Source organism: Abrus precatorius, unplaced genomic scaffold, assembly GCF_003935025.1.
Source record: "Abrus precatorius isolate BTA unplaced genomic scaffold, Abrus_2018 Scaffold5, whole genome shotgun sequence".
Taxonomy (NCBI): Eukaryota; Viridiplantae; Streptophyta; class Magnoliopsida; order Fabales; family Fabaceae; genus Abrus; species Abrus precatorius.
In genome coordinates, this window is record NW_020874395.1 from 9,437,398 (window position 1) to 9,509,486 (window position 72,089).

The following is a 72,089-nucleotide window of genomic DNA, read 5'->3' on the forward strand; positions in this document are numbered from 1 at the left end:
GAACAGTTTTAAGATTGTGATGTGTATGTTTTTTATTTATTTATTAACATATTTTTATATAATATATATTATGTGCAAAGGAAATGTTCATACATCATGTGAGATTCTGCTGAAATTAATTTTAGAAATTTGTGTAATATAAAATAAAAGATGTTCATATGCTATTTTATGTTTGTATTAGGTTTGATTAATGTATGTTAAGTAAAGATAAGAAAGGTGTTGCTTAGCATCCTGCTCGTGGAAGCACTCTTCCATCAACTACTCCATCTTCCACATCCACACCAGTTGTAGTATTGGGGGGCAGGAGTAGTTCATCATGGTGCCCAATCCTGGGTATGTGCCTCCTCCCTTCCAATACAACAAATTTCATAATTTGCACCACTAACCACATCTGCCTCACTGTCACTCTCCACACAGTACATAAGCGAGGGATCTACTATTGTTGCATCTTCCTATGGGCAATAATCACAAACCCAGATACCATCAAGACCCCTTCTAAGTTTGAGATGGGATGGATAGACTTGGTAAGTTTTTTATAAAATATGTCACAAAACTTTATTTGATGTAAACATTTTCATGATTGTGTTATTTTATTGCCTGTTCAGTTGGTATTCACCATAGAAAGGTATCTACTAGGTAATGGATACCAATAAAAAGATGTATGATACACCTTATACCAGTTTTGCTAAGGTGCTTAAGGATATAAAGGTAGAGTGATTCAAAGATTGGAAGGAAATAAAAGTCAATTAATTTATTTTAAGTCTAATTACATCTCTATTTCTTGTACCTGTATTAATTAATTCCTATTTATATAGAACAACTTCTCCATTATCCCTAAGATAAGAAGATAATTTTCAAGGCCAAAAAGAGTCGCACTTCAAAGCGACTAAGACAGATATATATTGAAGCTCGTCAGGACCCATCATCTACAGATTGGATAGAACCTCACTTCCTTCATGTCTTGCAAGAGTATTGGCGTACATATGAGTTTAAAAATTTCCCGTAAAAACAAGACAAATAGAACATCCAATAAAAGAGGATCATTGCATACTAGTAGCTCTATGACTTTGACTGACATTAAGGCCAACTTGGTTAGTGATTTTCAATTTTGTTTTAAATTTTATTGTATTTAATTTATCAATTGAATTTGACATGTTAATAAATCAAAATTGCAAGAGAATTCGCTAAACAAACCACCTACGCATGAAGGCACGCAAGGGAGAAAAAATTGAGTGGGTTGATGCATGGTCGTAGGCTACATATGTAAGTATAGTTACTGATATTTTATTATTTATAAAATATTTAAAAATATTTCTTAAGGCTAATATATAATTATTTACACTAAATTATAGAATGACTATGTTCAATAGCTGGAGATTGCATCTACTAAGAACCCAGAGTCCATTAATGAGGATGTAATGTGGTTGGAGATGGTGGACAATCTTTATAAAGACTACATTTATGGCATGGAGAGTCGCTTTGTAGACTTAATGTCGCCTGCATTTGTCATCGAGGATGCCCCATCTCTTGTGCTTGAGGAGGTGGAGGACATGGTTCGCACTCAAGTTTATGCCCTTAATGAAGAGCTTTAGAAGCAAAATGAGATGTGAAAAACTGAGGAGATTACATAGAAAAAGAAGTGGGCCAATAAAATGGAGAAGAAGATAGAGAAAAAGGTGGCATCAAGGATGCAGAAAGAGGTGCAGATACACAAATACATGCATACTTCGAGCTTATGAGAGTAAGCAGTTCTACACCTCTTCCTCTTCCTCCACCTGCTCCAGCACTACCAATATTTAGGATGATGCGACATTCATCCTACTTTACTAATGATGATGACACTGCTCTCATCACTTCGAGTACTCGTAATAGACATTGTTATTTTATTTTTTACATTATTACTTTGGATGTTTACTTCTTTAATTATAATAACATTTTAATTTAATATTTTTTAAATAATTTTTTAAATTTTGAATTTTAATTTTATAATATTCTATATACTTACAAATTATTATGATAATTAGGAATAACGAGGAACAATTATACAAGTAAATAAAAGAAAAAAATAAAAATAAATATTATAGACAGAAAAATCTGTCAATAATGTTAAAGACAAATATTTTTCATTTGTGTTGATTTACCGACAAAGAAATTATAGACGGATCAATTTCATATGTAAATTTGTCTATAATTACAAAATCTATCTATAAAGTTTGAAAAATGTCTTTTATGTGTTTTGGTTGTGAATCTTCTTGCCTCCATGTTACGCTAATTATCATAGATAGTAACAAATAAAAATGGAGCATTAAGAAACCTTAGATTTGTTAAACTCAATTAACTAATTAAAAGTTTAGGTAATAGATTAATTCTCGTAATCCCAAAATTTAAATTACCTCTTAGTTATGTTAAATTATTAATGGAACAGTCACCTATTAATTGATTAATTAAGATTAATCTTTTAACATTCAATTCAAGAATAACATTAACAATAAATAGACAATTTTAAAACCAACAATTAACATCAATATTATAAATTCAAATTAAAATTAAAAAGAGTTGCATTATAAGAATTCACCTCAATCATGACAAGGGGTGTTTAGTTATATATAATTATAGTAATGAAAGTAAAAGAAACTAAATAAAGAATAGTCATAATCCTAAAAAAAAGAAAAAGAAAAATTCTCGTGATTGATCTGTTCTAGAAGGAAACTAACTATGTGATGGAGAACACCACATCTTAGAGATCTCCTGGAAGCAATATTCAAAATGAGAAAAAGAGCTAATGTGGATGTGAATGGTGAAAAAGTTGTGGATGGAAAACTTAAGGTTTGAGTGTGATAAAGACAAAGAAAGATGGAGAGTAAAAAAAATCAAGTATAAAATTAAAAAATAATTAACCCACTCCAACTACCCTTAAAAAATGTCCATTTTATTTGACAATGTTAGAGTCAAGCATGGGTCATGCTCCTCCTAAGCATGCCCTAAGTAGAAAGGTCTTCAAAATACAACATAAGACATACTTCTCTTAACCACACACTTGATTGAGAGTTTGTTTTTCAGTATAGAGTATGCTTGATGTTTAGCATGATCTTGGTTACTTGAAATGCAGTACATGTCATGTTGCTATTGAGCACACTTTTCCCAACCAACATATGGTGTGTTGAAGTTAGCAAGAGCGTGTTTATTTGATTCTTTTACTAATTGCACTTATTATTTACTTTTTTCTGCCGCTTTTCTTTATGATTTAGTTCAATTTTATCAAATTGCTCTATCACTACTAAGTGTTTGATTTCTTCATGATTTAACTAGTCAAGGGCTAAAACATCAATTTTAATAATAAGACAGACTAAATTCTTATAGATAAAATGACAAACTGATAATATATCACTTATACAGCCCTACATAAAAAGATTTATTTGAGTAGTAGCACTAGAATATAACCACCAATATTTCTAGATACTAAATCTAAATTAACTTTAATATAAACCATAGTAGGTGGAGTACCTTTTTTATACCCTAAGTGTGTTACAAAGACACCCTTTCATTAAATATTTAGAGTCTTTACAAAAGAAACATTTATCCTTGTTAATGGTAAGCTTGTTTTTATTTGAATCCTAAACTTCAAACATTTTTTTTCTTTATGCCCTTACCTTTATTGGTGTTTGCCAATTTAGAATTTTTAGTTCAACCATGCTTTAATCTTTCTTCTCTTGCACTAGATAGGAGCTATGCTCATTAAAATTTTATTTTTTTTCCTTTTAGCAAACTGATTGTGTTACATAGGAAGAGAGATTAAAACCATATGCACTAGAAGATCTTCAAATAGCTCAAAGTTTGAGGTTCTTAAGTTTTTGCTACTATATAAAACATTTCTAAAATATATTCTCTATTATTTTATTTGTCATTATACTTTATGGAAATGAAGCATTGTTGAAGTGTACTTGTTTTTGACTTATCAATTTCTACAAAGCATTTCTCTAAATCAGCAAGAAAATATTTAACACAGATAATCTCTTAAGAAATCACATCCCTAAAGGTATTTAGAATGTTGCACTTGATGATCATTAAACTTGTGTAATTTGAATTATCCTACTTTTCAAAAATTTTCCGACCATCAAATGAACTTGCAGCTATATAAGAGAAGTAGATTGTTCAGTTTTTAATGCAAGGTCAAAATCCATGCAATCAAAACTATTAAAATATTTTCTTTTTATTTCTCAAAATTAGCCTTATTCATTACGAGGTAGAAACTTATATTGACAAATATAGAAGATACCATTAACACTGTTAATATCAAGTGTGTGGATAGTAATATTAATTGTAAATAAAAAACTTGTTATGATTAAACATCGACAATAATTCATGTCAAATAATAAAACTATCTTTAAATCATATTATTATTCACATGTTAAAATCATATCATTGTCACATTTTTATTATTTAGGTGCATGCATTATTCGGCCTAAAAACTTGCATGATACTTCATATACACAAAACATCTATTATTTTTCATGAAAAAAAATCACAAAAAATATCACTTTAGTGATATATTGTGTCAATTAATCCACTCAAAAATATAAAAAAGCTTACTATAAAAAATTTACTAAAATAATTATTTGAATTTAATTACAATAAATGATATTACATTAGTATACAAGCATGAATTTGGTACGGTGGTTGTTCATTATATCTCTTGTAATGCTAGGTCACAAGTTATATTCTTGAATGCATGGTTAATTTATTTTGAATCATAAAACAACAATTTTGTAGAAAAATACATTAGGAGAGAATTAAACATTGTTGTGGGTGAAGGTAGCAGACAAGCACATTAACCACCAATCCAAATACATGGTATTAACATGTATCAAATAATAAATTTACATTAAAAAATAATTTCCTAGAATTTATCCAAAAAACAACAGTTCTAGAAATTTAAATTGTTAATTTCAATTACAAATAAACCTAGACAATTTGAATTTCATAAATTATGATAAAATGTTCAAATATTGAATGAATTCAACTTGCATATCAACAAAAAGTATACAATATATATCAATTTCTTAAGCATCAAAACACCTTTAAAAGGTAACAAAAAAATTAAAGATTAAAAACAAAAATCATTGTTATCATGAATCCATATAAATTAAAAGCACCAATTTCAATTTTCATAAATTGTAATCGCAAACTAGAAACTATGAAATCAACCCAAATGGAGAAGGAAGACATTGAATTCCAACAAATTCATGGATTTCTTTTAACAAATTCTACCAAGAATTCTCAAGTAATTTGAATTGTCAATTATTTAACATAAAACTAGCTCTTATACTACTTGTTGAAAATATATAGAAGAGAAAAATTAAGAGCTTGATTGTTTCTGCTTTAGTTTTTTATTTCTAAAAATTATATTTTAAATAATTTAAAATAAATATTTTTAATAAAAAATAAAAATAAAATTTGTTTATTAGTTTAATTTTCAAATTTTTTTATAGATGATAAAACAAAAAAACTTAAACAGACTATTTTTGTTTTTTGGTTTTAAAAACAGAAAATAAAAAATTATTTTTAAAAATTTAGATTGACAAACAAATTTTTATTATATTTTATTTTTAAAAAGAGAAAATTGTATTTAAATAGAGAAATAAACATGTTCTAAGATTTTTATATCAAGTCATCAAGAGATGTATATTAAGACCGAAAAATGGAAGATATTTAAAAAAGAAATTTGTGATTTTTATTTTATTTTAAAGTTTTTTTACACACTTATCTTTATTTTCTCTAATGATGGAATGTTAGAAAACAAAATTATTCATTTGACTGAAAATCTATAACCCTTTATTTATAATAATCAAATACTTATCATGAATAATCATATCTTTTGAACCTTACGCTTTTATGAATAACCATATTTTTTTTAAGTTTATATCTTTTCATAAAGGGTTGCAACTATTAATTTTTTTTCTTATTTTTAATTTGGCTCATCATCAAAATAGAAATAAGAATTATGGTATTTACACGTTAGAAAATTTATATCAAGTAAGATGTCATAACTTCCAATAACTTTATTTCTATAAAATCACTTTAACACGGATAAAACTTTATAGATAATATAAAATACATATACATCCATATATTAAAAAATATCTGACATTTCTACACGAGGTTTTTGAACACTGGGGTAATCATGACAATGTGCTGATGACATTTTGAATTTACTAAGATCATTGACATGAAATAGAATATTACTAGTTTGCTACACATTTTTATTATTAGTTAATTTTTAGAAAAATAAAAATTATCAGTGATCGAAACTCATTAAATTAAGAGAGAAATCTATAAATTTTACGATTCTTAATAAATTTCACCTGATAATAAAAAAGATGTGTTAGAAAGGAAGTTAATAGCAAATTTTGGTTAGTGAGTGTTAAATACTTTTATATGAAAGACATCTTCTAAACTTTTTAAAGGGTGATCTCAAATGACTAGTGAATAAAAGTTAATTCATCCCCATGGTAACTAGTTTTATATGAATTTACAGATCCATCTAAACCTACTTGTTTCCATTCTACAAACATAGCTGTGTGATGATGAGTCCAGGGAAAACTTTCTTTTGGTCTCCATACAAGAAGAGAAGAATCCTAATGCCAATTATGAACATCGGCAAAGGAATTCTTAGTTGTCTTTAGCCTTGCTTTTCGATTAAAGGCTTAATGGGAGGGTAAACCTTGTTTGAACACAACCAATGTAATGTTTTTATTCGTTGTAGTCTCCAAATTTCATACCAACAGAAGGTACAAATGTTTTATTTTAAATCTTCAAAAAATCAATAAGCTATATTCTATGTTGCTTTATTAGATACGACAAATGTGAGGTATGGGTATGCTAATTTAATCTTTTTAAAATGTAAATAAAGAAAAAAAAATGTAGAATATTGTAACAGCATCTATAATATTAGAGGTTAAACTCATCAAATATTTCATAAGTAAAGATAAATAGATTTAATTAAATAGAAAAACAAATATGAAAAAAATTATAAATTTATCAAAAAATTGTCAATATATATATATATATTAAATAGTCTAGTTAATGCTTAAGTATCCCTAATATATCTAACGTACTGGGCATAAACACATTTGACAAAATGTACTCATGTTTCAGAGTCTATATTATTCATATATATAATTACTGAAAGAAGTAGAAGCAAGAGAAAGTTGAAAATTGTGAACCATCATTGAATATAAATTCAATTTAATCAAATTCTATTTTTTTTTAATAACAACCCATAATTTTGCACAAGCTCACCCCACAAATTCTTATGCAGAATAATACTACACTTGGACACACTTCACCCTTCAATCTGAATCGTGGAAAAAACCCTCAAAAAGTTCCAAGATGCCATTTCTTTTGCATTTGTTTTACATTTAAGTCTTAGATATCCTAAAATTTAGCATATGACACAACCATTAGGGTCCTCTTGGGAGCTTGTGACATATTGATATTGGTTATATTGCAATGGTTTCATTTGGTGATAATAAAGGGGATAGGCTTCATAAAGTTTGACAGGTTCTGGTGGTTTTGTTGAGTCCTTCTCATTTACCTTCTTAGGTTCTTCTTTCTTTTTTTCTTCCTTGGCAGGTCCAACAGACACTATTTCAGTATGACACCATTTCCTTAACTTTCCCACTACATGAACTGGATCAATGTCTCCCACTAAGGTCAATTTCTTGTCTTTCATGTCCACAGACACTGATTCAACCCCTGCAAAATGTTAACATAATTTTGCTTAAAACTAAAAGTGAAGATAATGTAAAGCCATTCAACTAACATAAATCAAAGGAAAAAGAAATGTTTTACATTTATGGCACTTTGCTACCCATAAATGAATACAAGGTATTTCCTTTTTGCTATGTTTTCTTTCTCTTTCTACCATCTAAAAACGAAGAGGCAAAACAGAAGAGGAAGCTTAAAAAATCGAAATTCAATACCTGATATGCCAGAGACTGTTTTCATAGCCTTTTGCTTGATCTTGTCATCATACAAGTCTACCTTCAACACCACTTTCTGCAGCATTGAACAAACCAAAGAGCATTAAGGACCCAACAATTACTTCCAAGTCCAAATACGAATGGAAATCATCACACACAAACCCGGGAAAAAAGAAAGAAAATTCATCAATCATGCGTGGAAACAGAACAAAATTACAATTCTTTTTGAAAATTGAACAAAGGAGCCATGTAATTATTAGTAGGAAATTTAGAATCGCTTGAATTTTAAAAATATAACCATTTATTTTTTAAAATCTTTCTCAGACAAAACCCATAAAAATAAGCGATTATTTCCTTGAAATAAGCTAAACCAAACACATTTTAGTTGATGAAATAGAGGAGATAAAGGAGATCGATGGGCTTAAGGGTCTATTTTCTAACCTTCATCGTCGTTGTGAATTAAATAAAATTCAAAGAGCTAAGCAATGAGCGTTGGGGATAACGGGAAAGGAAGGCAAAGAGGAGCTTAGGGACTCAGAAAAGGAAAGAGTTGAAGAGGAAGTGTGAAAGTGATAGCTATGTTTGCAGTTGAAATGAAGATGTGAAGAAAAGGTGAGGTTGAGGTAGAATATATAGTAGAAGGTAAAGATAAACAGTGGAGAGTCAACATGGTCAAGCCAAAACGTGCAGTGTTCTTCCTTCGTGGATGGATCCGTAGTAATAATTACCGGGGTTGGGAATCTTCCATGAGCCTTGGTTGCTTTTTGTTTCGCTGGCACATCATTGTTATTGTAATTATTTTATTAGTTTTTCTTTTTGTTTAACCTTTATATTCTGATGAAACTATTTCTTTAATGATAAAATATTTAATTTTAATAAACTCTCCATTTAATATTATATGTTTTTTAATTATTATATTAGCTTTTGATTTTTAATAACATTTTTATCTTTAAATTAATGAAAAATAATGAGAGTTCAAAATTACCAAAAAGAAAAACAAAAGATAATTATCTAAAAATATTTTTTTTAAAAAGTCAAAAAAATATGTTTTATCTAAAAAATCATATACACATATCTTTCTGTATAATTTTATATTTATTAATAAATTCAACTACTAATTTTATCAAATTGTTTAAATTATATAAGTTAGCTAACAACTTTAAATATTTAGGTAATAGCTTTTTCTAAAAGAATAATTTATGAATTTTCAATTAATTAGCTAATTTTATTGAACGCTGCCCAAATGTATTTTTTTAATGACTGTCATTCTTAATTTGGAAGATACAAAAACATTATTATCCTTTTTTTTTCTTTCTATTTTCAACTTTATGAATAATCAATTCATTCTGAAGCTACCACACAAAAAAATGTTTATACTTTATTCTTTCGTAAGACACATTTTTTTAAGTTCTATGCTTTGTTTGGATATAGAGTTAAGCTGAAGTATAATTTAGACGTAAAGAATCATCACTGTTTATACCCGGAATAATAAGTACAGTAAAACAATAGCCAAAGGTAATATAATTATGCATAAGCAAGTACCTTTATGTAAAACAATTACAATTAATTTTGATAAAAGCTTAATAAAAAAAAACTATCATTCAATATACCATTTAATTTATTACATTATACTGTAACTTTTCAAAATATTTTGACCGACCTTAAAATTAATTTAATAAAATTTATACATTTAACAAATAGCACTATGTTTAAGACTACCATTTGTATAAAAACTTGAGAGTTCATTAAGCTATTAAGGATCAAACAGTTTACATATAAGATTTAGGTTCAATTGCAATGTTTATAAATACAGCTATATGGATTTTAAAAAATAATTATTTTATCATCTAATAAGATAAAACAAGTCACTTTTGTAAATAATAATAGTAATAATAATAATACCAAACAATCCCTAATACATTTTATATTTTTGTTATATCACTTATCATTTCAACAATCAACTTATCTCGTAATGATATTAATACTATTTAGCATTGATATAATATTAGCTAATCAAATTTCATTTTTTTAACTAATTGAGAAAGAATTTACAAATTAGTAAAATTTGGTGTACAAATTTTTCATCTATAAAGAAAAATTATTTTGATCACCTATTAGAAAAATTCTTAATTTTCTTTTGGAAGTCTCAACTCTTACATAAAGGTTTTGTTTTGACGATTCAAAAGTTAAAGACACCTTTTTACTAATAAATTGATATTTAAAATAATTCTATTTTAGCTCTGTTCCTTTATCTAAACAACAAATTCTAAATTTATATATATATATATATATATATATATATATATATATATATAGTCTGTTGGGAATTTTTTCTAAAACCTTTTGAATAACTTTTATAAATTCTATTATTTCACTACTTTGAACTAAATAACAAGCTGACAAATCTTTTTTTTCTATTGAATTCCTAATTAAATTCCGTATAACACTCATAATTATTAACTTTATATAAATCTCATTATATTCTAAAAGTCCAAAGCATTAGTTATGATAAACTTCAATTTATTACTTTTTCGCTCTCAATAATGCCTACTCCCTCAACCATTTAAAAATATAGGATTTTGCATAAGTATTTAATATCCAACCATGAGGTAGATTAGTTGGTACCTCTCTGATACAAAAATATATATATATATATATATATATATATATATCAATTTCGTAACATCCCGAATTTTGTAATATTGTTTAATTATTAATATAAATGTTTATGTGGATTTTTATGTGTTTGTGTGTTTGATATGTGTGTGTGATAAATATATATATATATATATATATATATATATATATATATATGGTAATAAGAATATATGTATATGTAATATTGTAGACTTATATGAATGTGTGAATGCGAGTATGAGCATATATATTGGTTTGTGGTGGAATTGGAATTATTGTATATGATTGGAATTGAACTGAAAATTTGGCTAAGTGTATGGTGCAAGGTGTTTTTGCTATAGCGAGATATGTCTCGCTATAGTGAGAGGGCCGTGGGAAGAAAGTGTGAAACTATCGCCTTCTTACTATAGCGAGAGGTTCCTCGCTGCAGCGAGAGAGCGGCAGTGAGGGTTACATTTCTGGATGCAGTCTCGTTGTAGCGAGAGGGTCTCACTATAGCTAGATTCTACATAAATTATAGTACAGTTTTCTCTAAAATTTTCGCTGTAGCGAGAGAGGGCATCGTTGCAGCAAGGGGACCTCGCTGCAATGAGAATATCTCACTGTAGCGAGAGTGTCGCGACCAGAAGAGATTTAAGGAGTTTAGAGTTTGGAAAATTCATTTTTCCCTTTCCTCTCCTAGAGATCTCTTTAATCCTCTCGATCCTCAACCCTATTTTACAGATTAAATCGCCTTCAAAGTCGTTTGGGTGCAAGATTGAAGGTTAGAAACACGTTTGGAGCTTTTGGAGGGGTAAAATCCAAGTGGGGGCCATTTTCTATCATCATATTGTGTTGGGTCTTCGATTTGAAATAAGGAGGACTTTACCCTATCTCATTGTGTTTGATTACTGTTTATTTTTTTAAATATTGTAATGTGACGGAGATAGAGGGTAGGAAATGTGTGTTTGATGGAAATTATTGTGTAATGTGATGTGTAATGAGATGGTTGAACCCATTGTGGGTGATTGTATATTGTGACATGCCATTGAGTGATGAATTAATAATGAAGATTTAATATTTAAGTGTGATGTGGGTGAATATGGGCATTTGTGTCGTGTGCTGTAAATGAATGTGGGCCTAAGTGCCGTGTATGAATCTAAATACTATATGTAGCTGAAATGTGTATGAATGGGGCATGTTAAATGTGGTTGTGAATATGTTATGAATAGTTCAACGATGCACTAGAGGTGTAGAAGATGTGGATGGTAGAAATATCTTGGAAGAGAGAGAGTAGTGGTGACACCAACAGTGAGCGTGGATGCACCACAGGTCACACACTCCCCTTCTGACTAGACCCCTGACCAACACCTTTGCCGAGCGACTCATGACCGCACACGTGGTATCCGTGAGGCAGGGGTAACCGGCCGACCATCCATAGTATGAAACTGTGATCACAGTGAGCATGGCTAGCGTGCATTAAGCGCACGTGATTGTTGTTTATTAATTGTATGAAGGTGCAATGAGTGCATCGATGTGTAAAAAGAAATGAAATGTTAATTGTAGTTGTGAATGCTTGATTTAAATTGTGTTAGAAAACATGTGAAATATGTAAGGTGAGTCTCTATATTATGCGTGTGTTGGATAGTGTAGAGTATTCACCCTTACATTTATTTTTCAGGTGACTAAGACAATTAGCATCGGACTCAGTAAAAAGATAAATGAAACTACTATAGAGCTTAAATTTTATTTTGAAATTTCGATATAATTGAATTAGTCATGTAGTAGTCATTGATATAAACTTGCAATCCTTTATCATTTTGAAATGTTTAATGAAAAATTATATTTAAATGAAAATTTTATTATTCACATTTTTATGAAATTTATTATTTTGAAATTAAATTAAAGTATTACAATTCTCATACCTATTGCAACTTAAAATAAATTATATATTAGTTCTCTTTATCTAAAAATATAGAAAAAAGAAGTTTGTGCAACAATATTTATCATAAAAGATTTCCATAATAGATGAGAAGTTATACGACTCAACTCTAACATAATTACTCAAATATAGATAGCTCTTTTAGATATTTAAATATTTTTCAACTGCTCTAGTGTATTTATAGTTATTACTTCTATGAACATAGTAGCTAAATTATATCAACGTGTTACATAAGGTTGATATTGTATAATTGTACGATCTTTTACAATTTTTTTCATCACTTTATGTAAATAACCCAATATAGATTCACAATCAATAACATTCTCACCGTCTAGTGTAACAATAAGTTAAAGAACATCATGTATTGATCAATGGTGAGGTCCCATATTTACTATCATGAGGTCCTTTCTTGTAGTTGAGATATTCATAGATTTTTTTTCTTCAATTCATTCTTCTATGAATCATTTAGAAAAAATCATCAAAATTTAAGATCTCATAATTTGAATAATTAAAAATGACTCTTCAAATTAACAAACTTGTGATTCTGACTGTCAAATTGATTTATTATTTTCTGTAACATATTCTACTTTTTTATTGTACAAATAAGACAATAATCATTGTCATTTTTCTAGAATTGTACGTAAACTCCTTTAAGATAAATAGGCTTTCAAATGTAATTCAAAATGGGAAGTCTTTGTATCTTATTGGTCAAATTAAATATTTGAAATTCAACTTATCTTTAATTTTCTTCTTTTTATTCTTGTGAAATAACTGGTATAAATAAATTTTTTATCATACAAAAATAAAGTGGAAGCTTTCCTCTTCCCCTCACTTTTGATAGATTTTTTTTATTGATTAGTAATAATAATGAAACTCATTTTTTATTTTTTTATATAAATATAAATTTTTTAAAAATTCTTAATTGAATTTATTCTTTCTAATTAATTAATCCAATAAAAATAGATATAAAAAAAATATTATATCGATGGATTCACCAAATATCAAATTGTATGCTTGAAATAAAAAAAAGACAATTTTGTTGATTCTTTTTTCAATCTAATGGATACATCATTTGATTAGTATCAATCTGACAATGTGTGTCCTCATTTATGTTATGTATATATCAATTTGTCTTCATGTACCTTATGCATATTATGGTAAATAGAAGACAAATTTCGACTAACAATTTTCAATCATAAGTGTACATGTATCCTTATTGTTAAGACAGCTTCCATTATGGGTATCAAACCAATAGCAATTTATACAGGTTAATTCTTTTAATCTATAATTTGGCCAAAGAAAAAATTTTGAAATTCAATAGTTTTTTTTCATCAACCTTAAGATCTTTTCATTTTTTATTCATACTAAAATGTTGTGTTTTTGATGCATACTATTTATATTCTTAGGATTTAAATAAATTATAATTCTCAACTCTCTGAGATATTGCAGATAAAATATTTTTAGAAACAAGCAAATTATAAAAATAATTACCTTTTGGTTTATTATCAAGAATTTTAGGTTGGATAAACGAGTAGTTTAAAATTTTGAGATTTGTTTCAAATAGTCAGTAATTAAGCTTTTAGTTTAATGTTTCTACTTAATGGACATGGTTATTGATAAGAACTTATTAAATGCATTGTTTGGTCTCATAATAAATTAAAAGTTGCTCCTGTTACTCAGCCTAAAGCTTTGAGCATTGTACAAGAGCGTGCTACAGGAATAACTCATTACCTTCTAGGAGGAATTGCCACAACATGGATATTCTTCTTAGCAAGAATTATTGAAATAGGATAATAGCTAAAAGAATTTGAAAATCATGCATTATGGCATTAAGATTTCTAAGATTTAGTCGAGGCTTAACTCAGAACCCTACTATTCAGGGAATGTCTTTGTTAGAACATTTTTGCTTTTCGTTTCTGACAATTAGCAACAATTTTTATGTGAACTTCTGAAATTTTTATTTCATGTAGCTTGGCAAGAGAATTTTGAGGCATGGGTACAAGATCCTTTACATGTAATACCTATTGCTCATGCAATTTGGAATGGTGGTAAACAATTGGTTTACGTATTATTGAGTTACAAAAGAAACTTTCATATACCTCTATTTCTATCTTAAATGCAACCAGAGTACACATAATTTTGCCAAAAATGATTAATAGGAATTCTTTTATAGAAACTAATGCGTTAAGCAATATTTAAGTAACCAAAAACTTACATTTATCTCATTTCATCTGCTAGCATCATGTAAGACTTACCATGAAGTGCACTTAACATTTGCTTGACCTATTACACCCTTAGGAATAATCCAAAAGAAAAATATAAGCACCCAATGAACCTAACAAGCAATTACGCATATAATTGGTGAAGGAATCGTGAGCAAGTAGATTAACGATTATAGACATCAAATAATACACATTGAAGATGAATGCCACAAGAAAATATACTTTACTACACGAACAAAAAGACAACGGACAAAGTTGTAGATATACATAAACAACATTATATAATTCCTACACAACAAAACATGGCGCAATTGATTTTCTCAATCTAACCTAAGAGGTCGAAAGAAACGCTGCAGACAAATTTTAAATGATCACTAGAACAAACAATGTATATTCGATTTCATAGGTGATAGGTGAGATTACTAATATCACATAATTAACATTAAGTGATATTTGGATTCTTCTAACAGGACCGGTAATCGTCATTTAAAAAGGTGATACGCTTATCATTCACATAGTAATTGCTGCTAGAAAAAGTGATTAATTATTTGCAATGATATATATCTATGAATGTCAAAGAATAGTCTCCGTAATATCTAAATCCCAGAAAACTTGAACATTACAGTGTTATACTAAAAAATACACATGCATGCATCCCTTTGCCATGAATCCCCTGTTTGATTCATCATGGCAAAGGGGAAGGGAATGACAAAATTCCCCAAGCAAAGCTCCTTGTTGAATTGGTGCATCTTTGATCCCTTTCTTTGTCCCTATTGATAACTCTTCGCAGCGTTCTTGATCATAGTAAACGCAACAATAACAAGGATGGTCCAAGCTGCAGCCACTCAAGTCAAGGTTGAAAGCCCTCCTAGAACTACCTTGGCTTGTACAATTTTCCTTTTCACAGGAGGTGTGCTGCTTTGGTCTCTTCTGGGGATAATTTGATTGCGGAATCCCTTCAACTAGATGCTTCTTTCCCATTTTGCTGCATTGAGTACCATACTCTTGATTCTTGCGTGGCTTTTGACAATGTAGTATGCATCCATTTTCCATTAAGCCTTGGCTTTCAAGTAAAACTGATCTCCTTCTCAATCTTTGCTTTGGTGTCTGGTTGCTCTTTCTTAAGCCCCTTATGCTTGACCTCTCACTGCTTGATTCATCTTGATCAATATCACTGTCATTATAACCGAGTAATTGCCTTTGATCTTGGCAGGAACTACCTTTTGATACAAGAAGCTGAGATTCCTCAATGTCATCAACATAATCTACCATTGCTTCAGAATATGGAAGCAAACTAACTGTTTCCGAGGAGGGTACCAAAGCCATTATTTCTTCTTTGTTTTGCAAATCAGGAAAGTATTCTTTTTCAATTTCCTTTTGCATGGAATATGCCAGGCAAGGGGAAGGGGGATACTGTTGGGTAGAACACATTAAAGCAGAAGTTTCAGTTAAGGTAGATTCTGGCAGAGAAAAAGAGTCACTTGGCTTTGAGATGGATGAACCAACACATGTGATACCTCTTTCTATCTCTTGAACTACTGGAGGGAGTATTTTAGATTCTGCATTTGTGTACTTTATTTGGGCATTACTTTCCCCTAATTGATTCCCTTCATGTTCTTTCACCTGTACAACATTATTGAACATAAAAATTTGGTATTAGTAAATAAGATAGAGCACAATATATTATCACATTGACCCTTAAAAAAATTAGTATTTAATAGCTTATATATATAAACCTTTGGTTGGAGGCTGTTTTCCCAAGCTATGTTATCAACCACTCTATACTTCTGATCATCCGTAAGAGACATTACTGAGATATTCTCTATTAACTGTGATTTTGAAACTTCATGAATATGTATACATACATTAACAAAACTGGAATTGCTTGTAGTTGTTTTGCACAATAAAGTAAAAAACCTTTCTGCTAACAAGATTCCCAGGAAGTAGCTCCACAGCTGCAGTTGCATAGTCCTCACCATAACGCTGTCCAAAGAGCTTCCTAATGATGTAGAGCTCAGGGAAATCCCCACATTTTGCAGAAGCGAATATGATACTAGATACTGCTTCGTTAATATCAGGTGGGCAGTCCCTGGATTTGGCAAGTTGAAGCATAAAAAAATTTATTAGGGGTGTGACAATGACATTTATTTTGATTTGTGAAGGTATCTAGGAAACCATACTTGTGCCTTCGGATATATGAAAGTTTCTTAAGGATAATTTCAAAGAAGTGATCTAACAAATCATACGCAGCAACTAGGCCTTCATCTTGAATGAGATGCTCAACCTGAAATTATAATGGAATTAACTGAATATAAGACTTGAAACTGGAAATTACTTATGCTCAATAGTAACATTGATGGACACAACAACAAACGCCTTATCCTAGTGGATGAGATAACAAATTTAGTGACTAATAATTCAGAATACTGTGACTTTAGATTACTAGCTAATATCAGTAATTAGTAGATATTGTAGATGAAAACAAGGTTTTATGAACATGATGAAAGGCATGTGCAATATTATTAGTTACAGTGCAGTATATACTACAACCAAGAACCAAAGTCCTCTCTACAAGATTTAGAAGCACATGAATGTGTACATAACGAATGGATATGCATGTTATTCATAAGCAGCTGAAGCATACTTACATACCCTCATAATAGCAGTTTCATCATGGCCATTCTGCATTAGCTCAGCCAAGTCTTTGCGCAGTTGCGTTGCTATTACCTGCCTCTTATTCTTCAATAATACAAGCCTGCAACGTGCTCTTTTGATCACCCTCTTGCTGCAACAATAATTAAGAATAAAAAGATTGAAGTTAAACGTAGTTTTATAGCTAGACGAGAAAGAATCTCAAACATGAAAAGCATAGTTACCATTTTGAAGCTTTTGACCACCCAAAGAAGATGCCAAACATGTCTACAATAAGGAGAAGAAAGAGGAAGAGTGAGTAGAATTTGAAGGAAGATATAACTGAATAGGTTGAGGAGAGTGTTGAGTTGAAAGTTGAAACAGACAACCTACGAGAAAAGAGTGATTACTGGCGTCCTTCAATAACTGCTCTACTCCACTCCACTTCTTAAAGGTTTTTTAAGGATATTTATGTTACAGATTAAATCTGGTAATTTCTACTCTTAAATTTAAGAGTTTAATTCAGTGAAACAATTATTGGGTTTAATGATTTATTTAAAAATAATAATTTTTAAGAAATTAAAAGAATCACACTTGTCAATCTAAAAATTGTATACTAGGTGTTCTCAAGTTCACACGTGCCATTAAATCTAATATATGAAAATAATGATAATTTAATATAAATAATTAAAAGTGATAAGTTATATTTAAAAAATTACAAATAATAATTTTTATTTTAAAATAATTATCATTATTAAAAATAATAATCATCATATTTGATTCAAATAAATTACTACAAGCATAAAACTCTCTCTTCAAGGTTTAACACAGTTGAAATTGTTTATTTTTAAAAAAAATATAACAAATATTATATTTTAATAACATTTATCATTTATAAGTACTTCAATTTAATATAATTGTTAAAGTTAACGAAACTTTTATTTTTTTAGTGTTACGAAAGTATTAGCCAGTTTCTAACATTTTTTAACGAAAAACTGTAATATACACTTTTTTATAATTTTTAATAGATATTTTTGGTCTTAATGAATGTGTCAACGAGACCTCTAATAGGAACAACAACAATTTGAATCTAATATGCAACAACAAGTACGCATGGGGAGGTATTTTAAATTATAAAAACATAATTAACATGATCCCGAAAGGGTATATATTATAAATATAAATTGAATTAGTTTATTTTAAATTCTAAAAAAAAATATGAAGTACACAAATCGGCATAGACCAAAACTGTATGAATGATCCCAAGATTGTCACGCAAAATTGGGATGACAAAATAAAAGAAAAGTATCTTAAGCAAAGAACCCAAAGAGTAAACCAAAGAACTGTATGAATGAATGTGTTGTTTATGCTCTAGTACAAAATTAAAGTTGTGAAAATTTTCAGAAAATGAATCCAAACCACATTAAAGAATTATTTTTTATATTTATTATTTTTATCTTATTTAACTCTTACTTTTTAACCAATTTTAGTCTTTTCTCAGGAAAAAAAAAAAAAAAACTAACATTTGATGAAACTGGTTTTGTCATGTTGTTTTCTCTGTCGAGGTATGGAGATTATGAAGAATTATGATTAAGGTGTTTGCTTACGATTGAGCTAAAAAATTTTCACAAATAAAAGTAACACATTTTTGGTTTATTAGAATTCAAAATATATTATTTGTCTTTAAAGGAAATAATTTTTCATATTCAATTTTCTTTATGCTTTGATTTATAGCTAATTAATGTTTGAGAATTTACGTAAAATAATTTGTTGAGTTCCTCTTCTTGAATTTTGTATGCTTCATGAAATTTTATTCATCGTTGAAAAGCATCAAGTAACAAAATTACTAAGTTTATTCCCATAAAAATGTAATATTTATTGTCTTTTGAATTCTTCCTTTGATTTATTTTTAGTTAGCAATAAACCCACCTAGCTTTAATATTATTTGTTGTCCTTTAGTGTTGGTATATTCCATAACTTAACAAGAACAATATTCTCTTGCTTGGTATTACGGATGTTATTCATTGAATAATAATTAAATTGAAATTTAATGAATGGATTTAAAATAAATATAAATCTATTTATAATTCGTCAAAAATGTTAAAAATGTATTAATTTTTTTCAATAGTTCATTGTACATTCAACAATATATGAATTTAACCCGTTCATTAGCTTTTATTTTTATTATTAGATATGTTGTTGAATTTATGCATCAATAGATTGGATAATTTGTAGACAAATGAATTGAATTGTCAGCATGACTTGATACTAGATTTTTGGTTTATAAAAATTTTCACGCAAAATTAAATCAATAATAATAAAATTATTCTTAATTGTGAGTTTAAATGTTATTAAACAAGCAAAGGAAGATTACATAAAATGAATAAGGAGAGAAAATTTAGTTCTTCATACCACTTCACCAGTATTTATTTATTGGTGTTTGATGTAGTTTAGGGTTTAGGTTGAGAGGATTTTTTATAGACTTCTTAAATTAACGGGTGTGATTCCTCACTTTAAAAATGAGATGACATTAGCGTCTGTTTAAATTAAACTACTAATTTTATTATACATATCAATATAAAATTTATGGTTAGGAATGTTTCACAAATAAAAGAGGATACCAAACCCTCTCAGTTACTCAAAGTACTATAAATTTTACTTTAGTATTTGTTGTGGTATCCGTAAACTTGAGAAAATATTTTATACTATTCTTATATTAGTGATTATAATTTTTCTAATATTTTAAAAATGAGAAAATATTAATGTCTTTTTAAACTAAACCATTAACTCGTTTCATCTATAAAAGAGAATATCAAACTTTATTAGTTACTTTGTACCATAAATTTTACCTTATTTAAATATAAAATTGAAATTCAAGAACATTAATCATGGTCAAATTCATTACTTTTAAGTTCTAATATTATATGGCAGAAAAATAATAATATTTTTACATTTTTATTTATATCACTACATACTCATTACCTGCATACTAATAAAAAATAACATTTGCTTTTATTGTAAGAAAATAGAAAAAAAAACACAAATTGATTTTTTGGCTTTGTAGAAACATTATCCAAGAAAAATTTCAACAAAACTTTTTTAGATATAACTACTCATTGACTTTTTTTTTAAGAGACAGGAAAACTATAAAATCCTACTTAATAGTAAAGTCTTTTAATTATGTTAAAATAATACTTTTAAATAGGTTATTGAATATAAACTTGTATATATGTAAATAAAAAAATGCCACAATTATTTATTTTCTGTGTCATGACTAAGCCATAAGTCATAACTCTATTTTTATAAGGATAAAACTATACTCAACATATTAGACCACGTAAACGAAGATATAATAGCTAAGTTACTAGCACATAACAAAAAATAACTTTCGTTTGTGGTCAACAATTTTTTTCATTTATTATCATTCAATATACAGATGAACTAAAAAAATAAACAAAGCATAAATCTTAAGAAAAGAAGTATCAATATATACATAACACGGGACATTCAACCATGCATTAAAAAATAGTAACAATGTAAATGACCAATGTTATTACATTACACAACAAGTTTTGTACAACTTGATAGATACAATGTTCTTATGCCAACAAATATATGTGCAAGTTTATATACGTAGCAAAATATGAATACGTTCAAAAAAATATAGTATCGAAGAAGAGTGCATTGATTTTTATACACCCTCCTTTTCTAAAGGAGTCAATGCTTCTGATTTGCATATGGGGCAGACATTTTTCACAACCAACCAATTCCTTATACAATCTGAATGATATTCGTGCCCACATTGAAGAATTCCAATCGTATCTTGGTTCTTGTATTCATCCTGTGAAATCAATACAAGCATTCCAATTAATGGTGAAATGGATTAAATTACCCTATGGAACAAATATTATGCAATTATTTATACCTGACATATGACGCAAATATCAGCCTCTTGTTCATCAGAATCTGCCTCCTCTGAGTTAATAGGTAGTAAATAAGTTCTTGTCTTGATTTGATTTGTGATTGTTTCCTCGGATAAACCTGTGTTTCCATTGCCAATTTGCTCACCCAATGCAAGAAGCTCCTGTTGTAAAATTCAAAGAGTAAACAAATTGAAGTTTTCCAGTCACTAAATTTTTAGGATCCTAGATCTCATTATTCTAATTCACTCTGATAAGAAAGTAAAACATCGGATTTATGTCTACTCACCTCATAAGACATGTGCTCAGTATCCAAGCGCATATCACTGTGATGGTCAACCAGCATAGCAATATCCTGCCAAATTTGTGACAAGACAATCAATATGCATGAGTAAAAATAAGTAGGAAGGATATGATCTGCATAAAAAGTCCTATGGAACTATGAAGTACAAAAAGCAATTACGAAGAGAAACAGAAAATATTACCTCAATTTGGAGAAAGACCATGGGAGGAAGAGTTTGAAGTCTGGGAGGAAGGTTTTGAAGCCTGGGAGGAAGAATTTGAGCAGTCATCCTTTGAGCACGTGACACATTTTGTATGGGAATTTGAGCACTGCTTAAAGGATTTGTTGGAACTCTGCGTGAAGCTGCAGTTACTGGAGGAGGATGCAAGTTGACGGAGTGACCTCTCCTCTCTTGCACAGGCTGCATTTGATAATCAAAGGTACAATAGTGCGGGTTGACCGGAGCAGGGTAGGGAAATCTTAGACCATTTCCGATGCTAGATGTATCCTGATATCTCTGCAGACCCATATTTGTATTCTCTAATGAATGTCCATTAGCATTGGGAACTAGAGAATATTAAGGGAAACAGTCAGAAACACTTAATCCATTCACTATGTTAAGTATTTAAAGAAAATGAGTACTATTCAACTGACATCGTGGGAGGCAGATTATACATGGAAGAATAAAACACCCATATGTTTATTCAAACTTCAGGTGTACAGTAGACTTCAACAACAAATTATCGCTTGGTTAACGCAAGGAGCTTAGTTACGTTTAAATAAAACTTTTTACATGCATGTGACTGTAAATTATTCACTTCATTCATTCACAAACCATCCAAGTAAATTAATATACATGAACACATCTCTAAAAAGATCACACAACAAAAAATGGAGAAAGAAAAACATCTTTACCTTGTAAAAAGAGTATTGGAAGAGACTGATTCCAAGCCAAAGAATGACCAATATTATTATTGCTGTTCAGCTGTTGAGCCAATCTAGGGAGAGGAGGTGGATTTAAGTGCAGCCCTGAATAGTTTCCTGTAATTGAATGGTTATGGTCATACACCGTAAGAGGCTCATCTGATCTTCTCCACGAACTAGAATGCGATGGCAAAGGAATTCCATGGTCATGCACCATAAGAGGATCATCTGATCTTCCCCACGAACCAGAATGCGGTGGCAAAGGAATTCCATGGTCATGCACCATAAGAGACTCATCTGGTGGCAAAGGAATTCCATGGTCATGCACCACAAGAGGCTCATCTGATATTCTCCACGAACTAGAATGCGGTGGCAAAGGAATTCCATGATGATCATGCACCATAAGAGGCTCATCTGATCTTCCCCACGAACTAGAATGTGATGGCAAAGGAATTCCATAGTCATGCATCATAAGAGGCTCATCTGATCTTCCCCACGAACTAGAATGTGATGGCAAAGGAATTCCATGGTCATGCACCATAAGAGGCTCATCTGATCTTCCCCACGAACTAGAATGCCGTGGCAAAGGAATTCCATGGTCATGCTCATGCACCATAAGAGGCTCATCTGATCTTACCCACGAACTAGAATGCCGTGGCAAAGGAATTCCATGGTCATGCACCAGAAGAGGCTCATCTGATCTTCTCCACGAACTAGAACGTGGTGGCAAAGGAATTCCATTTTCCGCGTGTCTTGCATTACGAGGACCTGTTGAAGAACAAACATTGAAATGTTGATTATTTGCTCTGGTTCCAACAGAATTTTTGCATGTTCCAGGGACTGTGAATGTGCTTGAACCTGACAATAACTGATCAGCGGTTCTGGGATTTCGAGACACAGCAGTACTAGACGAAGGATTCATGTCACGACAATATGTAGAGGCAGCAGCTGGAGCTCCCATATGACGATCATATTGACTGTGAATTCCGTGCATCATGACATTGTCGTGAGCCAGTAAATAATGGGAATCTACGTTCATTGTATTCTCTGAACGTGACACCATTGTGTCAAGATTAGACTGAGCGATGTTAGTGTCTCTTGTACGAGTACTTTCAGAACGAGGAGGATGATGCATTTGCCGCGCCATTTTCAAATCACTTTTTCTATCCCTGAAGAGATTTGTTGATGCAATTCAATTCTATACGAACAGAGTGAATAAAATCAGTGAAGAAGGCTAGTTAACAGATAGAAGACACAAGACCAGCGAAAGTTATAGAAAGTATCCAATGAAAGCGGATTAAACATTTCCAAATTTTATTATTTTATTCAATAAATAGTTGAAAGAGTAAAGCGAAAATTAGATATCCACAATCACAACTGAAGATTAGATATCTACAACAGAAAATTAGATATCCACAGTCAGATTTACTAGATATCCACAATCCCAAAATTAGATATCTACAATCAGATTTATTAGATATCCACAATCACAGCCGAAAATTAGATATCCACGGTCACATAAATCTGAACGTAAAGATTCACTTTCTTGAAAATTATTCCCGCTAACATAAAAATAAAAAATAAAAAAAAATCGAGGAAGGAGATAAAGTTACATTCAAGGAAGAAAACAAACTTTGAAGAAATAAAATACAGCCATTGAGCCAAAATAAGTATACAGTGTAAGCATTCACAATTCCCAGCATAAACATGTCCATAGTTTCACCAGACAGATAAAAATCATTGAACCTGTGTTTCGTCAACTTCAAGTGCTTTGTCAATTTTAAGGTAACAGCGGTCGAGAATTTGAAAACAAATCAAATGTAATTAAATAAATAAGACAACTCTTACATAAAATCTTCAAACTCAAAATTTTAAAGAAAAAAAAAAAAAAAAACAAAACAAAACAAAAGCCCAGAATTAAGAAACTAACGGTAACCAACCACATCGTAAGTTCACCAACCGAACAATACCGAATGTCAAGAAGAGAAAAAAAGCTTACCTAGTTTGGTTTCGAACCTGAAACCTTCGAAACCAACCACGCAGTTCAAAAAAGCCTGTGAAATCAGAGTCGTAGAAGAGGAAGAGAAAAGATCCTATTAAAACGCGGGACGAGAGTAAACAAAAGAAGTGTGAAAATTTACTTGTGGAGAATATAATGTCAACTTTTCGAATTATATTTAAAGGACTGATGATGATAAAATTTTATTTAATAAAAAATAATTTTTAAATACTTAAAATTACCTTCAAAAACTGAAATTGACAAAATCTTATATTGATAAACAAAGATTTAAAAAAAGATATATAGATTGCAACGGCTATTAATTATTAAATGATACATAAATTTATTGATGAAACTCAATACAATTGATCTGACCTTGATTCCGATCTAATCCCAATTTTTATTTTATTCTTTAACTGATTATTCACCCAATATTATATATACTTTTATTATTAATTTGTACAAAAATTTCTCACAATTTTAGTAATATTCTATACATAATGTAACTAAAAATATTTTTCAGTTTGCACAAATTAACAAGAAAAACTAAATGGATATCGGGATATGTACATATACGACCATAACTCACACTATACCTCAATCGTGTGCACAAAGTCTTGAATCACTTTTTATCACTCTAGAACTAGAAAACTATGTATATAAAGGAAACGTGGTTAGAATAGCAATATTTTTTAAAAATTTAAATTATTTTGAGAATATTTAAATTCTATTTTAAAATCAGTTTTCTGTTTTTCTGTTTTTAAAGTATAATATAATACAATTTGTTTCTAAAATATATTTTATTTTTAAAAATAAAAATTAAATATACTCTTATTTTTTAAAATTTAAATTTTATATTTTTAATTAATCTAATCGAAACTAATTTACCTGATTTAATTTTAATAAAAAATGAATATAATATAATCCTAATAAAAATTAATCTAATCTTGAAAAACAAAACAATCTTTATGTAATTTAATCGAATTTAATTATTTAAAAATAAAACTAATCAAATCAAATATAATCTTAATTATGAAATTTAAACTAATCCTAATTAACAAAATGACAATAGAACTGATGGATGGTTCCGATAATCTAAATGCAATAAAGTAAGAGACAAGTTATTTTCTTTTAGAATTTTAGTTACAAACACTAAAAATTAAATATTAAAAATTAAAAAGATCTTGAATGAAAGCAAGAATGTAATCAAGAGATTAAATAAAAAAAATTAATGAATTAACTTAAAGCGATTGAACTATTTTTAGACATTTGATTTTAAAATCAATTTTAATCTAATTCATTAATTCAAATTAAAGAATGTATTTGTTGAACCGGCTTTAAAATCAATTCTCATCTCTAATTAATTTGTTAAAATTCTTCTCAATTCAATCTTGAAAATTTAAAATACGTAAACGAACATTTTGAGATTACGTAATAAATTTAACATGTGTGAATTATCTGAAATTGTATCAATGCAATCTAAAACTGAATTAAAAGTATTTATGATAACTCATCACTTTGTGGGATCAAATTCATAAATTATCTATTAAATTACTCCTTTGTAATAATTGTAAATATAAATGCAAAAAATAAAACAAATTGCAAGAAGGATAGAAGAAATAAAATTACTTTTGCATTTGCATATGCCACTATCACTTATGAGACTGCACATTCAAACTTAAAAATACAGTCTCTTGCAATCACTCTCAGTTCAAACCCTATGATACATTTCTTTATCACAAGCTGCACCACCCCATAAAAGATGCTCTAAAGTTCAGTTTCAAAAGGAGGATAGTGGAAAATGTTGCTAAGAATTATTGGCCTTTTTGTTGTCTCGGAATGGGTCTCCCTAAGGAGCTGCATCTTTAGATGCGACACCTAGATCCCAGGCTTAGTATACAGATAAGCATTACACACAAAATCATACAATGCCCTTTATATAAAAGAGTTAACATGCATTATACACAAATATATTTAAACAGCTTAATCAACATCAAGTATTTACCGGTGAGCAATTTGCTCTCATCTCCTAAAGCAACTCCTTGAACAGTTTTAAACTCAAAACAAACATGACCAAAAGAATCAATCAAGAGGAAAATACTTCTTTGAAGGGTCAAAATCAGAAGAGATGGATAAGAAAGAATCAAGATCAGTTTGCAAAGATAAGTATACAATACAAGCATAGAACATGTTCATTACCACACTATAAAAATCATCAAATTGGTGTTCATCAATTTTAAGGTAGTGATACCCGAGCTAAGAGCTCTCAAGAATTAGGAAAAAAAAATTGTAATTAAATAAATAACAAAACTTTTACATGAAATCTTGAAACTCAAATTTTAAAAAATATACCTTTATTACGATAAATGTATTTTTAAATTTTTTTTCAATACTTAAAATTACCTCCAAAGGCTTAAATTAACAAAATCTTATATTGATAAACAAAGATTTAAAGAAATATATTATAAAATTTAGATATGCAACTTTTATTTATATATAACGAAATTATTAAATGATACAAAAATTTTATTGATGAAACTGAATGTAAATAATTTAGCCTTTATTTCGGTCTAATTCCAACTTTTATTTTATTTTTGATTGATTATTCATCCAATATATATGGGTAGAATTTTCTTACACTGATGTAAGTCTAAAAACTCTTACATTCAATCTAAACATTTCATTTAACTTAAATCTAACGGGTTATAATTTATTACTTCACTAGCCATTAAATTTAAGTTAAATAAAAAGTTCAGATTAGGTGTAAGAGTTTTTAAACTTATACTGATGTAACAAAATTGAAAAGATAAGAAATATGATGTTTATGTCATCTATAATGTTTATTTCTTATAAGTTAATAAATTTAAACATTACTTTCTCTCTTTATATTATATATATATATATATATATATATATATATATATATATTAAATTTATGTTACTAAATAGACTTAATAAGTATAATCAAACTATATTTAATCATTTTTTATTTTATAAATTTTTTTATAATTTATAATCAGTATCAATTAACTTTTAACAGATATCAAATTTAAATTTTTTTCATAAGTAAATAAATCTCAAAATTTATTCAAATAATTAAATTTTCCTTTATAAATTACACTTGCTTATTCAATATTACTCTGAATATCAAAATTTGTTGATAAATAATCAATTCTATAGTATATTATCAATAAATAATAAATTTAACAATAAATAACAAATCGAATCAAATTTAATTTTAATTAAGAGAATAATACCATATAACTAGTATAATGTGTATATTATTTTTTTTCAAAAATTAAAATATTTTTATATTTTTATTTATAATAAAAATCTAAAGTATTAAAAATTAAGTAAAAATAATGATTAGATTTTTATAAACATTTAAATAAGTAAAAATATTTTTGAAAAATAACCATATAAAAAATAATATAGATAGTAATTTATTTAATCCTATTTTTTAATGTACACATAATGTAATTTTTACTATATATAATTTGTTTAACTAGCACATCAAAATTATGAGTAATGTTATATTCTTTTATAGCATCGTCTTAATATTTATTAATTTAAAATAATTAATATCTTCAAGATATAAAAATACTTTTATTTGCAAGATAATTAGATTTATAAGAATATTTCCTAAGTAGGTTTAGAATTATGTTTTAAGTTATGAGTCTTATGAGACCAAGAAGAGAGTTAAATATACAGTCTAAAACGTATATTTTTTGAAAATTTTTTATTAATTAAAATTTATTAAAAATATAAAAATATTAACGCAACTTAAATCTTAATGAATTATTAAAATTTAATTATTAAACTAACCACTAATTAATATATACTACAGATATAATTTTTAAATTAATTATTATAATTAGAAAAATAATTAATTATTATAAATTTTAATAATATAATAATTTATAATTAAATTATTTTGTAAAAGAATTTAATATTTTAATTTTACACTTATTAGAATATGCAATAAATATAATTTTTAAATTAATTATTATATTTTTGTTAATATCACAATTTGTAATTAATTAACAGTATGAACATTTTAATGTACCAAGTAATTCTATTTAAATTCCTTTTTTATTTCATATTAAAAAACATAATAAGAAATTATTAAATAATATTTTTGTTAAAAATTATAATATTTATTTAGTATTATTAATAGTGTAAGTATTATTTTTTTTTTATTAAACGGGACTTATAATCCAAAATAAAAATAAAAATTAGGCTACATGCCTAAACCACAAACATCCTAAAAAATCCAACCTCAAAAAAAGCTGTAAAGATGACGGAGCTTTGTAAAAAATATATAAAATGTTTGTTACGTGTTAGAAAACTGGTTTAATATTATATAATTTTTAATTATATTTGTAATAAAACACAAGTGCAGCAGCAAACCTAACCTTTGTTCTTGTATAAATTGACGTACGTTTCGCCACAAAACCCGCATTTAGCTCTCTCTCTAAAATCTTTGAATGGTATCCAAAAACCCGAACCCGCCCGAGGGTTTCTACTTGGATCCGACTGGTATGGCTCTGCCCGGGTTGCCACCCTTCGCCTCCGTCTCCGCTGCCGCTGCCACTGCCACGGCGGCTTCCGCCACGAACTCGTCGGAGGAAGCCGCCAAGAAGATCCGGAAGCCCTACACTATCACCAAGTCGAGGGAGAACTGGACCGAACCCGAACACGACAAGTTCCTCGAAGCGCTTCAACTGTAATCTTTGCTCCTTTCTTTTTTATTTGGATTTTTGAATGGTTCTGAAGTTTAGTAATGAAGTATTATAGTGTTCGGTTGAGACATTGGTTGGTTGAATTTTAGTGCTCAGCGTTGGTTTTCTATGTTGCATGAGCTGAATTCTGTGGGATTTAGGGTTTTCTGAATGGGCCGGAGGAATTGGACTTTGTTTTGTGTGAGGGTGGAGATGTTGGAATGGAAATGGTAAATGAATAGGGTAAAGTTTGGTTTCTTATGCTCTATTAACACAGTCAATAGATAGTGAATTGAGGGCGCGTTTGTTATGATAAAATGTTTTTTGGTTTTAGTTCTTGTCTACTGAGGATAAAAGGTGACCTTGTTTTTATATTGTTTTCCATTTTCAAAGATTTTATGCACAAATCTTGAGAATAAAAATATTAAGTAAAATGGGTTGTCATTTATGTAATTATTAGTTAAAAACACGAGAATGATTGAAGCATTTTCCATTATCCTCACATTGTTTTGTTCCTTCATATTTGTATCCAGGTTTGACCGTGACTGGAAAAAGATTGAAGCATTTGTTGGATCAAAGACTGTTATACAGGTAATTCCAAATGGACTGCGCCAGATGTGGGCACCATTATCTTTAATATTTCTTGTTTTGAGTCTGGATATTTCATTGTAGTTTGTCACATACTTGTTAAATTTGTTTTTGCTCTCAATGTTTTGGGAGGGAAGTCAACAGAGCCAGGGCATGAAAATGGCTATTCACCGATAAAAAATCACTTCCATGTAAAATGTTCCATGTGAAGGTTACTTAAAAAATAAATTGGTTCGAGAAAATCCATGATGTTGGAATTTGGTTGATTAGTTATGTAGTTTTCAAATTTTGCCAATGGAACGATATCTTGTTGGAAATGAAATGTCAGAAGATAAATCTTTTCCTCCCTCCCATCTCCACACCTCCTCCACCAAATCTTTTCCATATCTTTCTCACTGGCATATTGTGCTCCACTGCTATAGTAAGAGTGGTTTGTTGACCTCCTGGTCCATTAAAATAGATAAGTTGTATTGGTTTTATAATAAAAACTGTTAAACCGATATCTCATTTTAGCCCACTGTTTTTCTGAGGCAAGGTGCTTCAATTTTGAAATTCAATTGAGATATAATGTAAGTTTCATGTGCACTCTATACAATGCAAGCTGTTGCCTTGTGAAGTTATTCCATAAACATATATGACTTTATTGAATAGCACTGGTCAAACAAATGGGTTTGTTTCATAAACATTTGGCTTTGACGTTAACCATATTTGTTCTCTCATATTGTGGTCACTTTGTGATCTAAGTTAATATATACACCATTTTAACCATTTAATTTTAATCCTCTTATTAGATGTTTATAACCATCGTTCATATCATAGTTTGTTGTTTTCTGAAAAAATGGGAAAGGACCAACAGTCCTAAAAGCATAGCTGTTTGGTGCAGATCCAGGAATGGTTTTTGTAATATTTAACATGCCTCCACATGTAAGAACAAAACATGGACAAAGCATAATAGAAGTTTCTACAAAAAACCAATTGCACTAAAATTTTAAACTTCTAGGTACAGGCTACAAAATGATGCATATTGCTTTTGATGATATGCTGATCCTTTTGTTTAGCGAAAGAAAAAAAAATGTTAACAGGGAGTAATATTTTATGCTAGACATGATTTACAACAGGACATTATGGCATAATTGATCTGTGCAGCGAACCCTAGCTGGAAAAGGTTTGGTTGTTGTTATTTAGGTTAAAACCAGTCTGCAGCTGAGCCAGCTTGAAAATCTGAATGCATATATATATATATATATATATATGACTGTTTGATTTGTTGGGGCTTGTCCTATTGTTTTTTTTCAAGTTTCAGTGTAATGTCCATACAGTTTAAGCACTAAAATGATAATTTCCACTGACTTTGTAGATACGTAGCCATGCGCAGAAATACTTTCTAAAAGTTCAGAAGAGTGGGACAAGTGAACATCTTCCTCCACCCAGGCCTAAAAGAAAAGCTGCCCACCCATATCCTCAAAAAGCTTCCAAAAATGGTCATAATCTTTCACCTTTTTTTTGGTGACTCATTTGAAGTGCATTTGTATCTAATAATCTGTAATTGACTTTTGGCAGCTCCTGTACTCTCACAAGTACCAGGATCTTTTCAATCTTCATCTGCTTTGCTTGAACCTGGATACATCCTGAAGAATGATTCCTTACCAATGCTTAATACGCCTATTTTGAACACTGTGGTGTCCTGGTCCAACAACACCTCACAAACTGCCAATTTATCCCCTGGTATTAAATGCTACAATTTTCTGTTCCTATCCTGGAATTTTGTTCATGAAAAATAGTTGACATAGTTTGTTGAAGATACTTATTATAAAAAAAAAAAAAAAATAAAGAATACTAACAACTTTCTTGTGTTTGAAACATTATATGTTTTTTTGCAGTGACAAAAGTGAACAATCCTTGTAGTAGCAGTGAAAGCACTCCTAAAGTGTGGCCGGTTGGTGAATCTAAAGTTCAAGGGAATAAAAACCATCCATTAAGAGGCAAGGTTTTATTGGAAACTTTAGAATTTCAAGTTGATTTTCTTTGATGGTTACATGTATGCTTGGCAAGTATGTGGAGTGCCTTATAAACATAGTTTGTGCTGACAGGGGCATATAATGTATATTTCAGTGTGTGCTATATGCCAGTTGCATATCCAAAAACTATATTATGTGGGGTTGAATAACTTAATTTTCAATCTTGGAGATGATAATGATTGTCCTTCACTCCATAATTTTCACTTGAACTGTTGTAACTGCAAGGCTGAACATTATAATCTGTTAGATTTATTTATATTCAATGGTGCTCCACAAATAAAACAAAAAAATCTTGTATAATGCTGATATTTTCTCATTGATACTTGTTGACAGAGGGGAAAGTGAAAGAATGCATGTGTGTGTGTGTGTGTGTGTAATACAAAAAGATCTTGTATAATGCTAAAGTAGATGTAGCTTGGAGAGACTTGGCAGTTGGCACCATTAGCTATAACTTCTAAAGATTGGGATGACCCAACAGAACATGAATAAGAGGAAGAGTCCACTATTGAACTAGCATGAGCAGAGGGATGTAGTTGATAAAGTCCATGTGACTAATCCAGTGCTAATCATCCATCCCAAACTCTAGGCTTATAGAAAAATAGTCTCTAGTAAAATATGTGACTCAATCGAAAGAGAAAGTTTGACTACTGATGGACCACAAATTAAAAGGAGACTCGAGAATATTATAAGCAAAGAGTGATGGAAGTGGATAAACAATGCCAAAATTTTGAGATTGTGTTCGAGACCCATTAATAAATGGTAATCATGCAAAACATAACACTGGTCAATTGTGTCTCTCTCCTTGTGATAATAATCACACTTAAAATGAGAATGAGGTTTCCCTAATTTGTGAGAATGAGCACGGTTGCCACTTTGAGTGGAATGTGCCAGAGCTTGGTTAAAGCAGGAGACACATCCGTAGTAAAGGGGGATTTGGCTGGTACTTGTAATAAGACTGACCATGTGGATTGTGGAGTCCATGGTAGGTACAATGAGCAAACCCACTCAAGAATAATGGAATAATCTGACAAACTGTACAAAGCCAATAACATAATAAATTTGTGATAATTTTGCATATGCTTACTAATGGCGTTAGCGAGAGGCAAGACTTCACTCAAGTTGTGAAAAATGCTAGTTACTCTATCCAAATATTTGGATAAGGGGCCATCAAATCGTTGAGATAGTCTATTTTAATGTTGTCATGACTCTTTGCCTCACATTCATCATGACTTGAGAGCTGTTTGAAGAGCTTTCTGCAAACTCCCACCTTGACCCACATACAAACTTACAGCATTCCTTATAAAAAATCTTTTTTTTTTCCTGTCATGCAAGTGTCCTCTTTATAGAATTGTTGATTTTTTTTTATTTATTATGTCTTGATATTTTAATTAACATTTTAATGGTTTATTTTCATGCAGTTCTTCCAGATTTTACTCAGGTATACAGCTTCATTGGCAGTGTATTTGACCCAGGTGCAGCTGAGCATCTGCAAAAACTAAAAAAGATGGACCGTATAGATGTTGAGACGGTATGCATATTTTCTTTCAGTCCAATATTTGCTATTCAGTTCAGCTAGTTTGAATTGTGTTGTAGATACTTCTAGGCAAATTGGTTTTTAATTTGCTTCAGACAATTAATTGCTACTCCTTTAGTTTACATTAAAGCTTTATTTAAACCTTATTTACAATTAACTTGTGACAACTAAAACTGTATAAATGAATATATGCTTGTTTATAAAGTACTTACAAATTTATGGCCTTCTATGTTCAGGTGCTACTGTTGATGAGAAACCTGTCTATCAATTTAACTAGTCCAGATTTTGAGGATCATGTAAGTATTCAAGTCACTGTTCTTTGGATTGCTATAAATATGATGTATGTCATGATGGGTGATTACCTACACTGTAGAACCACCATGACAATCCATTTTGGTGAAGTGTTATCTCCTTTTTGTTTCACTTTACTGCCCGTATTATTTGGAGTAAGATTTTCACTGGTGCTGTTGGAAGACATCTTATCATCTGGCCTATGTACTTTTTCCTTCTCTCCTATTAATGAATTTCTTTTGCATATCATCGAAGGAAACAAGAGACAAGTACAGACAGAATTATTCTTAATTTTTTTTAATATAGAAGCAGATATTAATAGCAGTTACTCATTAACTCCTTTTTGAACGTTGTTCACTACTTGAATGGTTGAAAATTCCTAAAATTGTAAATTTTTTGGCAAGGAAAAACATTAGTTTCTTTTTCATAGCTTTCTGGATACCAATGTTTTATATGTTGTCATGGTCCTTGTGAAATACAAAGCACATTTCTCATCCTATGCAGTATCATTATGTTGTCCCTGAACTGGGCTCCATCGAGAAACATAAAACTCGAGGCTATTATCAATTATTAACACATTTTCTATCCTCTCCATACTTCAACTAAATCTTATATTTGCTATTATTACATTTGAAGGTTTTGACTATAATGCTTCTTTTGTATGATGGATGCATTCTTTGACTATCATTACTGTTTAAAACAAGCAGATATCTCACAATATGTTTAAGATGATAGATATATTAATTTATTTAGTTTGAAAATTCTGTTAGTTGTATGACTTGTGGAATATTGGCTGAAAGGACATCCGATTGTGTATTTTAAAGGAAAGAAGGAAGGATAAGGAACCTGATATATGATGGTAATCCTCTTTACTAATGCATGCATCATAATTCATGCAGAGAAAGCTGCTTTCATCATATGAAGTTGAACCAGAGACAAATAACTATATCAATGCAGAGAGACCCATGCACGATGAGCAGTTGAAGAGTGCTACTTAAATGGGGTGGGGGTAGTTCAATGCAATCATGTTTTTATTATCTTGCATGATGTGGTAAGTTAGCGTTGGAAAGGCAACAAGCGGAGAGGTTCGAATCAGAGTCTCAGATAATTTTTGATCCTGCTCTAGTTTTATATTGCTGTTGCTCGTCATCTCATCATTCATTATATTATCTTGTATATATGAATCAACCTATTATAAAAGAAAATAATAATGTGAGAATGTATAGTTGTTTCCTAGTTTTGTGTAGGTCTGTACAGCACCTAATTTGTGTATTAAATTTATCCAAACATCAAATATTTGGAAGCAAGAATGTTTATTCTCCCACTCTGTAAACCGCTAGTCAAATTAGAAAAAAAATTTACACTCACAGTTTGGAGTACCAAATGGATGGAAGACACAATAAGAAAAGGAAAAAAGAAGGGAGAAAACTTAATGAAGGAATTATAATTATAAAATCCTTCAAGTAACACTTTACATTAACTTTATCAATGCAGATAGACCCATGCTCGACAAAGTCCTTGTGACGTTCATAAAATGATTTACATAAAATAGAAATAAACTTATAAAACATTTTTATATTTTTAATATGTTCTAAAATAAAAAGAAAAAGAAAAAAATTGATTGGTCGAAAAGGTTTTTATTTCTGCTTTTATGTATCTTTAACTACAATGAAATGTAATTCTTGAAGATGAAATATTTTTTAAAGGTAATTTTGAAACGTAAAAATTGGACAAAAACATGAGAAAGGTTAGGGTATTGAAATCGATTTAAAACTACGAAAGACATTGCACAGCTAAACACAATTCTATGATTTCATAATTTATAAATAAATATTTATAAATAATTGAATTATTTATACATCATAATTAATTCTTCTAATGTGAATTTAAAATAAAAATGTTTTATTAAATAAAAATTTACTTGATAACGTAGTTACTCTGACGTCTTTATGAAATTATATTATACAAATGATTGTGTAATTTATATATAGTTATCATATTTCTTCAAATAATTTAAAATATAATACACTCGAGTAAATTTATTATTTGAAAATTAAAAGTATTTATAAAAAAGAAAACCGGATGATAACAATTCAAACAATAATAAGAAGGAAGGCAACAATTTAAATTGCTATATATTAGTTATTTCATTTATTATTATTACTGTTGTTATTGATTATTATTGGAAGAATAACCTATAAGACCCATTTAAAACTAACATCTCTTATGTGGGTTTAGCACAAGGACTTTGTCTAAGAATTTTTTTCGAAGGTGTTTAAAATATAAAAAACTTAATGAAGGAATTGAAATCAATTCAAAACTAAAAGAAAATAAGAAGCAATTTACATTGCATAGAGATGGGGCAGCTAAATACAATAACTATTTTATAATTTGTAAGTAATAAAATAATTTATACATCATAGTTGGTAATCGTTGTGTAAATTTAAAATATGTTTCTGGACTTTTTAAAATGAAAAAATGTAAGAAAAATATGTTTTATAAAATAAACATTAAAAATATTTATATGAAATACGAAATAATATAGTTAAATGTATTTCTATAAAATTATAATACATACGTAATTAAATAATTTATACATTATTATTATAAATTATTGTATAAATATTATTTATTTGAATAATATAAAATAAAATACATTTGAACAAATTTATTGTTAAAAAATGTAAAAGAAGTTAAGTCCATGATTTATGTGGCATACACAAATTAATTTTACAAGTTAAGAACACACAATAATAATATCAATAAAATTTTTATTAAGCTCAATTCTTGAGATACGAATAATGTTTATGAAAAATAAAATATTTATTATATTTAAGTTATAAAAAATAATAAAGTTAACATTTCATTAAAAAATTTATTAAGTAAAATTTTAAATCATTTCATTATTTTATTATTATTTTTGTTAGCTATTACTAACTATTATTGGAAGAGCGAGGGGGTTGACCCAGGAGACTTCATCTTAAAAATAAATAAATTTATTTTCCCATAAGTACTCAAGTCACAGTCTAATAAACTTTAACGCGCCATTTAATTCAAAAAGAAAATTTATTACCAGTATTTAGCTTGAAATTAAAAAACTCAGTCGTATTATTACAAACCTGAATCCAAATTCAAATTTTAGAAGCCTCCACACGGATATCATAAACACAATAAGTGTGGAAATATTTTGAGCTAACTAAATCTGCATATAACAAATTCTACATTTGGTCCATGCAACGCCAATCTAATAGTAGTAAGGCAGAGTTGGAGGTTGAGAACAAATGCTATTTGACATTAATGTATATTTATAGTATCATAAGATTGATAGATGCAGCACAACCACAGCACAAACACGTTTTCACATCACAAAACTAACCCGGTCCTTAAAAAAATGAAAAAACAAAAAAGTTGAGCATCGACCACAGTTTGACAGACTTAATTAATACCACCCTCATCATTATCAATTAGCAAACATAAGAGCCTTTAGTCCACTTCCTCCATCTTGCTCTCCTCAGCACCATCCTCTTCCAATGGAGGCATGTCAACATCTTCTCCACCAATCTGATCCTCATCAATGCTGAGACCCAACTTCAACATTCTGTGAATCCTTGCAGCAAAGGTGTTGGGATCATCAAGGCTAAAACCTGAAGTCAAGAGGGCTGTCTCAAAGAGAAGCAACACAAGGTCCTTCACTGATTTATCATTCCTATCAGCTTCAGCCCTCTTCCTCAACTCCTCCATAATACCATTATCAGGGTTGATCTCCATGGTTTTCTTGCTAGACATGTACCCGCTCATGCTGTTGTCTCTCAGAGCCTGAGCCTTCATGATCCTCTCCATGTTTGCAGTCCATCCATATTCACCAGTCACCAAACAGCATGGGGAATCAACAATCCTGTCAGAGACAACTACCTTCTCCACTTTGTCTCCCAAGATGTCCTTTATGACCTTGCAGAGTTCGTCAAATGACTTCTTTTTCTCCTCTTTCTTCTTTTTCTCTTCCTCTGTCTCATCATCCAGTTTCAATCCTTCCTTCGTTGCTGAAACCAATTTCTTGCCATCGTATTCTTTCAATTGTCCAACAGCATACTCATCAATGGCGTCTACCATGAAGAGCACCTCATAACCCTTCTTCTTGAGCCTCTCCAAGAATGGAGAGTTCTCCACAGCCTTTTTGCTCTCTCCAGTGATGTAGTAAATGTCTTTCTGGCCTTCTTTCATTCTGGTAACATAGTCCTTCAAGCTTGTTAACTCATCTCCACTCTTTGTTGAGTAGTATCTGAGCAAATCAGCCAACTTGGCCCTGTTCTGGCTATCCTCGTGGATACCCAATTTCAAATTCTTCGAGAAAGCATCGTAGAACTTGTTGTAATCTTCCTTGTTCTCTGCAATCTCATTGAACATCTCAATACACTTCTTCACAAGGTTCTTCCTGATCACCTTCAAGATCTTGTTCTGTTGAAGCATCTCACGAGAGATGTTGAGGGGCAAGTCATCAGAATCAACAACACCTTTCACAAATCCAAGGTACTCAGGTATGAGTTCCTCACAGTTGTCCATGATGAACACCCTCCTGACATAAAGCTTGATGTTGTTCATTTTCTTCCTGGTATCAAACAAATCAAAGGGTGCCCTTTTTGGTACAAAGAGAATGGCCTTGAATTCAAGCTGGCCCTCCACAGAGAAATGCTTCACAGCCAAGTGGTCTTCCCAATCATTGGTCAGGCTCTTGTAGAAAGATGCATATTCCTCCTTGGTGATCTCTTCTGGCTTCCGCAGCCAGATTGGCTTCTGCTTATTGATGAGTTGCCACTCATGAGAAACCTCCTTAATCTTCTTCTTTTTCTTAGCATCTTTCTCCTTCTCCTCATCAACATCCTCAACGTCTCCTTCTTCATCTTTCTTGGGCTCATCATCTTCATCATCGCTGATCTCTTTCTCAGTTGTCTTCTCAGTCCAAAGGTAAATGGGGTAGCTAATGAATTCAGAGTGCTTCTTCACAAGATCCTTGATCCTTCTCTCCTCCAAGTACTCCAACTGTTGACAATTCAAGACGCTAATTCAATCAAAAGTTCAAATCGAAACAACTAACAAAGAGAATCCGTTTGCCAAAATAAAAAATAAAACAGGTCAAGTAAAAAACCAAATAATCTAAATAACAACATGGATCGAGTAAAAAACCAATTTCTGTACGAAACAACTTAACGGATTGCATGAAAAACTCAATTTTCAACAAATTGGAGTTGAGTTATATTAATTAAGACTACCTGATCCTCCTTGAGGAAAAGGGTGATCTTGGTTCCCCTTCCTAGTTGCTCTCCATCAGTGTCCCTGGTAACAGTGAAGGAGCCACCAGCTTGAGATTCCCAAATGTACTGTTCATCATCGTTGTGCTTAGTGGTAACAGTGACCTTCTCAGCAACAAGGTACGCAGAGTAGAACCCAACACCGAACTGACCAATCATGCTGACGTCAGCGCCAGCCTGCAACGCCTCCATGAACTCCTTGGTCCCGGACCTCGCAATGGTACCCAAGTTGTTCACCAAATCTACAAAGACAACACATGCATAATTCGAATTAAAAACAAGCGTTTGAAAACACCATTAGAAACTCCGAACACGTGCTAAGGTACTAATGCATTACCTGCTTTTGTCATTCCAATGCCACTGTCGATAATGGAAAGAGTCTTGTTGACCTTGTCGGGTACAAGCCGAATGAAGAGCTCAGGCTGGGCATCGAGCTTGCTCTTGTCTGTCAAACTCTCAAATCTAATCTTATCCAAGGCCTGTCATACCAAACACCCAGAATTCCAACGTTAAACTTCAATAAATACATGAGTTATTTAAGTGCATGTTTAGTTTAGCATAAATTAAGAAATAATTGCTCTCTTGATGCATGTTTAGTTACCGGATAATAGTCCCATATGATCAAAAGATAAGAAGACAGGAATATTTTTCCTTGACTGATTTATGAAAACCGTTATAAGTTGTGTTTGAAAAATTAAAGGAAATATATTTTTATTAAAAATTATTATTAATAAAATGCTAAACAATACTTGATAGAAACAAAAATTATTAAAAAATATCATTGATACAATTTTATATAATATAATTTTTAATATAATCCGATTTTAAATAAAATACTAATTTTATTGAACACGAATTACCATAATCCTAATTTTTAATATATTTAACATGTTAATAATAACATTTTATTTAATAATTCCTTTACCACTATCGTAAAGACATCAAAGTAAGATCTTATTTTACTTTTCCTTCCAAATCTCCCAAATCCATGTAAGAAAGAGCATTGAATCGAAATTTATATTTTTCCTTTCTCCTCCATTATGTCAAATCAATCAGCGGGCAAAACAATAATAAAACTACTTCGCAACAGATGTATTTAATCAATCAAATCAATTCGGACCTTATTTTTCATTATTAGAGAAAGGAATTTTCTGATCCGATAAAAAATATATAAAGTAAACTTTTATAGAAAAATTTATAATATTTAATATTATTAATACATTAAATAATATTAAATATAAAAGCTAATTATATTTAACTTTATATACCGGCAACACTGCATGTTTAAAAATACTATAAAATCGCATAGACTTAGAAATTCCGCTGAAATGAACATGAATTTACTATCGTCATTTCGACGTGGATTCTAACACACACTTACAATATTTTTAGATTCACTATTAAATTAACATGAATTAATAGTGACCTTAATTTTATTGGTTATAATTTCTACGACGTATTTCTACGCAAACAGTATAAGGGAGTGATTCTGATTGATTTGAGAAGCTACAAAAGACCCAAAGTAAGATTCAAACTAAGATTTTAAACTCTCCAATCAGGAAACCAAACACGAAACTTTGTAGTCAGGGATAAAGGAGGCTTACATCGGAGGCATTGCTGATGATTTCACGCAAGAATATCTCCTTGTTGCTGTAGAATGCGTTGATGATGAGGCTGAGAAGCTGGTTGATCTCAGCTTGAAAAGAGAAGGTCTCAGCGTCTGCCATGGAGACTCACAAAGATAACCGTAGAGAAAGCGCAACGCAGAACGTGAAAGAACGAATTGCAGAGAATGAACTACTTCTGAGACTCAAGGCGTAAGAGGGAAGTTTATATAGGAGGGAACAAATGGCGTGAAAGCATAGGTTCTGGATTGTTCTACCTCTCTCTCGATCAATCCTTTTTTGGTTTTTTTCTTTATGAATGAACCGCGTGGGGAAGACGTTGTCGTTTTGTTTGGTAGTTAAAAATTGCTGAGTTTCGCGGCAAATCGCGAACTTTCTTGGGAGACAATTGGGTCTAGAATGTTCCATCTCTCTCGTTGACGGGACTACTGTTAAGGCACAATAAGGTCACAAATTTCAGGGCTGTTTTTTTTTTTATTTTTTTTACATTAATGAAAAAGTACTATTTGAATAAATATAAATATTTTTTTAAAAAGTACTTTAAATGAAAATAAATAAATTATATCAAATATTTATAATAATAACAATTTAATTAATTTTATGATTGTTAAAAAACAATTTAACCCTTTCACCTCATTTCTCTAGAGTTAGGAAGATTTTGGTGTGTAGGTTGTCTTTTTCTAATATCTTCCCATCTTTACTATTAATTTTAGAAGAATACTGAAAAAATCAACCATTAATGTATTAATTTCTCAATAGTCTATTATATTTTAAAAAAATTATCCAAAATGCTTATTAAAAGAAGTTAAGGCCCAAAATAATTCTAGTCCAATAATAAACAAGAGAATAGAAAAGTTTAAAAATACCATTAAGAATAGATAATATAACTACATGTACCTAAAATAGATTTAAAGATAAATTTAAAAACTCTAACTTGTCGTAAAAAAAAAAACAAATAAAAATATTAAAAAATTTCCTTGTTCTCTTGACAGTGAATAATTATTTTTTTCTTTAGGTGAAGTAATGATATTTTGGTATGCTATGATGATTTGGGATAGAGGTAGACGAAGAAAGAAAATCTAGTTTTAACTCATCTATATTATAATTTAAAATTTGTTTCTTTGAATATATGTATATTTGAGTAAAACTTAGTAAAAATTATAAAAATTTTAAATAGCTTTAAAAAATTATATATATATATATATATATATATATATATATATAATTGATAGAAGTTAACTAATTTTTAAAATTTTGTCCGTACAAAATTCTTATGAATAGATAAAAATAGCAGAGATTCATAATTTAAACTTATAATTAGAATAAAAGTTAAAATTTTATTATATATTGTTAAATATAAATTAAAATTTAAATAATTATATGTTAAATATTAAATATAAATTTTGAATCATTATTTACAATAGGTTTATCAAAATATTTCAAGTTTTAATTATAAATTCAATTAATATAATTACATTTCTCAAAATAATTAATTTTAAAAGAGCAGTTCTTTTTTTTATAGTCTCGTGCGAGTATTATCCTAGAACGAATCTATCTTCATTCATTTTTTCTTTACCTGAAATTATTTGTAAAGGTGAGCTTCTTTCACCCATTAAATTTTCATTTTATAAAATAGTCGAAACATTACAAAAAAATGTTTTCTAATACATAATGTATCACATTATATTTTTTTTGTAAAACCATTCTAATCAGATAGAGAACATTCACATACACCATTTATTACTCAATAAAATACAATTTATGTTTCTTTTATTCAACATATTTAGTTTCTTATTCAATTAACATCATCATTAAATATCTAAACTTATGTCATTCTAATCATTTCAATTTTGAAATATTTATCAGATAAGAGTACTCTAGGTACTACTAACCCTTAAATCGTTATCAACATACTTTTTCTAATTATGATGTATTTACGTTAGCATGAATAGTCGTCATCCGCTACCATACACGAATACAACATGTGCTTTATTAGGTATTCATAACAATGGTATAGTTAGGAGATCAATCAGAAAATGAGTGTAAAGCCTTATGAATGCTTTTGCTACCAATTGTGCACACATAAGTTATTAGCATTCATCACTCTCATTTTCTCCAAACTTCCCAAATTACCTCCGGATTCTATACCTTCAGTGTATTTCTGAATTATCCATACAGTAACTCAACAGTAGTACACCAAAATCATATTATTTTCACCAATCAGTACTACTCCAATACATGTGTTACAATCACATTAATTAATGTATTACGACATATGTGTTATAATGTCACTTGTTGATATATTATAACACACATGTCATAATTGTACCAATTGGTGTTTTTATGACACATATATCAGTTACTCCATTCTCTTTTTCTTATACTTTCTCAACATTTTTCTCATGACACACATTTATCTGCATTTCACATTATACATAATTTATCAACATTTATCTTTCCACTTTTACCACATAAACAACTTAAATTTATATGTACACATATGCACATTAGCCCTTTATTCGTCACTTTTCACTAATAAAACCCTTTAAACATAAATTCAGCAATCAATATATATCAACTTTTCATGATAGTTCAAATCTCACTCAAGCACATGTTGGTAAAACAAAGAAACACATCATCACACAATTCAATACAATGCACTCTAGACTTAAACCAATCACGCAGTTTATAAACATCTTGCCGAAGATCACACTCTCTCGTTCTTAGTTAAGTCTTATATCATAAAGTTCAAAAATTCTATCTTTTCATCATTTATTATATGCATTGTTCAAAAATACTAATTTACAACATTAACAATATATATCTCTCACTCACACACCCACTGAGTAACTTGCCTATGAAAATTTTTTAAAACAATTTTTATTTATAACTGTTATTATAAAATTCTATTTAAGTAATTCTTAGATCTAACCATAAATTTTCATGCCAAAAATTTATTTTTATGTTATATTCTGAAGAAAATACTTTAGATTTATTGTTCAAAATAAGGTATGTCAAGTTTTTCAGACCAAACACACAAATGGAACCTAAAGTTCAAGATCACTCCCCTTACCTGGAAATAGATCTTTGAGACTAAGTTCTTTGTGATCTCTGGACAGAAACTCCACATTTTGACTAGAGTTCTTCCTAACATTGCAAAATAAAGTACTATTATAAAGATAGGAAAGAGAAATAGAAATGAGACTCGAGCTAATATCCAAAAATTTACTTGGATTCGAGTGGAATAAACATTAGAACTCAAATTCGAGAGATTCTGGGTTAGAGGAGCTTTCTTGAAGAAGGGAGAGGGAGAGAACAAAGAGAATAGAGAGAATGATAAGGGGAAGTTTTTGGTGAGAAATGAAGGTTTTCAACGTGAAGTTCCTTAAATACCTCTCAAACTCACGACTTCCTCGCTACAACAAGAAAACCAGAAAATGATATTTCTTTTGCTGTCTGTCATTCTAGCTGCAATGAGAAATCCTCGTTACATAAAAAATTTCTCTCGCTACAGCAAAAATACAGTTGAGTCATCCTTATCTACTTCTCGCTACAATGAGAATTCTTTAAAGAGCTTGGTCTGGAATTTTTTTTCGCTATAGGGAGAAATTATGCACCATAATTTTTATTTTTCCAAAATCTTAGGCAATAAAAAGAAGGGTGTTACATAGAACATTCCTTAACTTGAGAGATGTTACTAAATGAACACCTTATTCCTTTCTCTATTGGTCCAAACAAAGCCACATCTATGAATTTGGCTTTGTCGTTGAATAATATCACCTACTATTTTCTTGTGATCATTTTCCTTTCTACAAGCTTTGACTAGATCCAAACAATTAGAGTTGAAGAAGGCATGAGATCATCGAAGATTAACAACTAATGAAATGACTTCTCTCATTACATAAGCTTCAACCATTAAAGAGGATTATGCCCTGTAAAGACTTTTTCATTTTTATCTCTTACCATAATAGCACCTAAGCCAATCTTTTTTTTTTTTTTTGCTTGTTAAATTGTACATTTATGTTGCACTTTATTTTTTAGAAAGGGAGATATATTAAATTTCTGTGTGGGAGTGTATTAACCTAGATCCTACATGAAGGAGTAAATCTTATTATGGACTTTCATAAAAAGCTAGGGGAGGTTCAATAAAATGAACCATAGGGAAAAATAAATATGTGCTATGACTTGGTAGTGATTTTTAGAATAGTGAGAAAGTTTAGAGAATACCTCCTAGAGTGAGGTGTCCATGCTTACCAAATTAGAGTCATTTAGGATTACCTGATATTAGGATCGAAACAAAATTAGGGTTGTCCATGGGCAAAGAAGTAGAGCATGTACTATAAACTCTAAAAAAACCTTACAAATAGGGCACATGCTAAATGATACAAATTTTCTCTTAATTAGACTATCATTAACCTCCAAAGAATTATGATAGACTCTCTATATAAAGATCTTGACTTTTGGAGAGATTTTTGCACCCATAATATAGTTTTAAAGAAAGGAAGCTTCTACAAGAACAAATTGTTGGTATATGGGCGAAAAGATCTTGCTTAACTAAATAGTAGTATAATTTAATTGTGTAGTATCTTGACTTAGTGTGAGGCCAAATGAACTCATCTAATCTCATCTATCTGATGGATGTCTTGAGAACTTCAATAGGTAGATTGTCTTCTAGTGCATCTATTACATTATGTACACTCCACTCCAAGTGTTTTGATTTATGAGTTATCCCACCTTTAAAAAGATAGGTTGTATTGTGCTGTCTAAAATAAAACCTAAATCAAAATCAAAATTAATCCATCTATCTCTTTTTGTATCAATGGACATATTATCTCCCACTAGTCACATTCCATGTCTGTTCAATAAGTCTCTCCTTTGTAGCTAGCTAGACCAAACCATAAGGCATTTCTAACTCTTCTACTATAAGTATATTTTTTTTAGGAAAATAAATCTCTTTTAATACTTTAACACATAATGCTTTTAGGTTATTAATGGCTCTCCATGCTTTTTTAGCTAGGTGTGCAACTTTTAGTGCATAAAGGTCTTTAAAGCTTGTCCCACCTTATCGTTTACTAATAGTGATTAACTTCTTTTCCAATGAATTTTTTATTTTTTACCAAACTTCCTCTACTAAAATTTTATAATTTAAGTCCAAAGGAGGCATAAAATTTTTGGGAAACCTAACTATAGCCATAACATATGTTGGAATAATCTAAATCATTGCCTTAATTAGTACTTCTTTCCCTGCTTGGTTAAGCAACTTCTCTTTTTAAACTTCTATTTTCCTAATAATCTTTTACTTAATCCATGCTATGAATGAATTTTTAGAGCATCTTCAATTTGCATGTAGATCTAAACACTTGTCAGGATTATCCCAGCATGGGATTTTAAGTATGCTAGCAAGTTAAGTTTTTAATCTAAGGGATAAGAATTTGCCTGTAATAATGCTTGACTTTGTTAAGTTAATTCTCTGACCTGAAGCTTTGGAATAAGTATTAAGAATAAACATCATTTAATAAGTCTCCTAGCTTCTACCCTCCTAAATAAGGCTAAATTATCTACAAAAAAGAGATGGGTTATTAAGGGAGCTTCTTTGCTTAGAGATATACCTACTAGGAGTTTTTTTCCTTTGGTTATTGTAAGTATAGTCCTATTTCTAGTAAGAATTTTGACTTTGCAAAGTCATTAATTTTTAATCTGTAACTCCTAAAAGAAGCTTTATCACACATTGTACCCATGTGTCATCAAATTTGCAAGCTAATAACATTTGTTTTAGAAAGTTCCATTCAAGTCTGTCATGCTTTCATTATATCAATCTTAACTACAAAATGGTTGGCTTCTACCCACGTGCTATTATATTATTGTCCTAGATTAATCTCCATTTGATGAAAGCACTCTAATGGTTGAAATTAGATACTTCATACCATCTTTGAGTTTAGCTACTAAGATTTTAGATTAAATAATATCTTATTTCAAGTAGACAAAGACTCCCAAGTTTCCAATATTAAAAACTCATAAAATGAAAAAAAGGGACATAGAACCTAATAGGTAAAGGTCAACCTATAAGTTAGCTTAATTGTAAAAAAAATATTATTTTAGAACACTTACAAATATATTGATAAAATCTCACTATTATATACATTAATCTTAAGTCTTCTTAAAGTGTTAAACTACTATTAGCAAAAGAAAAGTGTTAACCTACTATAAAAGAAACACATTCATAGGCACACAAAATAACAAAATGAAAACATGAGTATTTAAATGATTGCGACCTTAATATGATTACTCTAATAAGCATTAACAAAATTATAAGTATAAGCATTTCATTGCTATATCAATATTAAGAACTTTAGTAAAATGTTTCACAAATATATACATAATGTTCCACTTAAAAGTAATTCAATTACTATAATTACTATAACTATAATATGTTCTTTGTATGCCCTAATAAACTAACATCAACATATTCAAGTTATTATTATGGCATATATTTATCTAATGTAAGAATATAAACAAATTTTGAATACCAAATAATATAATTTTTCATAATTAATCTTAAATTTGTATAATATATATATATATATATATATATATATATATATGCTATAGAAACATAAAAAAAAATTATTATATATTAGAATCTTAACTAAGTTTTTTATTGAATTCTTGATAATCTTAGAATTTCTCTCTCAAATCAAACCTCTCTCCTAAAAATTTTACTACGTTTTTTCCTTATTAATATATTAATAGTTTTTTTAAAATTTTATATCTATAATTAAGAAATTCAATAACAAAAAATAAATGAAGTAGAATAATTAAAAATATTAAAAGAAAAACTAGACGAAAGCTACTACAAAGTTTATTAAATTCTCAAGTGCCGTAAAAGAACTTAATTTGTCTATTATTTAAGGTGTTGCATACCACTTTATAAAAGAATGAATGTTGAGTCAATTAATTGTCTTTATTTTCATATATTGTTACTTTTACTTAATCACAATCTTGTTTCTTGTAAACTAGATGAAGGTTTAAGTTATTACTATCATAGGGATGAAACATATCATATAAAGGATTTGTAAAAATTAAAATATAATCAACTTGATCCTACTAAAGGTCATTCATAATTCTTTCTTTCACAAATGTAGCTTTTTGAACATTATTCTCTCTATAGTGCAACCATTGTTCACTAATTATTGTGGATTAAAGATTATACTTAATGATTCCCATTCTTTGTAATAGCACAACAATTGAGGCAAATCTAGTCTCAATAATAGTCAATAACTTCAAATGCACAAATTGATTAAACATGATTAGCCTTATTAAATGATCCATAATAAAATTTCTAATAATGGAAACATAATTAGCAATGGTAAAAATCTTGTAACACCTAAATTTAATTTTTCACATAAATAAATTTTGCAAAATTGGGAATAATAAAAATTTTCATTCAAATGGTTCCCAAAGTATAGTTCAATAAAGTATTTTAAAATAAGGATGAATTACAATTTGAATCAATAATTGCCATAGGACTTAAATAATACATCAAGTTTTCAAAATAAATTCCTAAGTCTTATAGCAGTTCCATCCATCCTTTCACTGAGCCCAGTGCTGATCGTTTTAGTCACATGAAAAATAAACATAAAGGTAAGTACTTTACACTATCACACACAAGCACAGAAACTCACCTTGGACATCCCTCAAATTTACTGCCACAACTCAGTCATACATCAAATAGGCATAAAACAATAATTTCAACATTTCATTCTCATTGACACACATAGGTGCGCTCATTGCACCATCAATTATTTCACACGCATATGTACGCTCACTACACGTTAGTCACACTCACTGTAACACTGTGATCACATATTCTTAATACCCTCAACCTCAGGGACTTACTCAGTTTCACACCATAGATGGTTGCCGGATAACTCCCGCCTCATAGATACAACGTGTGCGGTCATGGGCTCCTTGGCAAAAGTGTTAGTTAAAGGCCAAGTCAAGAGGAGAGTGTATGACCTTTGGTGTACCCACGCTTATTGTTAGTGTCACCACGACTCTCTCTTCTTCAAGGTATTTCTACCGCCCCATCTTCCATACCCCCAGTGTATCGCTGAACCATTCATAGTTTCCAACATATTCAAATACATTCACAATCTCAATCACATTATAATATTCACTTTCACACATGACACATATGCCTACATCTAATCAAATTACACACAAACATCCTATTTTTCTTAGAACCTCACCACACTTAAGCCATTCCACAATCACACATGTCCAATACTCATTGCATCAAGCTAAATCAAGAGTTTTTTTTATCAAAGCATACCCATTCCTATATTCTATCTCAATCACATTGTAACTTAACAAATATTTGAATTCAAAACAAATAGAAATAGGGTAGAGTCTCCCCTTATCTCAACAATTTACAAAACTCGGGCATTACAAATCCAATGACATTCATGAACAACGTCATTACTTGGTATCATTTTTTATTTGCAAATATTTTAAAAGCAAGATTGAATGTATGCACTACAAATGGTGTTAAAAAATGTAAATAAATAGATTTAACAGTTAAGCCTACAACCTTACAAAGACGAACGTTGTTAGTAATTATTTGAACAATATTTTTTGGTCCAACCACATCAATGGTTGACAAAATTATATTGACAATGTAATATTTGTCTTTGTATTCAAAAGAGCAATCAATACTCTTAAAAAATAGGTCTTGAACATGAGGATGCCATAAAATTAATTAATTATCTTCTCTTTGAATGAGTCTAATCTATAGTAACTATACTTATACCTTTTTGTTGTCAAGCATCTTTTATAGATTGGAGCTATAACACTCTTAATTTTGTTACACTTGTCTTGGAAATTAGAAATTTTGGTGTAAAATTTCTTGTTCAAGCGAGATATGTCTCACTTAGGCAAAACAATTTTTTGCGTCAAGCATTCTAAAGCACTCTCACTCAAGCAAGACTAAGTGTTTTGGACCAAGTGACTCCAAACATTCTCGCTCAAACGAGAATGAATCTTGCCTAGGTGAGATAGGATAGAGTGGCTCGAACTATCTTTTAGCCCATGCGAGATGAGCTCGCTGAGGCGAAAACTTGCAGGAAAAATGGCTTACTATCTGGATGCCTTCTTGTTCAGGAGAGAATATTAGAAAAGTCTAGAAAACTACTATTTGGTGTTCTCGCTTAGGCGAGGTATGTCTCGTCCAATCAAGAGGATATCTCACTCAAGCAAGAGTACGTTTGCTTAAGCGAAAACGGGCAAAATTGAGAGGTATTTAAGGAACTTATGACTTAAATCGTCATTCAGAATCAAACAGTCTTCCCTCTTATTTCTCTATGTTCTCTCACTTTCTCTTCCCAAAAAACTTTCCTGATCCTTGAATATCTTCCAAATCTGAACTCGAACGTTTATTTTATTCAAGTCCAAGTAAGTTTCTTGGAGTTTAGATCTTCAGCTTTATTCCTTTTCTTTTCAGTTTTCTCTATCTCAATAGGTGTTTACTTTGTAATACTTGAGGAGATCTTCATCTTTCAGACAAAATCTTCCATCAGAAGTATTGTGTCTCTCTTTTGAATCTCAAGAAGAATTTGATCTTAGAGACTCGTTTCCAGGTAAGTAGAGTAAATCCTAAACCTAACTTCTAGTTATGTATTTTGGATTGAAAATACTAAATTTTTCTTATTAGAACTATAAAATCTTAAGGTTTCTTAAAATCTCAATGTTAAGAATAGATATTTTAGATATGAAAAATCCATTAATGTTTTTAGAACTATCTACATACAATTCTATAGTAAAGGCTCAAAACAAAATCATTTTAAGAAGTATTATGATTGTATTATTGAAAATTATTTATGTATAGTTAAAAAAAAATTGTTATTTGCTGGGCATGATGACTTGATGTCATCCTCACCTTCCTCCGGCTTATCACTAACAGTCTGCTCAGGGTTCCAAACTCAACGTTTGCAACTAAACACGAGGGTTGCGCTCGTTGCGGGACTTAACCCAACACCTTATGGCACAAGCTGACGACAACCATGCACTACCTATGTTTGCATTCTCGAAGACACCCTTCTCTTTTAAGAGGATTCGCAACATATCAAGCCCTGGTAATGTTTTTCGCTTTACATCGAATTAAACCACATGCTCCACCGCTTGCGCGGGCCCTGTCAATTCTTTTGAGTTTCATTCTTGCGAACGTACTCCCCCAAGCAAGATACTTAACGTGTTAGCTACAGCATTGCATGAGTCAATACGCACAGCGCCTAGTATCCATTGTTTACGACTAAGACTACTGGGGTATCTAATCTCATTAGCTCCTGTAGCTTTCATCTCTCAGTGTCAGTGTCGCCCAGCAGAGTGCTTTCTTTGTTGGTGTTTTTTCTGATCTCTACACATTTCATCGCTCCACCAAAAATTCCCTCTACTCCATAGATACCCATAGAAAATAAATAGGCACTCAAAATAAGTACATGCTCGAACATCATTGACCAACTCCTTACTAATTTTGATTCATTTAATCAATATGAATAAGAATTCAACGAAAATAACTGGGAGAAAATTAAACAAAATAGAATTCAGATTTAGATTATTAGTTAGAATAAGTTCTCATTAGCAAGCCACAACAATTGCACTTATTAAAGCAGCTAAAAGAATTATAGAAATGAGTTCAAATGGAAGAAAAAAAATCTGTTGATAAATGAATTCCAATTTGTTGACTAGTACTTATAAAATCTTGTTCTACAATCTGATTTGGTCTCACAGTCCAAATAATCCATACCATGATGTATCTGGAATAGTAGTTATTAGTGAAACAAAATACTTGTACAAACCATCAAAGTAATTCCATCTCCAACGATCCAAAGACTAAATCTTGGTAATATTCTAACCTATTCATGAACATTATGCCAAATATGATTAAAACATTTATAGCACCCACGTAAATACGTAGCTGCGATACAACTACAAAATGAGAGTTTGATAAAATATAGACTAAAGATATACAAACAAGAACCAGTCCCAACAAAGAAGTAGAAAAAATTGGGTTAGTAAGTAATATTACTCTTAGACTTCCTAATATAAGACTGAATCCCAAAAAGACTAAAAGAAAATCATGTAACAGTTTAGGCAAATTCATTATATGTAAAATAAGAGATAAATATATTAAAATTTCATGACCTTATTGATATGACCAGGAAAAAAATTATATACTAAATACTAAATTTCTCTTTGCATTGAATTCAATCAAATCCTAAGATAACAAGTGTGAATTGCTATAAGTACAGTTATAAGATCAATGTCATTCCATTCTTTCTATTCTCTAGAACATTGAAATATGAAAAAAAAGAAAAAGAAACAAAGTCAAATAGTTTTCTTCACAATATACATACTATAATTGACTAGTATTACAATATAAAAGGAATTTCCTAACTCCTAAATATAGTAGAAAAAGACTAGAAAGAAGCAAGGGTCTTTTCATAATTTTTTTATTATATTCTAAAGAATAATAGAATTATATAAATTATCAACAAAAATTTTGTTCTTGTTATGAACTTAATATGTTGATAAATCTGAAGGCCTAGAAATTCATTTCAGACAATTGAACCTTCTCAAATTGTTTCTTCTTAAGAACTAAAAAGATTTGTGCCAAAATAATGGATGCCAAGAAGAATAAGAGACCTTGGACACGTAACAGATCATGAAGTATTATTTCTGCATCCCTTTGACCAAATCCACCCATATTAGGATTACTCATTAATGGTTGATCAAGTTTGATAGATTCACCTTCTGAAACAAGAAGTTTTGGTCCTGGAGGTATAATATCAATCACTTCATATCCATTTGATGCATCCACTATAGTTATTTCGTATCCCCCTTTTTCTTTTTGTATGCTTTTACTATACCTGCTGCTGTAGTATTATAAACATTATTATTACTCTTGCTCCTGTTGAGATAAATCTGACCCCTTCCCTTATTCCTGCCTACGTATATAGGATATTTTAAAAAATGAACATCTTTCTTAGTAGCGTGATTTGGAAAAAGAATAGGAAAGGTGATTTCATTATATTTTTTTATCAGGAACAACATAACTCACCATAATAATATTTTTTTTAGGGTGATAGTTTTGGAAAGACAAATTATCTATCTTTTCTTTAATTGCAGGTGAAATACAATCAGGAGGAGCTAATTCAAAACCTTCCGATAAAATAAGAACAGTCCCCACATTCAAAGTCCCTTTTTTACATTAGCAAGAACTTGTTTCACTTGCATATCATAAGGAATTCGAATAACTGCTTCAAATACAGTATCAGGAAGTACCGCTTATGGAACCTCAATATCCACAAGTTTATTAGCTAAATGGCATTTGACACATACAATACGTCCGGTTACTTCTCGTGGATTTTCATAACCCTGCTGTGCAAAATGGGATATGCATTTGAAATGGGTGCTCGAGTTATTATATATATCATAATCAATATGGAAATGGATCGAGTAATCTCTTCTTTTATCCAAGAAAAAGCATTTCTATTTTGCATGGTCTAATCATTGATCCTGAAAATTTATATAATAAAATTAGGTAGGTCACTGGCATAATTCCCTATCCATGATTTTTCAAATTAGTTTCCTGGAATATAGAAAGAATCCAGGGGAGTGGGGAAAGAAAGAAAAACAAAAAGTAATTTTTTTTTATAATGTTTTAGCTTTTATACAAAAAAAAAACTTTAAAATTGGATCAATGGATCAGTTTTTCAATTAGTCATTCATTGAATGATAAATTACTACAAGTGACAGAGATACGCAATTTAAATAACGAAAAATTTAATTTTTAATAATGGTATTTAAAATGACTGAAAAAAGTGGAAACAAGACCATACATAATTTGATCATTCTGAACAAATGCAAAATCTTTATAGACAAAAACAATTATTAGTTCCCAACCATGGGTCGAATGGAATCCTATACATAAATCAGTTAATAGAAGAATAAAAAAAGCTTTTAATGTGTCACTTAAGTTATATAGAAATTTCTGAATCCAAGAGTTAAGAAGCAAAAGTTCTTGATTACCTAGAATAGAATAACCACTTAGAATAAGAAAATAAATTATATTTGTCGATAAGTGCAAAATCATATTGATACGATCTTTGTTATACGTTTTGATTAATTGGATCATTTCTTTGTAGATTCCAGTATGAAGGTTTTGTAAACGTGTTTCTGGGTATTCCTTTAGCATTTCATCCAAAAGAAATAGTTCCTTAAATTCTATGAATTTTTTAGAATACTCTTTTCTTGAATATCATTCAAGAAAATTTTAAATTACCTAGTATTTCGCATATTAGTAAACCAAGATTATAGACTGAGAGAGTGTGATCTACAAAAATATGTTTCTTAATGGTATATATGATTGGTCTGTCCTATGGTGTTTGACCTTCGACATATTGTATTGATTTGTATAATGATGTGTTTTATTATTCCATCAATATGTGCTTAAATGAAATCTTTGACTATATGTAAAGTGGATGATGCATGACTGATTGATCTAGAATGATTAAAATATTTTCCTTCATTATATGTGATGTGGACGTTTTATCTGTGTTAGAATGACATATAGCAATGACTATAGATTTTTGTTTGATAATTGATATATGGTGATTTAATGATAAAATGTTTCATTAGTGAAAAATTTAATGAGTAGAAGCTTGATATAAATGGTATGCATGAGAAATGAAATGTAATGAGAAATGTTGAAGAAAATAAGTGTCATAAGAAATGCTGAGACGTTGAGATACACTAAGGTATAGAGTTTGGAGAAGATTTGAAAAATCTTAGGGAAATAAAGATGGTGAATATTATTTATAAATGAGTGCATAATAATTTGCTGAAAGTAAATCATACACAGGTCACACACTTATTTTTTGATAAGACTTTTAACTATACTTTTGCTAAAAAGGGTCGAGTAAGCACACGTTGTATTTGTGTTGTTGCGGCTAACCAACAGCTACCTATACTTATGGAAGACTCAAGGAATCTCGGGGGAAATGACTATGAAATTATGATATGTGTGTTTATAATAGGTGGGTCATAACAAATTAATTGGTGTGATTATAGTACATGTATTGTAATATACCGACAAGTATATTATAATGAATATATTGTAATGCATTAATTAATATAGTTATAACGTACATATTATGACATACTACTCAGTGTGAAAATGCATGAATATGAACTTGGTGTATATTTAAAAGTACTGATTACATGATTGATGATCTGATTGATCTATTGTAATACTAGTTCTAATGATATATGAATTTGTATTATCTCAACATATATGGTATGATTTAAAGTATGAATAATACAACTAATATTGTTGTAATTTTGTTAATGTAACATTGAGACTAATGTCATTCACTGTATTGGTACTAAATTACATTTCTTCTATTATTTTGATTGAGTTATAAATAAAAGAATTAATGGGATGGGGATATTTATCCTTACAAATATATGTTTTCAGGTAATGCTAATTGAAGGAGTTAAAAAAAAGATGATACGTTCGAGAATTATATCTTCGGTGAAGTGATTAAAAAGACTACTCTTTTAAGATCTAAAGAGATTGTAATATTTAGATTTCTATTTTAAGTTAATTAGGTCATGTAATTATTTAAATGCCAAATTCATGATTTGTTATTCGATAAATTTTATCGTAAATATTATTTTGAAGTGGTTGTAATATAGGCAATCAACTACTTCAATTATTATTTACATTCGATTTTTGATAAAAATTTCCTCTGCTGGAAGATAGTATTATTTATGTTTTAAACTTATAAGTATATAATACGAGTTTAGTAGATTATCAAGAAGTAAAATTTTTATTTCACTCCATTTATAAATTTAAAATTTTGAAACTATTTCTACAAAAAATTAAAATATAACTTTTATATTTTGATCCTTTCATTAATTCATTAATCTATATTTTTTATAAGAAAATTTCTTTTTATTTTCCTCTTCTTATTATAAATTATTCTACAAATTGTAATACAAAATTAGATACCACTGGAGCAACTTTAATATGTTGGTTTTTTTCTTTGCAATAACGTGATTCTTATACTATCATAACTTGGTGTAAAAAAACTTAGATAGAAAGGTTTGCCAGTATAAGTAAATGCGTTAACAAAAAAAAGTATTTATAACAATATTGAATGTCTTTTTAATAGTTCTCTAATATCTCATTCTCTTACTCCTATCAACTACTAGTTTCAATGGGTAAAAGAATTTACATAGATTTTAATTTTTCACTACTCTCTCTGTTAAATTATATTGTCTCTATAGGATATTCATTTAAAACTTTTAAACAAGAATTAATCACTTTTTTTTTCTCTCAACAAATGATATTTTGCTTTGAAATAATTTTTTAAAATTCTTTAACAATAGTTACAATGGTAACTTATATTTCCTTCTCTTTCTTTTACAAAAGAGATAATCATATTCAACTATTAATGATATATATTTATAAGTCACCTATTATCTATTCTATTTCTAAACTTATTGATTGATCGTTGTCAAATAGTTATCATAAAATTAATATGAAATAAATTTATAAATATTTAAAAATTACAAAATTAATATTTAACAAGTTCATGTTTATGTAAAAAAAACCTTATATAAATTTAAAATTGTTACATCAATGAACTATTAATCTATTATTATTATACCTTTTATTTAATAAAATTTGACTATACATTTTTAGTTTTTTATAATATTATAATGCATTAATATTATAACTATTAAAAAAACTAAAAAGCTAAAAAAATTAAAACAAAACGTAATTATAACATATTAATATCTATTTAACATAGATTTATTCTAATATTATAAAATATTAAAATATATTATAATTAAAAAGTTTAAAAAAATTAAAACAAAATATAATTATAATATGTATTCTAATATTAATATTTGTTGATTTGAATATGCCTAAAGTCTATTATCATAATAGAAGAGGATCAGTGACAATGACTCAGTATACTAAATAAATTATACAAATGAAGAAGATGGAATAAAACAGTGGTGGTAAGAATTAAATGATGAAATAAATTAAGAACAAAACTAATCAATCTATGGTTGAAAAGAAAATGAATTATTTATTAATGATTAAGCAACATTGAAGAAGTATGAAAGCAAAATAACTTTCAAAGGTTACATATCACTATTAGGAAAAAAAAATAGGAAGTTAGAAATTGAAGAAAAAAAATAAGACTAAATTTTCATTATGATCCCTGAGATAATAAGCGTTGAATATTTTTATATGTTGCATCATCCAATCCCATGCAAATTGATGTACTCTTTCTTCTTCTCCCAGTTTCTCTAGTCTTGAGGCTATATCACATTTACACCCACTCCAAATGCAAGCTAGAACTTGTTCATGATTGGCTAACTTATCCTATAGAGTTTTTAACACTTTGTAATATGCGACCATCATCCTATCTTGTTTTCACCTTGTTAAGTCAAATTTCAGTTTTGTATATTTGGCTAATGAAAATATTTTTTCAGTATTTGTCCAAAAATCCTTTGGTTTTTCTACGTGAGACACGATGAGACATAAATTTAGTTCAATGGTGTTTAGGATCCATGACATTAATATAGATTGTATAGTCTAGCAGTCTTCCATCTCAAGTGGTCCTTCATTTAGTGCTTCAATGGTGCCTTCTATGAAATCCCATTTTTTTCGAACGCACATAGACATTCTTATGGTTCATGTCAATTCTTTGTTCTTCTACCCTTAAAGTTGTACTTAAGTAATCAAGTTTTTCGAGTTATTATTGGCGTTCAAATCATATGGTGATTAAATCTTCTTCAATATCTTTCATTCTTCTTTCTTGTAAGGCTTTTCCTTGGAAACCTCTTGACGACCAACCATGGTAATAGGGTTCCAATAAGAGCCTAGAGCAGTACTATGGTATCATAAAGAATTTTGTGGTAAGATTGGTTTATACAAATTTGAATTCCTAAATAAATCTTCTAAAGTTACAAGATAACAATTGTACACTGATTTGATTATGATTCAGTTATAATTTGATCCTAATAACTTATTATCACAATATGATCTCATTAAAAACATTTCATAGAACAAGTTATTTGTTTGTCAAGCACATAAAGAAGGCAATGAACATAACAAGTGTTAGACATGTATAGTGAGAAAAATTAACAATTACAATGACAAAAAGTTGTTACCTTTCAATCAAATATGTTCATAGCTATACAAGAGAGACAAGAGTATTTAAGATTCAAAAACTAGTCAATGCTCAAATTAGTTGAAGTGAGATAATTTATAGTGTCAAAATAGTCAACTTTATGAGTATATGTACTCTTATATAATTGCATGTTGTTGTCTAACAATTTGAATATTTCATAATATATGAATCATATTAATAAGTTAAAAAAATATATTCAATATTTATTAAATAAATTTTTATCCATTAAAATATAAAGAACTATGACTTCAATACTTAGAAATCTATTTATGTACCATATATTTTTTAGAAACAAAATACTCATGCATAATAAAAATATCTCGTATTTACAATGAGATGAAGTCAACACGTTAATAGTATTTTTATGAAGTTAGACTTAAAATAATTTAAAGAGCTTACACTAGTTTAATAATAATAAAAAAATAAAGTTACACTAAATCCATAGTTAAAACTTACGTATTACAATTTAAAAATGCTAATGAAGTTAGATGAAAAAATTGTTATGTTTTTCAGAAATGTTGTAGATGAATTTTAAGGTTATAATGCTTGAATTTTGTAATATTGTTTTGATTATTAATATAAGTATGTGGACTGTGTATTTGATGAGTATGATGACGTGAATATATGTATTTGATTTATATGATAATGATGTGTGTGATGATGTGGATGTATATGAATATGGGTATATGAGCAAGAGTATAAATGTTGATTCTGTATTGAGAATATTTGACTTACGACTGGTTAGGATTGATTGAAGAGAATAGGCTAAGTGTGAACTGTAGGGGCATTCTCGCTGTAGCGAGAGTGTCCTGGGCAAAAGGGGTGCATCTGTTGCATTCTCACTATAGCGAGAGTTCTCTCATTGTAGCGAGAAGGCAATAGAGAGAGAGTATTTTTTGGGTGCAGTCTCAATGTAGCGAGAAGGCCTCGCTATAGCGAATGCTGCAAAAACTAGATTCCAATTCCCTCATATATTTTTACTATAGCGAAAAGGGGTATCGCTGCAGCGAGGATGTCTCGCTGTAGCGAGAGTGTCGCAACTCCTAAGATATTTGAGAGGCTTAGGAATTTGGGAATTCATTTTTCACTTTTCCCTTTGAGCTCTTTTTCTCTGTTCTCTCAATTCCCAACCCATTCTTACTGATTAAATTGCCTCCAAAACCGTTTGTGAGTAAGATTGAAGGTTGAGATTGTGTTTGGGACGCTTGGAAGTAAGTTCTAAGAGTTAGGATTTTGGTTTTTCATTCTTATTCCTTGTTCTCTCGATTTCTCGTGGAGTTTTCCATATGTTTAGGATAAAATTCGTGTGGACAGCACATTCTTTGTTAATTGGTGTTGGGTCTTCATTCCGAGGCAAGAGGAGACTCTACCCTGTCCTTTTGAGTCTAGATTTCATTTACTTTGTTAGATAGTGGAATGTGGTTAAGATAGAAGGTAGGAAAAATGTGTTTGATAAAAATTTCGTGTGAAACATGATATGGTAGTTGTTGGGTGTTGTATCTGATGGAATGATTGATTATGATTAGATTACGATAATGATTCATAAATTTTTATTTAATATAACAAACTGATAAACTTGTATAATAGTGTTATAAATAATATTTTATTTAATATAACAAACTGATAAAATATTTAATATATAATTAAATTTTTTAATTAATAAAAAAAATACAAAAGTAACTATGAATGAAATCATAATTCCACCTATTTTATAGGAAGAAAGTGTTCTATTAGCTCGATAAACTTGTATTTGTAAAAAGTTATACTGGGAAACAAAAAAAACTTTACTACATAATTCTTATCGCTTGTTTTTAATTGCTTCCTCTTGACATTTGTGTTTATCTGAGCTGCTACAACTGCTAGTAGAATTCTAAATCTTTTTCATTCCTTCTTTTTGAGTCTGTCGCCGAACATGTACAATAGATGTAAGACTACTAAATCTACACTCGCTTGTTTATGCTCCTTTTCTTGTCCAGGTCTATCTATTGGTAACCAAGCTCACACAACCCAAACAAGAAAAATAAGTTATTGTGTATATTGGAAGGTCTTGTTTTTTGTTATTTACTTTTAGCAAATAGAAAATGGTCAAAAGATAATGATTGAAATGCAAGAATGCAATATTTGAGGTAGTAGTGATCAGCGGTCAGATTCAAACGGATTCGGGTACAAATTTGCTCAATCGAAAGAAATTAAATAAATTAAATTTATATCCATATTTATCCAAATAATGCTATCGGTTTGATCGGATTCAGATAGTACGATTAATATAATTTTTGGATGGATTAATTCAAATTAGACTCATTTTTAAGCTAAATAAAAATATTTAACTTCAACCATTTTTTATGTAAGAAAAATTTAAATGATATTAATATTTTTTATAAATACTTACAATATTATTCAACCTATCTTAAACCTTTAATAACGAATTTATCATACAGTAAAAAAATAATGCAAAACTAATATTTGAAATTAAATTTGTAAAATTGTTGGGCTAAGATAATGTGTAACTTGATTTGTCTAAATTTCAATGCATGCAATTTGTTCAAATTTTTAATACAAGTAATCTATCTAAAATTTCAGTGCAACGGTCAAATAACTAAACTATACATTATCAGTAATCATAATACATAATTCACTCTATCTAAATTTTCTAACGATTTGGTCATTTACAATAATTTTGTAAATGAATATATAAACCAAACAATAAACAAATATATAAACCAAACAAACCAAAAAATATATAATGAAAAAATTATATTCTTGAAGAGTTCATGTGTTCAATGATCAATTTATAATTTACATGTGACATTGTGTGAAGTGTGAGAAGTAGAATAAGTTAAAATTATACTTCACATAAATATTAAACTCTTGCAAACAAAAAATAGAAATATTAGTAAAATAAAAAATGAAATAAGAATAAAATAAGCTTCTACAATTTGAATTCAAATTTATTGAAAAATACCAACCACCAACACAAGAGAGGACTTGAAGTCACATGAATCTCATACACCTATATTACATTGTAAATAAAAAATATTGAAGTTAATAAATGAATCTAGTCTTACCTAAAAATAAATCAAGAAAGAAATATTCACTAATTTACTAACCCAAAAGAGAAATAATAATTATGTTCTCATTGACACATTGGAATCTGATCAACGTCAAACTCTAACAATTTTCAACCTTGCAAGTAGAGAAAATTAATACACATTAGCATGAGTTCATTTTAATGGACATAAATAAAAAAGAAAAGAAAACAGACCATCCACAAAAGATAATAGTTAATTGAAATTAATAGTTACATGAGTTGGATGTTAGTTGTCTGCCAATCTATCATAAAGTATAAATGAGTAATAACACAATTGTTATAAGAAAATATAAGGCATTTAAATTACAAACTAAATAAACAAATTAAAATATAATGAAATATGTAGGATAGTAGAAACCTAACCCAAAAAAGATGTGAGCTATGTAACGCCCCAAATGTTGGTAATATTAATTATTATTATTATTATTATATATATATATATATATATATATATACATATTCATATGTGTGTTGATTTATTTGAAAATGATGTTTTATGTGTATTAAATACATGGATGTGTGTGTATATATGTGTATGTATGACTGGATAGGCTGAAAATGAGCTAAGTGCCTAAGTGCGGGGCGTAACACTGGACTGTTCTCGTTGCAGCAAGAGGGCCCTAAGAGGAAGGACTAGAACTGTTGCCTTCTCGCTGTAGCGAGAGACGTCTCGCTGTAGCGACAAAGCAACAGTTTGGGGTGCATTTCTAGGTGTAGTCTCACTGTAGCGAGATTCTGCAGAAACCAGAGTGCAGTTTTCTCTGATTTTTTTGCTGTAGCGAGAGTGTTGCGACCAGAAAAGGATTTAAAGGGGGTTAGGGTTCGGGAAGAGTTATTTCTCCCTCTCCCTTCGATCCTCTCATGCCCAAAGCCCTTTTCCACCGATTAAATTGCCTCCAAAGCCGTTCGGGAGCTTGATTGAAGGTTAAAATCTGTGTGGGGAACGCTTGGAGGTGAGTTTTAATGGTTAGGGTTCCGTTTCTCATCCCCAATTCTTTGTTTCTTGGTTTCTTGGGGTTCTTATGGAGTTCTTCCATGTGTTTTAGGCCGCAATCTGTGTAGGGAGCACGTCCGTGGTCAAATCCGAGTGTGGGCCTTCAATCTAAGGTAAGGGGGTCTCTATCCTATTCTTTTGTGCAATGAATTGTTGTTATTTTGTTTAATATTGTGTTGTGGCTGAGTTAGAGGGTACGAAATTGATAAGAAATGTAATGTGGGCCATATGCCGTGATATATGAACATTATGTATGTTGACCCGAACTTTATGGATGTGGATTATATGTAAATGTTGCATGATAGATGAATATTGGCTATGTGTGTTAGAAAATTCTCTATTATATATTAACCCAATTGATCATCCACATTAGATCAATAAGAAAGATAAATAATAGACCTTATTATTAGATATTCATTAGAGTACAAAGTACATACCCGGATCCATTACGCTTTTGCTGCGGTTAAATGACAGCGGAAGCTTTAGTCTAGGTAATGGACTCCACTATGATTGATTACCGTTCCTGTTGCAAGTTGATTCAAGAATGGTGGTGTTATGGTCTTCCTCAACCAAATCGTCGTAATCCCAATTACAGGGACTTGAGAGCCAAACTCCTGATTGGAAGAAGTATAGAGACAATATTTTTTTTTTGATTTGGTCTATTGGGGACCAGCACCGCTAGAGGGGCTTATTTTTATATTCACCTATTAGGGTTCCCACTATACCGAAATAGGCCAAGCCCGGTATCCACTTATATGGACCCACATTACTTCCTACGGTAATCCAAATGGGCTCACCCGATGCAGATCACTTGCAATTAGCCCAATTAACGTAAATAGCTTAATATAAATGTATTATTATATTTAATATGTAGCCCACACATTATTTATTGGAATAAAATAATTCCAATAATGTGTCGTGTGATGTGAAATGAATGTAGGCCTAGTGCCGTGTATTTGAATGCAATATGGGCTGTGTGCCGTGTGTAAGCATGATTATTGCATGTGTGAATGAGCGTGTTAGTATCGTTGTAATGTGCTGTGAATGGTTCAGCGATACACTGAGAGTGTGAGAGATAAAGATGGTAGAAATACCTTGGGGAAGAGGGAGTAGTAGTGACACCGATTGTGGAATGGGTGCACCACGGGCCACACACTCTCTTCCTGACTAGATCTCTGACCATTACCTTTGCTGAACAACCTGTGACTGCCCATGTGGTATCCGTGAGGCGGGAGTAACCGGCGACCATTGATGGTGTAAATCTGTGATCACAATGCTGCAGTGAATGTGACTGGCATGCATATGCATAAGTTTATGAATTATACTTATGGATGTGAAATGTTGCTGGTGATTGTGTTTGTTTAATGTATTGGAATGTTCTGAAAGTGAGACTCTACGTTTATTGTGTGTTTTTGGATAGTGTAGAGTACTCACCCTTACATTTATTTTTCAGGTAACCAAGACGATCAGCACTAAGCTCAGTGAAGGGACGGATGGACTGCTATAGGACTTAGAATTTATTTTGAAAATGTTGTAATTGAACTAGTCTTGTAGCAGTTATTTGATATTAACTTGTAACCCTTCACTTATTTCAAAATCTTTTATGAAAATTTGGTTATCCGATTTACGAAATTATTATTTAATTGAAGTTAAATTTAAGTTATTACAAGCTATATGCTGAACAGAATAACCAAAAAAAGGTCTTTGCATGTCAATGACCCCACAAAAAACACACATATATACAAAATGGTCGTTTGCTGCCAATAATCCTCAAAAAATATATGAACTGGAAAATAAAAAGAAAAATAATTCATTTAATTATCAATAATTAATAATTGCATTATAAAATTATTTAAATAAATTAAAGAGATTTGTACAACAACTTATATGTTATACTTATAATGTAGCAGGTGGTGCAGCTGTAGATGTAGTTGCTGCTTCAGCTACAATTGGGGGTCCTCCTGTTTGCCTCATTGCTGATTTTTTCCCCTTCATTTCTTGGCAGAGTTTAGACAAATAAAAAGAGACAAATATGTGATACAATTAGTAATATAAACAAAAAGTAAGAACAAATGAAATATATCAAATAAAAAAAGTAAAAATGACATAGCTGTAACAATGTTGTCAGACATCTCTAGTTCATTACTCACATTCAGTTCTTTGAACTGGGTTATTGTTGACCTTAACCAAATTTGTGTATAAATAAGAGTCTCAGCCATATTTGGATTTAGAGAGCTCCTATGAGTGTCTAAAACTCTTCTCCAGTGCTAAAAACAGATTTTGATGCCATTGTTGAAACTGAAGTGGCTAAGACATTCTTCACCATGCAAGACAGTATAGGAAACCTTGAATTATGTTTCCACCACATTAATATGTCAAATTTGTCATCTCTATCAATACAAGGTTCAGTCAAGTAAGTTTCTAGCTCATTTTTTTTATCAACCAAACTTTTTTCCTTTAAATGTGGCTTAAATGCATCTGCTCTTGCCATATGAGTAGGAATTTCAACATTGTTAACTGTTTCAACAACTGCAATAATTACCAAAGGAACAATACCAATTTGTGATCTCTTATTATTTTCATATGATGTGGAATACCAATTGTAAATTCTTGATAGGTTGATTTTCACACTTGTTGCTAGTTCAATAGAAAGGTAGTGATTATCTGGATGTATGTCATCAAAAGACCACTCAACATATTTTAATTTATACCGAGGATCAAATATCACACCAAAGTATAACAACTGATTGATTTGGAGAGAGTTGCCCTAATATTTGTTATATTTTTTTTTCATATCCAAGCCCATACGACTTAAGATAGGGTCCATGTTCATAATTGCAGAATTGATTTCACAATAAATTAGGGCTAACTGATGAAATGCAACATGGACATTAACAGTGTTAAAAGCTGAAAAAACCTTTGTAGCATCATAAAATATTTTCAGAAATTTGACAAACACTCTACAATCTGCCCAGACAATACATGTAGGTGCTCCAGTTGATCCAAAATAGTCTAAACAATTAGGATCCTCAAACTTGAGTTTCTCAAAAGCAACTTCAAATTTTTCTGCACTATCCATTACTCAGAATTACTCTACACAATCCTTAAACTTACGCAACCTTTGAGGGGATGACCTAACAAATCTAACAGCATTGCGTATGGTATTAAGATCTTTTAGTCCATCTTTCACCACCAATTTAGTATATGACTACAACACCTCATGTGAAAAAATTCTCCATCTAAAATTAGTCCAACTATATTCTTCAACCTGTTTATTAAGTATGTCACCGCCACATCATTTGCTAAAGCATTATCAACAGTAATTGTAGAGATATTCCTAAGTCTCCAGTCTCGTAAAACTTCTTCTACATGTTTCCCCAATGTCTCACCCTTATGATTTTCTACTACAAAAAAACTTATTACCCTTTCGTGGTACTTCCAATCATTGTCAATATAGTGATCTATGAGAGCTAAGTAGTTCACATTCTGTACATATGTCCAACAATCATTAGTTAATGCAACCCTACTATTGTTTAACTTAAAGAAATCTTTTAACTTGACCTTCTCATCTTGGTACAATTCAAAACAATCTCTTGCTACTATATGTCTTGAAGGAACACTAAATTGTGGCTGTAATTGCTTACAGACATGCCTAAATCTCTCCCCATCAGCTACCATAAAAGGTTGTTCATTTATGATAATGAACATAGCAACAACCTTCCTACATGCGTTCTTGTCAAACCTATGACTAGCTGTTGTTAATTGACTATAATTAGGAGCAGAAGTGAGTACATATTGATTGGGATCACTTGCAACAACATATAGAAAATTTTTGCATACCTTGATATGCCTAAGCATATTAGATGTACCATGTAAATTTGTATCACAATAATATGTCTTATTGCAATATTTGCAAGCAGCTTAAGGATCTTTTCCCTCTACTACTGGAATTTTAATAAAATGATCCCATGCAGATGAGGATTTACGTGTACCACTAGCATTAGCTTTCCATTTTCTAATAGGTTTTGAAAGAGATTATGATGAATTAGGTGCTGCATTCACAGATGTAATCTAAGGTTGATCAGCAGGCTGGCTTTCACCACCACTAACTGCTATAGGGGAAGCATTGGTGGGAATTATAGCAGCAACCCTCTGAGTAGTGTGTGAGGTTGGTATCTCTTGATTTAAAATATTTTCACTGAACTGCTGCATCACTGATCCAATATACAATATGCAATCAATTTGTGTGATTAATGAAAATTAGTTATAATGTATACATATAAGTATCTTGGTAAGACTGTGACATTTTGCAATATCTTATACTTCAACTATAGTTAACCAAGGAATATTATGCATAAGTCTTGTGCTTACTTCCATGTTTTAAGAGTCTTATAGAGTTGTAAATTCTTATTTATTAATAATTTTTATATTTAATAACACAAAACAAGACAATAAACAAATAATACACAACAATTAGTATGTTTTTGTTTATGTTTAGTGAAAATATGAATGTAAATTACTTCTAATAATAGTATAACAAGAAAACAAACAAACAATACACAAACAAGACCAAAATTAAATTTAATATATTTGTAAAAATCATAAACATATTTAATCCTACCTAATTAATAAGATAAAAAAAGATATTATTAATATTACTACTCACAGTTAATAATAAAGTTATAAAAAATTGATACATAGAAATTAAATTATGAACTATAATATAAAAAAATATATTAAAATAGAACCTTAATATTTGTCAACAATGATTCATATGTCAAGTGATATCTAGCTCCTCCATCCTCTTATTTCCTTTCTATTTGGCTAGCCACGAGTTTCCTATAACATCAACAATTAACTAAATAATAAGATTCAAAATACAAAACCATTAATCATAAGAAAAACAACAGTATTGCAATATCTATATGTAGAATAAAAAAAATAAAAAAAAACAAATAAAATAAACATAAAAATATTTTTCTTTATTTGCATATGATTCAACTTAATATTATTCAAAATCCCTGAACATGTCTCTATGGAAAGATTGAAAATTTCAATTAGAGACAGTGCATGAGTTCACATTACCATCTAAACATGTCTCAATCCTCATGGACCCAATACTAAATAAAAGTTTTAATTTATAATTACCAAGGTAATTACTATTATATCTTCAAGAATAATAGCAAAATCATTAAAAAAAAAAGAATTTAATCAAACATGGATACAAATTACACAAGATGAAACATTGAAAATTCACGAGGACATTGTCCAACCATAGGCATCCTAAACATTAAAAGAGCAAAAGTATCAAATATATCAAAATTCACCCAAGTTAGGATATTTTATTTTGCAGCAATCTCATTATTCAGTGGCTGACAACATTGTAATTCAATGCCAAGTTCATTATGGTAATCATTGTACTTAGTTTTTGGTAAAATTCACAAGTAGAGAAAAGGCAAACATTGTTTGTGTGATCTGTTATATGCTCTCAGGCAGTCCTTAAGTGTCAATTTCCTACTGTCATGTGGCTTTCAAATATGAAATTATGCAATGATACAATAATATTGCTTAATTTTCTGGTTCCAAAGTCCTTAAGGGATTTGACAATATGCCTCTAGTAAGTCTAATGTGTTACACTTTCACTTTGTATTACCTGACAAATATATGAGATTCACAATGCATTATGTATATACTTTCTATATACAGGCAAGAGTACTATTGTATTCTTACATATAAAGCAATATAGTTTCAAAAGTGTACAATAAACTTAAAAAATAGAATTTGGGATATCATTTACCAGGAGATAGTAATGTCATTTCTTGAATCTATAATATATCCATTAAAGAGGAATAAAGACGACATAGAACAAATAATATACTAACTAACTCAAAAAGTCATCATGTGTAACATAGGAAAGTTTACAAAACAAAACATCCAGAAGGCAAACAAGACTAAAAAAACAAAACTAAGAATTTCAAAGTCTTAAAAAAAATACTTACAGCAAACACCGATCTCATCATATCTTGCTCTGCAGGCAGAGTAAACTTCAAGCATCAGGGTTGCTTTTGGGGACAACATTGCATTTCCAACATGTTTTGGTCTTTCAAGTGTGGCGAGTCCTAAAAAAATAAGACAATAAAAACTTGAAGAATAATAAAACAAAAACAGAAAAACCACAACACTGTATGTCTGTATCAGTTAGAATCAACTTACTTGCCCTTAAGAGAAAGCAAAACCCACCAAAGCTAAGAACGCTCAAAAGATGAGTCACTTCGACATTTACAAAGAGGAAAAGAATAACACATCAAAATCGAAACTTGTTCAATATTAACACACCAAATAGTCGTATATGACTAAGAAAAAAACATATAACCATGACAAGAATAAGTTGATACTGAAGCAACATTTAATGACTAACAAACTACAGAGAACACAAGTCAACCTAGAAAAAAAAAATACTATTTCTTACTTAGAATACACAAATCTGCGTAAATCCAAGAGAAAAGACAACGAGAAGGTTTTTGGATGAAAAGGATTTTGGAACCACAACGGCGCAGAAAGAAGCTTGTTTTCAAGTATTCTTTTACTTTTAGGGTAACATAAACTGGGTTGGGAATTTTGGGTTGAGTAATAACAAATTTTGTGATGGGCTAATTTTGTGATGGGATGGTAAGTTCTAATAAAATTATAGTATTTATTCGATCGGGTCGGATAAAGTTGGTTGATAAAATTATCACCCATTTCCGTCTGACTCAATCCATTTATAATTGAAAAAAAAAACATTTAGTTAACCCGTTCTGTATTAACCCACCCAACTTTCAGTTTCGGATGTTTGGTTTCTCCAGTTTCGAGCGGATTGTGAAATCTTGAGCAGGCCTAATTTGAGGTGGTGTTTTAAAAGTTTACGAGAGAAAATTATAGATAAAAGCAACTTGTGGCATCTATGTTAATATCTTCATTCCTCATGTGTATTAGATTAGTTGAAACTTTAAAATTAATGTTGCTTTGCAACTTACGAATTTATTGGGTTGTATGTTGTTGCATTTCTTTTTTTCTTTTTTGGCTTTCCCCAAAATGCTAGTGTTGTATTTCCTTTTGCTATTTTATTTGCAGGCAAGGAGGTTGTTGCTAGATCCAGCAGTTCACGAAGAGGCCACACGGCTTAAGGTTTGTGATTAAACTGTGTTCTGATTTCTTTCTAATGAATCAAACTTGGTCTTCTGACACATAAGGAAGTGGAGATTGAGTCGTATCTCATGTTGTATTTGGAAAATGTTAGTCATAGTTGTTGTAGATTTATCTCCATAGAGATGTGTGAAGATTTGTCATCATTTTCATCCTCTATGAACATTGCTCTCTCTTTTATTTTCCCTTCGTAATTGTAGTTCCATTCTTTGTTCATTGGAGAACTTACGAAGACATTTTACTACCTCAAAGCTCAGATAATCGGATGTAACAAAATGAAATGGAACCACTTTTTTTAATAAAATTTTTTAACGGAAGAGGGTAAATATGCTTCCTAGTTTGAGCATGGGTTCAATTACAAACCATAAATGCTAACATGTATAAATGGGGTTTTCAGCTGACAATTATTAATACTCACTTTCAAATTTCAGTGATAAATCGAGAGGGAGCTAACTGAAGCATCTGAAATGTGTGTACCTTTAGATATTGTTTTGCTTTTATTTAACAATGTCTCAGCTCACTATTTCTTGTATAAAATGGCTAATACTTTTATTTTTATTTTTTAAGTAGTATTATTTTGCACAAAATCATGTTAGAATATGAGAAAGAAAGACTACAAAGAATTGCAAAAAATAAAGCAAAATTGGAAGAGTTGGGATTGTCTCAAATGTCAGGAACAAGAAAGACAAAGATCAAAAGATTGAAGATGAAGAAGATAAAAAGTATAAACTTGAGGATGATGAAGAAAACGAGTACCGTAAAGATGCTCATGGGTCACGAAAAAGAAAGGTACACAATGCAACTTTTATGGTTAATAATGTTCTTCATGGTCATTTAATAATTTAGTTTACATTTTTCAATTTACTTTATGATCAGTTGTTGTATTAGCAAATGGTGACTGCACTTCTTGAAAAACAAGTGAACAAGACTTAATTTAATGTTGTACCTAATGACTCACAAGTGATCAATGTTGAACAAGCTGAAATAAATACAGGTATGAAAAAAATTTTCACCATAGTTAGTAAAACAATATGTGACATCCTGAAAATTGTATAAATTTACAATGTTATGCTACTATTTTATTTTATTTGTTTTAGGCAATATTAGAAAGGGTCATGAACATATCATTAATGCAAAACTCCAACAAAAAAAGGCAAAGAGAATGGCCAAGGGAAAAACGCTTGATATCGTATTTCCTCCACCATACTACAAAATTTGTAGAAAGCATGTAATTTTTTTTAAATTTGAAGCACTTATTTGAATACGCTAATAAGCACCGCTTCAAGTTAATAGTTGAAAAGAAATATCCTAGGATAATGTAGATGCAATGTGGAAACATATGAAGGTTAACATTACTTCACTTATTTACTTGTTTTATATTATGTTTTCTAACCTAACAAAATATTTAGATTTATAATATTTTGATTTGTCTCTTCTTATGAATTTACATGACTTCAGAAAATTCTATGTTTGTTGGATGAAGTTAAAAAAATATGCTATGAAACAAATACAATCTCAATATAAGACTAGACATCATAATTTGTATCAAGCATATCTTAAAAAAAAAAAAAAAAAGGCCAAATGATGTGTCTCTTAAGGATTGGAATTGGCTAATAGAAAACAAATGGAGTGATTTTAAATTTCACGTAAAATTATTTTTCTATCTTGAACTTTAGTTTATTTATTTTCTTTATACTTGTAATAATAAATCATTTTCATTTCATGTAGGAGAGGAGCTTGAAAAATAAAGCTAATCGAAGTAAGCAAGAAATTAAATCTATCACTGATACAAAATCAATTGTGCAAAAGGCACTTAAAATGGTATTTTTTGTGTTTTATGTTAATTTTTTATCCATTATATATATATATATATGAGTAATTTAAAATGGTATTTATCTATATTTATGACTAAATTATGAGTAATTTTAACTTTAATAGATAATTTTGATATCTTTTATTAGAATTTGTAATTGGTAGCTCATCTATAATGACGTTGAATTATTATTTATGTTTTGATATCGTTGAATTATAATTGATATCTTTTAAGTTGATGATGTTGAATTATAATTGATGATATTGTATTACTTTTTATTTTTTATTGTTTTTATTTTTTAGTAATTTATCAATTAACTTTTACTAATTTTAAATTCTTATTTATTTTTTATTTATTTTTAATGGAAATAAGAGTCAAAAACTAATGAATGGCCAGATGCTGTGAAAATATGGAAAGCTACACGAATGAAACTTAGTAGAACATGGTGTACTTCAAATGGCGCCCAAATTATGGTAAGAGAAAATATTTTTAAAAGTTGTGGTAGTTGAAATCAAAAGTTCATTAATATATTTTTCTTTCCCAAATTATCTAATTTTTATATTTTTATTTTATTTATTTTAAACTTTCTACAAGAAGATTTGAAGAATATAGGAGATATATATCAAGAAGACATTTCTTAGGGAATATAAATATATGTTGCTAGAAGAGGTTGCACGAAAAGACTTAATGTCTCAAATAGGGGAATGCCAATGGCTCCCAATCTTCTTTAAGTCTTTGTCCAAAGATCTGCCTTGCCTTAAAGAGGGGACAGAGTTGACTGAAATAAGAGGGCTCTGCCTTTGTCAGAATAAGAGCTATTAGTATAAGAGAAAGACATACGATACGCCATTTCTGGGCTTAGAGAAGAGGGGCAAGCCTCAACCTTAGTAGAGGGAAATTAGACCTGCCCCATCTAGCGAGATAAAAGGACTTAGAGCTGATTGAGCATTTTGTACTTGTATTAGGAAGAAAACTAAATCACTCATCTGGTTTAAGAAGTGCAGCGATAACAAAAAAAAATTATAAACAAACAAATTATTAAAAATGAAGTTGAGAATGCAAAAAAGAGAGCAAATGATTTAGAATTAGAAGTGAAAAAATTGACTAATATTTCAAGAAAACAATAGGAGGCTAATT

At 29.8% G+C, this 72,089-nt stretch overlaps 4 protein-coding genes and 1 pseudogene across 5 annotated transcripts; 1 reads left to right on the forward strand and 4 right to left on the reverse strand.

Annotated features, from left to right (window-relative positions):
* Positions 1-7,436: 7,436 nt before the first annotated feature.
* LOC113867798 (heavy metal-associated isoprenylated plant protein 39-like) lies at positions 7,437-8,558 on the reverse strand. Its single transcript, XM_027503280.1, has 3 exons — positions 8,424-8,558; positions 7,983-8,058; positions 7,437-7,755 (listed from the first exon to the last, which is right to left on the reverse strand). The coding sequence occupies exons 1-3, from the start codon at positions 8,427-8,429 to the stop codon at positions 7,442-7,444; spliced, it is 396 nt and encodes a 131-aa protein (XP_027359081.1). The 5' UTR covers positions 8,430-8,558; the 3' UTR covers positions 7,437-7,441.
* A 3,373-nt stretch (positions 8,559-11,931) lies between these two features.
* On the reverse strand, positions 11,932-17,679 carry LOC113866627 (annotated as a pseudogene).
* Positions 17,680-21,078: 3,399 nt separating this feature from the next.
* On the reverse strand, positions 21,079-23,667 carry LOC113866628 (RING finger protein 44-like). The gene is made up of 5 exons (XM_027501444.1): positions 22,512-23,667; positions 21,799-22,163; positions 21,603-21,668; positions 21,319-21,477; positions 21,079-21,234 (listed from the first exon to the last, which is right to left on the reverse strand). The coding sequence occupies exons 1-5, from the start codon at positions 23,665-23,667 to the stop codon at positions 21,085-21,087; spliced, it is 1,896 nt and encodes a 631-aa protein (XP_027357245.1). The 3' UTR covers positions 21,079-21,084.
* A 5,310-nt stretch (positions 23,668-28,977) lies between these two features.
* LOC113867353 (protein REVEILLE 6-like) lies at positions 28,978-34,978 on the forward strand. 2 transcript variants are annotated; one of them, XM_027502626.1, is made up of 8 exons: positions 28,978-29,245; positions 29,774-29,831; positions 31,186-31,309; positions 31,389-31,553; positions 31,709-31,810; positions 33,265-33,374; positions 33,617-33,676; positions 34,571-34,978. In XM_027502626.1, the coding sequence occupies exons 1-8, from the start codon at positions 29,007-29,009 to the stop codon at positions 34,667-34,669; spliced, it is 957 nt and encodes a 318-aa protein (XP_027358427.1). In that variant the 5' UTR covers positions 28,978-29,006; the 3' UTR covers positions 34,670-34,978. The 2 variants fall into 2 exon arrangements, with proteins under 2 accessions (XP_027358427.1, XP_027358428.1); XM_027502627.1 differs by lacking the exon at positions 33,617-33,676 and having other exon boundaries at positions 28,979-29,245; positions 34,571-34,970.
* A 1,780-nt stretch (positions 34,979-36,758) lies between these two features.
* On the reverse strand, positions 36,759-40,911 carry LOC113867119 (heat shock protein 83). The gene is made up of 4 exons (XM_027502153.1): positions 40,582-40,911; positions 39,315-39,456; positions 38,939-39,219; positions 36,759-38,708 (listed from the first exon to the last, which is right to left on the reverse strand). Exons 1-4 carry the CDS (start codon positions 40,702-40,704, stop codon positions 37,155-37,157), a joined length of 2,100 nt encoding a protein of 699 aa, XP_027357954.1. The 5' UTR covers positions 40,705-40,911; the 3' UTR covers positions 36,759-37,154.
* Positions 40,912-72,089: the final 31,178 nt, after the last annotated feature.

What these genes read in the sequence shown, in the direction of transcription:
- LOC113867353 (XM_027502626.1), top strand. Translation starts at nt 29,007, where the DNA reads ATGGTATCCAAAAACCCGAACCCGCCCGAGGGTTTCTACTTGGATCCG. An exon ending in TCAAAAAGCTTCCAAAAATG is followed by an intron (nt 31,310 to 31,388) that starts GTCATAATCTTT and finishes GACTTTTGGCAG; the next exon opens with CTCCTGTACTCTCACAAGTA. An exon ending in AACTGCCAATTTATCCCCTG is followed by an intron (nt 31,554 to 31,708) that starts GTATTAAATGCT and finishes GTTTTTTTGCAG; the next exon opens with TGACAAAAGTGAACAATCCT.
- LOC113866628 (XM_027501444.1), bottom strand. Translation starts at nt 23,667, where the DNA reads ATGGCGCGGCAAATGCATCATCCTCCTCGTTCTGAAAGTACTCGTACA. An exon ending in TGGTCTTTCTCCAAATTGAG is followed by an intron (nt 21,669 to 21,798) that starts GTAATATTTTCT and finishes CAAATTTGGCAG; the next exon opens with GATATTGCTATGCTGGTTGA. An exon ending in ATATTTGCGTCATATGTCAG is followed by an intron (nt 21,235 to 21,318) that starts GTATAAATAATT and finishes TTGATTTCACAG; the next exon opens with GATGAATACAAGAACCAAGA.
- LOC113867798 (XM_027503280.1), bottom strand. An exon ending in AACAGTCTCTGGCATATCAG is followed by an intron (nt 7,756 to 7,982) that starts GTATTGAATTTC and finishes AACATTTTGCAG; the next exon opens with GGGTTGAATCAGTGTCTGTG.
- LOC113867119 (XM_027502153.1), bottom strand. Translation starts at nt 40,704, where the DNA reads ATGGCAGACGCTGAGACCTTCTCTTTTCAAGCTGAGATCAACCAGCTT. An exon ending in CATTGGAATGACAAAAGCAG is followed by an intron (nt 39,220 to 39,314) that starts GTAATGCATTAG and finishes TTGTCTTTGTAG; the next exon opens with ATTTGGTGAACAACTTGGGT. An exon ending in TTTTCCTCAAGGAGGATCAG is followed by an intron (nt 38,709 to 38,938) that starts GTAGTCTTAATT and finishes AATTGTCAACAG; the next exon opens with TTGGAGTACTTGGAGGAGAG.